The sequence below is a fragment of the Apus apus genome, chromosome 4 (genome assembly GCF_020740795.1).
Source record: "Apus apus isolate bApuApu2 chromosome 4, bApuApu2.pri.cur, whole genome shotgun sequence".
In the NCBI taxonomy this organism is placed as follows: Eukaryota; Metazoa; Chordata; class Aves; order Apodiformes; family Apodidae; genus Apus; species Apus apus.
Genome location: NC_067285.1, coordinates 78,006,517 through 78,078,605, shown reverse-complemented (window position 1 = coordinate 78,078,605; position 72,089 = coordinate 78,006,517). Strand labels below are relative to the sequence as shown.

Sequence of the window (72,089 nt, the reverse complement as noted above, 5' to 3'; positions counted from 1 at the left end):
GTCAGCCTATATCTATTTGTTCTTTTGCCAACATTGTTCTTTAACTTAAACAGATCTGTTCTCTCATGGTGTTTATCCTTGAAAACAGCAATCTCATCCCCTCTCATCCTTCCTTTTGCAAAGTGAAACCAGTCACACCCTTCCACCTCCTCTCATTAGTCAGGTTCTCCATTCCCCCTTTCACCCTAGTATCTTTCTCTGCAAATGAAAAAGTTTAAGTTCCTTTGTTTCACTTGACTGGAGTTTTGACTGCACACCAAGGCCTAGCAACATCAACTTGCTTCTTGGCTCTCCTCCTGTAATTGTCCTGGTGGGGAATTTTTCAGAGGTGCACTTGCCTTTTCACATGGTTCCAACCCATTAGCAATTTACAGCCATGCTGTGATCAGCAATAACACCTTGTTTCCCTTCTCCTTAACTATTTCCATTAAGGTGCAAATCTTTTGTTATCAACCCCCAAATCATATGCTTATTCATAACCCTTGATGAAATTCCATATAGATGACTTTCTGGATAATATTTCTTCTCGTCAGAACAAACAGTAGCAAGAAACATGCATGCATGGGTAAGAACAGTTAAAGATTAAAGTGTGGAATGAAATTGCTAAATCTTCTCATTTAACCACAATAGGATTAAGCCTAATGGTTGCTCAAAGAATAATAAGCGTTTAGAGAGAGAGAAAGAAAAAAAGACTTAGCAGCAGAGAAATATTAAGAAATATTGTAAATTAATCCACAGTGGCTAGATTTTTTTATTATTTTTTTTTCTAGTAAAGTATTTTAGCTTTGGTAAGCTTTTTGTGAAATATCAATATATTGAATACAGTGAACTTACTAAAAATTCTAGACTTTCATACCTTAGAAATAAGAAAAGTGTGAAAAGAATCTCAATTTCTACTTTCCAAAATCTGAACATATAAGTAGCAAGCACCAGCCTGTGTAGAGAAGGCAGTTTGAGATTAAAGTTTTGAAAAATTATTTCACAACTTGATGGCTATTTGTGTCTGCCACCTTGTAAGTGAACATCCTTAGCAGTGGAAGGTGTGTTCAACCTATCCTTGTAAACAATAGTAATTAAAACACTGCTGTGAAATGGGAATCAAGGTGCCTCATGTCCCAATGATTAAACAGAGTCACTCTACTCAGGGTTGTTTTGAGGTTTTTTATCTCACATTTTTCTTTCTACAGTTTCCATAAGATGGATTCTAAAAGCCGTTCAGCACCCAGGTAGTCAGGATGCATTTTCTGGAGGTGAAGCACATATTTTCAAAATCTTTCAGACAGAACAGAACACCAGACCCCTGATTCTATGTTTGAATACCCTAGCCAAATGGCAAAAGGAAACAAGTGCTTTCACAGGTTTTGAGAATACACGGCTTCCTTTCTTTTGCTTTTCTGACAAAACCTGGAAAGCCTTAGTAAGAATCAAACTCATTTCAGTACAGCAAACAGCAAAACATATTTTGATTCAATGGAAAACAATTTTGTCTTTGAATTTTATGGTTCAGCAGCCAAAACATAGAACTTATTTTTTGTTTCCTTTTCCATATATTAGTCACCACAACTTCTTGCAGCTGCATGTTTTGACACTTTGACAGAAACTTCAAGGTCTGCCCAATGGCCAAAGAATGACTCCCTCACTTGGAAGTACTCTCTGAAACATGGGGATTTCTTTTTAAAGGGGAAATCCAAGCTTGAGCCTTAGCTGAGTTTTCCCTTACTGTTTAGATCCTTATGTGTATAACAGGGAAAGAACCTGCAGTGCCTTGTTTCTTATAAAAATGTTCATTACTACCACTGAGGAATACTGGCCTTTTGATATGATTCTATATGTAATGTTGTTCTTATTCTATTACTTCTTACGGAGTTATGCCTCAGACACTGCCTGCAGCTCATTCAAGAACTGCAGCTGATCAGCTAGAACGTTCCCAAAAACAACTTAAAAACAAGACTACCTTTCCTCATGCATTCATGAAAATTTAAGAACAAAATTCTACCACATAAGGATTAATTATTTTGACAGTTTATATTAGATGAAGTTTACACCTTAGTTTCCCAGATCAAATTCTGAATATTTTCTTCACATTACTGAAGAAACATTCTGCGTTTACATCTCCCACACCTCCTGTGTTCCCCATGGCTTTTTGTTTAAAGCCTTTTTGTTCAGAACTATCGCATCAATATATCTGGCTTCTTCAATATGCAACACTTCATTCTCTTCGGTTGTGGCCTGGGAAACCTTCTATCCAAAACATATGTTCTGGCATCAGACATCCCCCAAAGAAACACACTCCTGACCTTCTCAGAGGGTCACTTCTTTCTTTTTTAAATGTTCATTATTATCATTTTCTTAAGCAGCAAGAACTGTGTTTCCAATATTAGACAGTTTAGTTCCTGTTATTTTCTGTGCAGCTCTGCAAGGTCTTGGAGGTTATCTGTCCTTTGTCCTAGCTCAGAGAATGTGCTTTTGTAAGTGAGTGGATTTGGCTAGAGATGTGAAACTGAGGTTAGTTCAACGTGGTTTTAGGAACATGGGGTACATATGATTTTTACATTCTTATTAATGAATTAATTGCATAGTAAATCTGAATTCTCAACAGTGTAATGCCAGCCTGTCAAAGTAGTGATTAAATTTGTGTTCACAGAAAAATTAAATTCCATAGACAGTATTTCACAAGATTAATTTTTTTCACACCAAATAATTCCTTTGATTTGTGTAAGAACAGTGTAAGTACGAAGAAGAGTTTTCAAATACACCATTCAGTAGTGATTTTGTGGATATTTTTAAAAATAATTTGGTTTATAAAGGATTTATATTTCCTGAAACAATTTTATAACTGTAGTTGTTATTTTCATTCTACAATCAGAGGGTGGTGCACAAATTTACTTTGACTTGACAGCATAAAATTATGTGATGCAGTGAATATGACTGGCAGCATCAAAACCAGAAAAAGAGCAGCTAGGATAAATGAGTGAGAGGAACCCGTCTTTTTAGGCCCTTTTTGGGGTTCTATCCACAGGATTAAAAAGCAGAAGCATATGTCACTCAAGCTGCAACTCAAAAAAAGTTCAGTATGGGTTTTGTAGCAAAATTTAAATACACTGTCTGATGTGGATACTGTCTTGAGCACATATAGATTTAATTGATATCTGTCAGGTTTATTTGGACTTTGCTTTCCCCTTGCTTTGCTGCTACCTGATGAAGAAAAAAAAAAAAAAAAAAAGGAAGTAGCAACTGGTACATTGGTGTTTTGGCTCTTGAATTCTCAGAAATACCAGTTTGCTAGAGGACTATATAATAAGAGTCACTTTGGGTTTTGAAGCAACATCATCAACCTGGAAAACAGGTCTAAGTACATTTTAGGACACTTTTCATTTTTCATGCTAAAAGTTATAATTTTGCACAACCTGTGAAGTTTTACTGTCACTTTCCAAAACCTCAGCAGAAGCTTCTCAGACCCACTCATATATGACATTCTCCTTTTCCATAGACACTATAGGGAGCTTGTTCTTCATGTGTTACAATCATCCCACTCAGTAAACTGTTCTTTTAGGACCTGTTCTCCTTACCATATGTTTTTATTTATTTTATCTGAGAGGCAGTACCATCCTACATACAGTTGTTGGCGTGGTAAGTGATCAGCCGTGCTCTGCCAACATCATCTCTGTACATTAGCTCTCTGCTCCAGGGACTACAGAGCCTGAAGTCTGCCCTTTTTAACAAGAGACTACAGGGAACCTGTTACTGGAGGCAGTAGCAGCAACAAAGCATCTATTATCTCTGCTATTCGTAAGAAGAAAGCATAATTGTGGCCAGCATCCACAGACATTATATGGCCAAATTCATGGCTCCAGGGTGTTTTCAATGATATTTTTGCTGCCTCTGAAAAGACTTGCTAAAGTCTGTTGAGCCATGCTGCTGGAATGAGCTGATGAAACCATAAGAAGCAACAGTAAATGTTACATTCAGGTTGCTAGCAGACACAGTGCTTGCTCCTTTCCTCCTTCTGAGAGAAACCCTCTAGGGTGTATTTATTCTGTGATTGTTTTTAATTTGTTTTATTATGCATACGTGATTTTCCCACCCTTTTTGGATCACAGTCAAAACATCTGCGCAGCCAGCAAATGGCCATTGTGCCATTCACTTGTGTTGGGTTCAAAAGCTGACAGAATTTAACTATTACAAGTGGAGATGGTCTCTGCCAAGTAATATGTCACTTGATCTCCTAGAAGGGAATTCTTCTGGCTAGGTGCTGTGGAATTTTTTTAATTATTATTTAAATAATAATAAAAAAATTCTTGCCAAAATTGAAAGTTGACCACTGTTACAGAATGACTTGGTAATCTCTGGGAAAGGGCTGACAATTGTTGGAACTCTGGAGAAGTTACCTTAGGTGATCCTAGACTCATTATAGCTGCTCTTCTTCCACATTTTTAACATTCTCAAACTGACTGGCTGTGCCTCAAGGTCAGAGTTTGGCTTAGGCTAATTCATATTCACTGATTCTTGGGATTCATGTTGCAAAACTTCCAAATTAGCTGTTCCACTTAGCAAGCTTCCAAAAGTAGAAGATTCTCTGTTTCTCCTGATTCTTCTGTTTCTGAAGTACTGCTCAGAGGAATGCTGCCTGTGAACAGCTTGTACTTCTGTTCCTAGAACCGTAAACACAGCTTGTGGCTTTGGGAACTGTGAGGCTGGCAGATCAAGCAGCAATATTGCATTATTAGAGATAGTTCTCTCTCTTCTTTGAGCTTAGGAAAATTAATAACTCCCAATTCTCCTTTTCATCATTCAGAAAGTATACTTATGTATACAATCAGCCTTATCAGACTGCTGTTTTTTCAGTGGCTGCTCCTTCTACTTCTGTTCTGGACAGTCCCTTCCCTGCATGACTGTAAACAGGCACAGTTTCAAAAAAAACAACTTACAATTTCAGTAAGGGGAGACTTAAAGTGTTATCTCAATTAGCTACAGAGAACTATATGTATCATCAGTGTGAACTCAAAAAGTCAACAGACACATGCAATAACATGTAACACAAGTAGAACTTCCTGAATTCAAACCAAAATTAAATAGTAAAGCTACAGTGGTACCAAAGAAGCAATACATTTTTCAATTAGCTCAAGCATGCTCCTGGAAATCTTTCTGAAGCCAATACAAATTTTGTGGCTTCAGTTTACCAGTATTCTCTTTGGAAAAATGCCATTCACGAAAAATTTGGACCAACTTTAGTGAAAACTTTTTGCAAAGTGCAGAATAGATTCATAAAAACTCAGATACCTGCTCTTCCGAGTATTCTCTGACTGCCTTAAAAATCTATCCTCTATTCAGGGGTGATACAATGGTGTTAGCATTTAGAAGCAAACTGAGGATCTAAAATCCTGCTAAAGACACATGAGTACATAGTCACTTGATTGTACTTGTGCAGTAGCAAATCTCTATAACACCCACTGGCATATAGTCACCACAGCTAAACTAAATGCTAGTAATGAACCCATTAAGTAAAATGAAATGAACAACAGATTCTCATGTACCAGAGGCAACATCTTTAAAAAAACCTTCCGTCTTCCAAGTACAAATACAATATCTTCTTGGAGGTAATAATTCATTTCATATTCTGTAGCTGTAAACATCCTGCCATGACAGACAAAATATTTAAATAATTTTTGATTTATCACCTTATATAATTCCACAGTTAGGATGCCTTTTGCATTAGTTGCTCTGAGGTGAGAGAGCACTAGGGATAATCTAAAATTGCTTCACAATGGACCGAGAATTAATCATTTTTGTGATCTCAAATGTTTTGCACTACCATGAACTCGTTAACTCCTTGTCTCCACCTATGCATCTGTATGACACATATAGACTTGCACATATATGCTCTGTCACCTCAGCATAATTCTTGGACCTCAGGACTGTTAAATCACCAGGATACGATGATCTTTATGCCACAGAGAAACTAATCTACTTACAGAAAATCTCCATTTGTTGCATTAGGGCAGGCTTGTGTCTCAGGGTTACATTCTTGGTCACATTTTCACTGCTGCTCCAGAAAATCTGGATTTCTTGAATGCCTTATATTATATTATATCTGTCATTGAGTATCTAGGATTCTTTAAAGTATCTAAAATTATGTGGATGCCTATGTTTAAGCAGCAGAATCCTTCCCATTATTGTCTCTAAATTGAAATAAAGGATTGTGTTGGGTTTGTGTGGCAAAGTTTTGGTAGAAGGGGGGCTACAGGAGTGGCCTTTGTGAGAAGATGCTAAAAGCTTTCCCCATGTCCAACACAGCTGATGCCAGACAGCTCCAAGATGGACTCACTGCTGGCCAAGGCTGAGCCCATCAGCAATGCTGGTAGAGAGGCTTTATGGGACACCTGGCATCCAGCCAAGATCAACCCACCTCAAGAGCATATTACAAAGTAGAATGCAGGTCAAAGATTTTGTTAAGTACTTAATGTTTGAGCTCTAACTATTTTGATGTTTTCTGTCAAGAATTCTTAGGGAACAGAAGATCATATCAGATCAAAAGTCAGGATATTTGCGTTCTTTATTAGTACATGTAGAAAAAACCCGTTACATACTTTCAGTTGCCTCTGAATTTAAGGAAAAAACAGTAGTTTCTGACATGTAAGGAAATTCTAGTTTCTTAAACATCTGCGCATGTGACATCAGTTCATTTTTCTTCAGAAATTTGGAAGAAACAGGTTTACTTTCAACTTCCCTATCACAGGATACTCTATTTCACCTTTATGATTTACTAAACTGTGGTTACCACATACTATGTGTTTATTTCCTTTCCTCATTTTCTCTCTAGTTCTGTTTTTCTTACTCTACATTAATTCTGACTCCATATGCCTTTCACAATTACAGCGTTGAAAATTCAGCTGGATTCTGTGACCAAAAAATGCTATCTGATTCCAGAAAAACAAACAGAGAGAACAGTTGTCTCAAAGCAGGCTGATACTCAACTGTATTTATTTAACTCATTTTTCCCAAAGAAAACCCTTTTAAAACATTAGTCACAACTAGTTAATGTCATGATAACTGACAACTCCTGCTGATACAGCTTGCAGTTTAATTTAACAAACTCAAATAAGAGTTCAAGAGACTCACAGGTCTTTCTACTTTATTTCTGTATCTACTCATCTATTTCATTCTGTGCTCTTTCTGAAGACTATTTTAGCTATACCTAGGTGCAATAATTGATCACCAGTTGCAACAAGATGGACGTTCTAATGGGGGTTGATAATTTCAGGATTTGTTTTATTCCCCACAGAGTGAGAAAGCAGCCTTGGCAGAGAACTGTGTAGTTTAGAGTTTAAATTAATCATGTTGGTATATATTTTAACTTAAAAGCTCAACAACAAATAAACAAGAAAAGTATCTCACATAAGCCTGGCCATTCTTGCAGTTACAAGAAATGATAATTCAGTTTAAAATAAACATGCATACTTCAGGAAGTACTACTTAAAATGCCCTAGTTTCAAAAGAGGGGCAGTCCTCCAAACTAATACAGTATCACCATGCAGCCTCACAGCCTTGTGGTTAGGACGCTTTCCAGGGAGATGTGGATTTAATTTTGTGGAAAGTCTTGAACCCCTTGGCCCCATAATGTATGGCAATGCTCTAATCATTCAGGCTTAGAGGACAAACCAGAAGAGAGCTCACGTCTCCTATCTACCCTGTGAATTTAAAGAAAGTGGCCAAAACCAACCATCTTTTGTCTGAAGTTAATATGAAGCAGGACTTGTTCAGATAAATGCTAGCAATTAGATGTACATTTCAAATTATTACCAGTCTTAATCCTAATAAGATGGCAGTCACTGAAAGGAAGAGTGGAATCTTCTGTATTAGAGGAGTTTTACTGCCAAAAATATAGTCCCTAACACTGTTCAGAGGGGCTTCTGAGAATCAGTATTGGATTTAGATGCTTAAACCATCTACAGATCCACTTTCGGTGTTTTAACATTTCTGTGGTTCTCAGCCTGAAACTCCCTGAACCTTCATTTAAACTAGAGTAATTCTAGGACTACAGGAAACTGTAGAGGTCTACTATGGGAGAGTTACTGCTGATTATGACTTCCACGCTATCTGCAGTCAGGCATGACAAGAGTTACTGGTGTTATTAATATTGTATCAGCTACCATGACGACTGCTTCCTAGTTAATAATAACGGTTGAAAGATGAAGGGCAAAAGGCTAGTATAGACACATATGTGACTGCTTAGGCTGATTATCTCTTCTCAGAGCAATAGAAGGAAGCTATGCAATGAATTTGTGCAATAAATTAAATAGTGTTAAACAAAAGTGTTTTCCCAATTACAGATATTTTCTCCAATATAGCTGATTTTTCCATCTCTCTCTCTTTTGAGTTTGCTACTGTGTTAGCTCTTCCTGATTAGTCATAAACCTAAGTGAATCAGCATGAAATAATTAATGTGTTTCTTAGGTTCATTGGATTACATTTAGACATGCAATATTTTCTTTGTCTTGATTCCTAGATTCTTAGTGCATGATTTTGAATTTGCACATAGTTACTCTCTAAATTTTTGGACATCTGGCTATTGAGACATCCTGCCTTGAACTTTCTCTGCTCCAGATGCCAGATGTGGTTAGTAACTTTGAGCAAGAGCCCAGAAACTAAAAAAAGGCCAAAACAGATATGGAAAAAGAACCTACAGTGGTGCCGAGATCCACCCTCACTTTTCATGCGTATGAGGTACACTGAAATCTTAGAGCAAATAAACACTCCATCCACAGGCCCAAAGCTGCAAAAACCTGACCTCAGAAAAACTGCCAGAAAGGAACCTGGAGGCTCCAGCCTAGCAGTATTATTTGCACTTACTAGCCATCTCTGATTCAACACATACAGATACAATGTTTGGGCCTTATACCTGGGAAGTCCCTACATAACTAATTCCAAGAGAATGTATTTCTACCCTACAGAAGACAGACATGAATTAAGTAAAAAGGAGTAATGAGGTTTACTTGCTAAAGCAAAAAAAAGCCAAAGATAAAATAAATGCATATATTCAGGAACAGACCATCCAAAGATAATAAGAGACACTGTACTGTTCTCTTTTGTGAAGAATACTCATAAATATTTATGTTAAAAGCATATCATAAACTCTGTGATTATACTTTTAGTGTATGGAGTCATCGTCATATGAGCATCTCAGTCCTTGGAAGCATAAGAGCCACTAAATACCTACAGCTTGCCTAAAATTAATTTAGAATCACACAGAAAGTGGGTTTATAAGCTTGACCTTAATCTCACAAAATCCTGGAGGATTTTTTCACTTGTGCCCTGTGACAAGATGAGGGGCAATGGATTCAAATTCGGGCACAGGAAGTTCCACCTCAACATGAGGAAGAACTACTTTACTGCGAGGGTGATGGAGCACTGGAACAAGCTGCCCAGAGAGGCTGTGGAGTCTCCTTCTTGGAGACTTTCAAGACTTGTCTGGATGCCTTCCTGAGTGATCACCCCTAGTTTTGGGGGTTTTTCTGTTGTTGTGGGTTTTTTTCGGCCCTGTTCTGGCAGGGGGATTGGACTCAATGATCTTTGGAGGTCCCTTCCAACCCCTAACATTCTGTGATTCTGTGAAAGAACAAAAACTCCTACTGTAAAAGTGTTAAAAATATCACATATCAACATTTCTTTCTTCTCATTTAAACAAGAAATTTTTTTTGAGGTATTAGATCAGATAAATTCATTAAAAGGCACTTTAAGATACATATATATGCTTTTCTTGGCAATGAAGCTCAATCAGCCCCACCTAATGTCACCTAAGCCAGGAAGGTAAACATAAACTCATTCTGTAAATATTATTGCCCTTTTGCCAGGTTGTACCAGTTTGGGGAGTTCGTAATGGGATAATTTATCTTCCAAACAGATATTAGTGACATGGAGAACTGGACTGTTTCCTAGGTATAGAAAGGTATGCAGGCTATGTATGTATGTACACTCAAAAAAATCTATTTTGGTTATTAAATGCATATTAATATAGAGAGAAGACAGAATGGACTATATCTAAATCATTTTTTAAACTTGATTTAGATTTGAAAAAATTCAAACATGCTTAAAAAATCTTTTTTTTTTAATTGAAAATTATTCTGAAAAATGAGTGGAATAGATTTAGTTAACTTAGGAGACGTTATAGTACTGTCATAATACTGGTAACATGACTGTACTTGTTCTGAACAAAGATCCACATATTGTAAAATCCTGTCTTTGACAGTAACCAGAACAGAACATATATAAATTGTAATTCTTCCATATTCTGCTATTTCACCTTCAGTGACAGCAATTTGGTGTTAATTAACCTAAATTTGGTTGATCATGAACCCACATAATGTTATCATGACATCCTATGGGAATGAGTTCCACTGTATAACCACATTGTATATGTTGTAATGATTCCACCCCCATTAACATCTGTCTTTTAAACAGCTAATATTCCTGCCTAATTAGACACTGATATTAAGAAGGGGAGCCAAATGAACAGACACCCAAAGCACAGGGCTCAGACCTATGCAATGCTTAGCATTCTTTCGTGTAAATTCTAAGCAGCTCAGCAGAAAAGCTTTCCCCTTAGATCACTTACCCATTCTCTCCATGAACTGTATAGAAAGGTTATGTACAGAATGCCTCCCTCCAGCAATCTGAATCCACCAGCTGGGACTCGGTGCCTCATATCTTGGCATTGCATCACTTATTGGAGGTGGCTGAATAACCATTCTGCATTTTGGTCATTAACGGTAGATTTATAAGTGTGATATATATTTATGCATAACACTGCCAACTGGCATCACGAGCCTGAGAAAGAGTTCTGTTGATGTGGACTTCTTTAATTTCAGTGCTGGATTACGAATATCTTCAGATCACCAGAACACTTTTAATTAAACTCTGTTGAAGACCTGCTGCAATACTGTGAATTGTCTTATCGATTTCACTGTCTCAGCTGCTTAGAAATGGATTACGTAGTCCTTTACACCTCGGCTGTGATTCACAAGCCAACACAAAATTGCCCTTCAAAACTGGGAGAATGATGTTTTTTGCCATATCCTCATATATCTGAAAAAAGTTTATACAACACACGCTTCGGTATCTTGTGGGAGCTTTGTGATTTAAAGCAAAAGAAAAGGCAATACTTGGAAGACATTAAAAATTATGGGAGGTTTCACTTACGGGAATGCAGTCTAGTAATATGATATTTATTTGTTTATTTGCAGACAATCCATCTGAATGCATTTATGTAATAATGCTTAAAAAACCCTAACTAGAATGGCTTAGAATTTGAAGTTTTATTTTATAGGAAAATCTCACATTTCAGAACTACTTTTGTCACTATAAAGGAATTCATAATCAGGAAATTCCACAAATACTCATAGAATAGGAAGCTGGAAATTCTGGGGGAAAAAGCTGTTAGGAAATTGAAACATATAAAGAAATATTATATGTAACAGAAACTACTATGCCATCACACAAGTAATAGACCATAAAGCCTGAAAAACAAATATTAAAACAAGTTCAGAATAAAAAATATTCACTTTACTAAATGAAATCTTAGCATTACTGATAAAATAACCGTCTTGTTCTAATGATTTTTTTCTTTGAAACTTTTCAAAATAAATGTGGGCTTTCCTGATACTGAAACACTGAACATCCCTACTCAAAGAGAAGAGTTACTTGAAACATGATGCAGTACAGGGAGCTAGAAAGATGGAATGATCCAGTCTGATCACATCACATTTACAAAAATACTCAGGTCCTCACCAGGATTCACTTTGGTCTTACATGCTTCACAGATTTCCCCTGTATTCATTCTCATGTTCTTATTTTGGATTTTTACCTTCTCAGTTTTCAGAATTTTTTTTTACTTTTTTTTTGAAAAGACTAAGAATTAGACTGTCACATCCCAAACATTATGCTGGTATTCAGTAATGTTACAGAGCATGACATAATTAAAATAGAAGCAATATTTTTAGAAAATTTTATTTAGTACTATAATGCTAAGGTATTGACAACCACCATTCCAAGAAATGAAATTCAGTCTCATAAGGATGGAGGTCTAGATCCTCAAAAAGATGTCTGTGTATCAGTAGTTACATATCATTTTCATTTACATAGGCCTGTTAACTCCATCAACAGTGGTGCATGATAAAATATGGGAGGGGATTGAGATATGTCAGTGAACAGTCTGCCTACCTTGATACAAGATTGTTCAGCTCATTTACTGTACGCATTTATAACTATGTTCAAAGGCAGTAGGTAGGAAAAAAATAAGAGGAAGGTATTTGCTGTGTCCCTGACTTTATGTTTCCCTTTGTGACTGGCTTAATGAAATTCGGTTGTTGCCCTGGATCACAAGAATGCTAGAAGCACTTAAGCCCTAAATCAGCTTAAATTGAGGTGGGTAATTGACACCTCTCAAAAGACAGGGAATAGGATTTGAACCTTCCCCTCTCCCTGATAGGAAAAAGAAAAAAGTCACAGGCTACGCAAATATTTTGCCATGGAATTATTTTGAAAAGTAGAAGTTGCACAACAACATAATCTAACAAGGGAGATGTTGCCATGTACAAAGCCAAAAGCACTGTCTGTGCCCACTGCTCACATCACAGCATATAGGACCTGTCAGGAGACTGGAAGATTTTACGGAAACGGGCTTATGCATGTACTAGTCAAAGATTAACATACAGTTTACACTTTACACGTTAACACTGTCAATGAGAGAGTTTTCCTGGTAAAAACAAAAGCATTCAAAGGGTGCAGCAGCTGAGTACGTTTGAAAATTACTGAAGCCCTTTTGCAGATGTAGCTCCATGTGACATGGCCAAAGTACACAAGCAGCATGCAGCTGAGGGAGAAATACAGTATGTAACTGTGTTTAAATCTATGAAAGGTCACAGGAATTAGGCATTCTTTTTTATCATCTGTCCTATGCTGCACTAACAGTTTGACTATCATAGAATTATAGAATCATAGAATCCTAGGGGTTGGAATGGACCAAATGACTAGATGATCAAAAGATCATCTAGTCCAACCCCCCTGCCAGAGCAGGGTCATCTAGAGCACATCACACAGGAACGCATCCAGGTGGGTTTTGAATGTCTCCAGAGAAGGAGACTCCACAGCCTCTCTGGGCAGCCTGTTCCAATGGCTATACCAGATAACATATTTATCTATACCAGATAACATATTTAATTCATACAAACATGACTAGCAATACCCTTACCTGTTATGTGTGTTTACCTTCTCCAAGACAACAGCTGCTCCATAATCTCAGGACTATTATATTCCTTACTTAATCCCAGCATCAAAACAATGGTTTGATTTAAATGGAATATCCCTGTGTTAAACTAATTTCCATTCAAATGCCTTTATGTACATTAGTTCCATGTTCACCTTATCTATGTTTTTTTTTTTTAAATTTTAATTCTTAGCCTTCTAACACAATCCTATATATGCAGTTTTAGCATTAAACATCATTTTCAAAATGCTAAATTAAAGGAAAGGTTTAGGAAATGGAATACTATTACATCATGCATTTTATCCTCAAAAGAAAGTTTCCTGATTGATTTGTTCAGACTCATCCAGATTTCTCAATGCTGCAGTGAAATAATAACCAAAACAAAGCAGAACTGGAAACTAAAAGATAACTATCAGAGCTGCATTAGAAAATTAAACATTTTTATCAGATTTAAGAAATATGAAAAAATTTTGAGTTAGCTGTCATAAAATACACATTGCTATCACAAATAAAATATTATTTGTAAGATGTTCTTTATAGTCACTGTAGAGCCTTCTCACATCGCTGCTTCAGCGCAGCAGGACAAAGGGGCTCAGAGGGAGGAATGAGCAGGCAAGTTGAACTTCTACTTTGCAGAAAAAGGTGATGATGCATTAATTATTCATAAATGATGGAACAATGTGGACAACCAAACTGCCAAGGCATCTCTTCCTGTGGGAACTCCGTGGCAGACCAGAAGCAACCCAGGTTCCTGACTACTATTCAATGGACTTCACCAAACAAATCTTACTAGTCTCAGTTTTTACTTGTCTTTACCTGCAGTTTTCCAATCTGAAGAACACATCTGATACGAATAAATCTTACTTTTGACTTGGTAGAATTATGAAGACTTTTCAGTGAACTAACCTTATGAGAAATGTGAGACAGTTTCTGAGATTTTGCTACAAACTCTGTTTCTACTTAACTACGGAATGATTTGTAAGCAAATGGTTTATGTTCTTTTTCATGAAGATTTACAACGTAAAAGTTAAAAATCAATCTATTGGTGATAATCTGCCTAATGTAGCCCAGGAAGCTGTTTGCTTCCTTTGCTGTGCTGAAATATATTCAGCTTTTTGTTCACCATTATTAAAATTGAGAAAAACCCTTTACAGTCAACTGCAAAGGTACTTTATGTTAGTTTGAATCTGTTCTTAGATCTTAAAAAAACTGTTTGATTTACTTCAGACTACAGTCTTAATGGTGTGTTATGCATCTCCCTTTCCATATGACATTCTGAAATTCCAGGTCCTCATTTGTTTTGCAATAATTATTCATTAGGTTTTCTGTGTTGTCATTTAAAATATCGTACTGATGACCTTATTGAATATCTAGGTATATTGCCATACTTGATGTGGCTATGGATTCTGGTTTTCTGTGATTTCTGAAGAGTCTTGGAAGACTTATTTATATGGTTTCACATAAAAATTTTTGTAATTCATTATAGGTTTACCATCCCAGGAAAACTATGTCAGGAGGTTTCGAGTTTCATAACCTACTCAAAAATACAACTTTTCCCATAGCAAGAAAGGCTTTCAGATGTCTTTTATTCCAGAAATGAATGCTTATTTCTGCATGTTTGAATAGCAGAAATGTAAAATGGAAGGGGGTATCAAGTTATTTATATTGTCTTAGACTAATGTAATTATTAGTAAGATTTCCAGATATCCAAGAATATAATGGTCAATTTGAACTTAATTCAATAGTTACATTGAGGATTCCAATTTCTTCCTGTTGGACATAAGAAGCAAAGACTGTTTCACAAACAGGAATTAATTTCTAGGTCTCAGCAAATGAATTCAGCATGTGCACGCAGTGCCTGATGTCCACATAGATTTGTACTGAATATTTCAGTTACAGTTTTTAATTTGGACAGAGGGATGTAGGGCAGCATTCATTAAAAAATAAATGTGTTATATACCAGCATATATGAACTCCTTGAAAACCTGTATGTTCCTTTGTAAATCAAGCTTTGTCTGAGCATCTCAGCTAGAAAGGCTGAAATACATTATTCTCAGTTGACTAGCATCTGCAGCTTATTTTATGGTTGTAAACATTTTAAATCATCAGAAATAATATCCAGCAATAGATATCCAGTAATTCTTATAGTTATTTTACTTCACAGACAAGCTCCTGTCTTAAATTTTAGGTAGTAACTATGGTCTTCCCTTGAATATAGATCTACTTTATTACAAATTTATATAGATTTTTAAATATATATACTGGTATTTTTAATATCTACAATTAAGGTTATCTCAGCCATGCCTGATATAAAGACTTATTGGCTGTTTTTGTATTTTCACCAATGAATATCAGAAATTAAGAACTCGATTCTGGTAGTTTTATACAATATTTTTTGTTGTTGTTGTTACTTTCTGTTTCAATATCATGTATTTCATAAACACTTTAATTCACTTCTGAATGTCACTGCATCATTATTCTGACCAGATGATAACCTATACTACATTACAAGGATTCTGTAGCACTTGCAGGTTTTTGCACACAAGACAGTTGTGGAAGTCCCCTGACTTCCCTAAAACATACATACAACAAACACTCTGCAGCACAAAATATTTTGACCCACCTCAAAAAAGCTCTGTTGTTTTGGTTTTTTTTCCTAAAACTCTACACATGGAAACTGTTGTAGCTAGAGAGTGATTATGTGTAGAGAGAAAAAAAGGAGCAAGCCAAGACATTAGCTTGAAAGACAAATATCACCATCAGACTCTACAGAAATCTGGAGAGGAGGAATCACTGGATTCATGGCTTCCTGCTAATTAATTATTTTTCAAAGTTGGAATGGGGGTTTTGTGGGATTTTTCAGGTTCTTACTTTTTAAAAGAAGAAATATAGTAAGAAATATAATCAAAAGTTCATTCCTTATCTCTACAACTGGATATTAGTCAAGGAAAGCAAAGAAAGGAAAGAAAGTAAAGGAAGTAGTAATATCAGAGATAATTCATAAGACTCTAGTATTTTAACAAATATCAAAAAGCATGAGTTTTATCTAAGTGGTTATAATCCTTTAAGGAAGTAAAAAACAATTCAGTTGCACAGAATTATGCAATACTAAGAAACACGTGTTACTTTGCTGGGCCAGATTTTAATTGATCACACTGGCTCTTTAAGAAACTTTTTATAGTTTGAGTGTAAGCCTACAACAATTTCTCTACCAATGTATAGATATTTGCATTGCTTGATGAGTTGATAATTAAACGAATAGGGTAGACAGTCCTTCATATAGCTTGTTGCCAAAGTTGCAAGAGGCATGGGAGGGGTTCACATATTTTTGTTTTGTTTTTACTGCCAGCTGCCATATTGCTGCGGTGTTTAAAGACAGTGCCAAATATGGGGTTTTAAAGGTTCTCCTATAATTATATCAGATAGAGAAAGGGCAAGGCATACTTTCACACTGAATCCTTCCTTATTCATTTAGAGCCTTGCTCAAACCTTGAGAAGTTTAACACCTTGCAGGACTGCCTGTCTAGCAAGGCCTGCACTGCTGTGGCCATACACACTTGTGCTCATGTTATCATTCTTCCAGTAGACTCTATTTAGGAAAAAAAAAAAAAAAAAAAAAAAAAAGAAGTCATTTTTTTCTCAGGCATGGCATTAACCCCATGATTCCTAGGTTATCTAGTGACTTAAAAAAAGTTATTTAAATAATAATACTCATATCCTCACTGAGCACTGAGTTACCTTAATTGTTTTGACTTGTTCACTACATTTGTCTTGTTTCCTTAAAAATATTAAGTATCCTAGCTGAAATACTAGAAGCTTATTGTTCCCCATTTATTTGACATATATGCAAGACAACAGATTAAAAAAATTACCACTGTGATGCCTAAGATACAGGCTGTGGTAATCTTGAGCATGACAGTAGGATTTTAACCAAGGAATTGCATGCTGGAGAGAAAGAAAGCCTCTCTGAATAGGTATACGAGACTGGATTCCTAAATCTTTTTTTTGTCCTTAGCTTCATAGGCAGCTATTTGCTACCCCCTCTCTGGTAGATACTTTCCACTAAAAATTCTCTACTCCAAAACCTTCCTTTCAGTCATAGTGGGTGTTTCCACCAACTTCACATCACTTCAGCAAAGTGACAGGAATCTCTGAGTCTAGGCGTTCATTTTTCTTTAATGTCAATTAAAGGCAATTCAAAAACCAGTCATCACCTCTCTTACGTCTCAGTTACTGTAACATACTCACATGTGCTCTGACAAATCTTTTCACAAAAACTTCACACTTTCTAGGCATTCTTACAAATCAGAAAATTGCACTTTACAAGTGTCTCATTATCTTTTTGAATGTCTTCAGTGACTTCCCTTTTCCCCTTTATAAAGCAAAGTCTTCTAGTCTTCACTTTATGATTCTCCATACACTACTAAACCAAGCCTTCTTATTCTTATAAACTGTATTAAGTTCCATTTCTTTTCTGTCAATATTACTTAATTTAATTGCTACTTCTTATATTTACAAAAAAACACCACACTGTACTTTTACCTCTCCTGCTTGCTGCTTTTCAATAGGCAGACAGCAACAGGATTCTTTGCTTTAGCATCATCCTCCAAGTTTCACCATGGATGTTTTGACATCTTGAACAACTCCTATAGTATAAGCTCTAATGATATATTTGACATTATTATCTTTTTATACTTTGTTCTGATGTATCCTGTGTTCTCTGATTTTCCCCAAATACACGACATTTTTGTGCATGTACTGCTGTTATCCTGGATGAGCAAGGTAATCTAGCAACTGACCTAGCATGGGCTGATATGATGTTGTGCTGTAAAAATGCATTTTGGCAAATCTCTGAGCCTGCTGTTCATTCAGTTTTTTGCCCTCTAAATTAGTTTGACATTTCTGGCAGCCAGTCTATCTGTCTGGAACTATTTTGTATACACAGCAAGGTATAATATCTGACATAAAGCATAGCTGTATAACCTCATCTTCTTAGGCAGTAATTGCTGCCTTTCTAATTTAGGGTATACAGAGAGATCACAGAGAAATCCCATTATGAAAAAAAAAAAAAAAAAAAAAAAAAAGTAAAGCCAAAAAATTATCTTGGACATGGAAAACTGTTTTATACTTAACACAGTTAAGTTTGTTGTTAAGGAAGGTTTGGTCACACCACAGTATGTGACCTGAAATCTGTCTTTTAGTTAACCCATGCAAAGGTAGGTATTTGGGGCATTTTTCTAGCTCAATGAGTTTTCTACTCATTGTTCTTAGTAGAAGCTGGGGAAATGCATTAAGCTACATATCAAAGTACGTGTGCTGCATAAATGTGTTTGAACCCTCCTAAATGCATTCCCTGATAACTCATTCACAGGTGTGAGATCATTTATCTAGTTTATGTAGCAATTTGAATAGCGCCTTGTAGAGAATTAAGAGATGGTAAGAAAACTGAGGCATTGGCTGCATTTTGAAAAAATATTTTTGAATCAACAGGGTGATGTATGTCTGAGACCAATCATATTCCTGCATCCTTTTAAAAAATTTATTAAAAGTACCTGGGAGTCAATTTTTGCTTTGATTCCGCTGTGCTCAGTGCAGAACAGCAGAACATAAACTGGGTTGTAGAAAAAAGAAATGTAAGTAAACAGAGGGAAATGGAAGAGGAAAGGCCACAGCAGTAAAAAGAAAGCAAAAAAAGACATTGAATTGCTAGCCAAAAGGTCTACTAGAAAATACTAAATGAAATCTCATTCTGCACACAAATAACATGCAAATGTTAATGTGCATTTGGCACTGCACTGCTAGCAGGGGGTCTGTGTGAAAGGCTTAATCTGAACAGCTTCAGCATCTGAGACATTATTTAGTATTATTGCTGTTTCTTAAATTTGAAGAGAAAGAGCAGATTACTTGTTCAGAATTACTTGTCTCTCAAAGCACCCAGATCAAACATTTATGGAGCCATTTTGTATGTTTCCTTGCCTGTGATTTCAGATAAAAGCTGTTTGCACAATTTTTGAGTCTAGCTAACATAATGGATAACAAATCACTAAGGCAAGCGTTAGCACACCTTTCAGTGAAAAAATCATAAATGAAACGTTTTAGTTTGACACTACCATTGAATAATGCAACATCTTTTGTAGCTATCTCACATTTTCTTAAATGAGAATATCAGCTTCTCTCACACACAGAAGAAGATACCCAAAGTATATATTCTATGTAAGCTGGCCACTTAGGGAGATGGAGCCCTTATAGTATGCTACTGCTGATTGTGCTAGATCTTCCAATTTTTAATGTGAAGTCAGGTACTGTTTTTTCTTAGATTATCTGCAAATGTGGAACACTAAAATGTTAAAAAGTTAAAGCCCTCATACTTCTATGAAAGCTTTCATGAAAATTGAAGGCAAGCCTCAAAAACAGTCAATTTATGAGAGAAAAAATGTTTTATAACTACCCCTCCCCCATGTCTCAAGTTTCAGCAAGAAGATCAAGATCTTAACTCTGGATTTCTAACAAGGTAAATGTCTACAAAGAGCTTTTTTCCTTTGGGCAACATTTTATTTTTTTATGCATTTGGTCATATTACAAACGTGGGGTGGTAAAGGAATATGTTGTAACAAAGTTCTTAAGAGCTATAGTGAGCTGGTAGCAAATCCAGTGCTGTTAGAAGGAGCAGAGCACACACATCCCTTACAGCCAGGCGATCCTTGCTGGCTCCAGGGCTAAATCACAGAGCCATCCTTCTATTACTTCCTCCTGGATTTGGAGGATTGGCACATCCTGTTCTAGCTAGGAACACTGTCTCTAATTTCACATATATTTTGCCAAGGTTATGGGTATCGATGTGGAACCTTTTTTGCCATCCTGCAAGATATGTAATCTAGATTCTTGAATGAAATAATGAAAAGAGTTTGTTTAGCTAACAAAAGCACAGTTCAAAACCTTGAGCTAGTTTATCACAGTACTTTTAAACAATTTCAACCTATGATACCCAGGATTATATTCAGCCAAGCTGATCTTTGGGACACAGACTCGTAAGATTTGTTTTATGGAAACAGTCTTTGCACTTAAATCTTAAAGCATTCCAGTGTCTCTGAAGAGTCCAGATTGTTCTTAACATTCATGCCAAGTTATCAACAATTTAGAAAACAGTTGCCAAGGTCATTCCAACTACAGCTGTTTGAAAACATAGAGGGGTTTATTGATCTTTTCCTTTGCATAGCACTTTAAAAAAATATTAACATGTCATGGAAGTAAAGACCATGACAGATGTTGATCATCACTTGTCCAAAGGTTATGGGGTGGGTTGGAGGGAAGTGTTGGGGGAGATAGAAGGGGAGTTTATCAGAATTGGGTTGAGGGTGAAAGACTCCACTGTAATGCAATCGTTAGGTCCCTATGTGGTAATACTGTTCTCATTGTGTGCCTTTGACCTGACACTGTACTTGTCTCTCAACAAATTAGGGAAGCAGCCTCACCTGGTTGGGAAAGAGCTCATTAGGCATGGCAGTTTAGGTGGCACAAATTTCACAGCTCCAAAGCAATCGGGAGTTCTCCCAGAAATACAGGTATCATATTCAAACAAATCGCTAATCCCAGAGGCCAGCTTTGACTGCTTTTATGAAGTACTATGAATCATGATCTTTAGGAAAACTAGATGGCTGCTATCCAATTTAGCAGCTGGATTATATTAGTTCACATTTTTGAGGACAAAGGTTACAATAACAAGATCTTGCCTTACTCAACTTATTCAATTAGGTAACATAGTTACCTTAATGGTTCTGTAACAGATTGCTGGTATTAGGAATGATATAATTTGTTTCTTCTAGGTAACACTGAAGAAAAAGAGTATTCCATACATGAGGGTAGCCTAGCAGAGAGCAGGCGGCTGGGATAAGAGACCTGGCAAGGAAAAATGACAACAGACATTAAAGATAGAGATGGGAGTCTGAGTCAAAGTACTTCAGAGCCTTGAAAGCACAAGCAAAAAACTTAAACCTGATATACCAGGGGAAAGAAAACAGAGAACCCAAAAAATGAGTGTGTGTCTTAATACACGTGAACACGTACATGATGTATATATGTTTATAGAGCTTAGGACTGGAACAATGGATTTTTCCCATCTATCCAACACTCCACAACATTGTCTTTTTCATGGGATAACGCTTGTGAATCTCCTAAAAGGTTAACGATTGTTCTTATTTCTATTGTACAGTGATACACAAAATCACAGAATACCTTGGGTTTGAAAGGACCTCTAAAGTTCACCTAGTTCAACCCTCCTAATATATCTAATATCTTAGTACTGATAATTTTTGGTTACATATAATTCACACCATGTAGCAGAATTTGGTTTATAAGCTGTGAAACCTGTCAAACGTTTTTTTTTTTAAGGTACAAGCTATCTTATCTACAGACCTGAATATTTCTAGAAAGCAGTTATCTTGACATGTCTAATATCTATAATGTTCAACAGCTGCTCTTTCTTGCAAAGAGATTCTACTTACTGGCAGAACGGGAGGGAGAAGGCTGGTGGGGCGTTTTGAAGTGTGAAAAAAGGCTGCATGTTTGTTTGTTTTTGAGACTGAACTTTTTCAGTTCCTCACCCTGCTGCTCATACAACTTGGGCCAACCAAAACGCACACAACCTGAGGACCTGCCAAGAGCCCTTATCAAAGCTCGTAGACCTTTCTCACGCGATTTATGGAGGCGCTAAGGCTCCTCCCCTCTCTCCTGAGGGGAGCGGCAGCTGCCCCGGGACCCCTTCCCCAGGGAACGCCGGAAGGGAGCTCATCCTCGCCGGAAAGCTCAGGGGCTGAAGCGGGGATGAAGTTGGTCTGCTCTTTGGCCCGTGATCTGTGGGGTTCATCCAGGCACTGCGGAGAGTGATTCAATGACCTACTCCACCCCCCGCCCCCCCGCCCCGGCAGCTCCGGGCGGCTCTCGGTCACACGAGAGGGGAGAGAGGGGGAACGAGCCGCGGCGGCGGCAGGGGGGGGAGGAGGAGGAGGGAAGGAGGGAGGGCAGGAGGGAGGGAGCGAAGGAGGGAGGAAACCGGGCAGGTGACACCGCGCTAGGTTGCTCGGGCTCGGCGGGCGCGGGGCCGGCGGCTACAGCGCGGCGACCATGCACGTCAATGGCAAAGTGGCCCTGGTCACTGGCGGGGCGCAGGGCATCGGCAGGGCTTTCGTCCAGGCGCTGCTGGGCAAGGGCGCCAAGGTGAGCCCGATAAGCCCCCCTGCCCCTCAGCCTCTGCCGATCCCCTCCTTCCGGTACCTGCGGGCGAGGGGCGGTGGAAGCCCCCGGGTTTGGCTCGGCTCGGGAGCCGTCCGTCTGTCCGTCCCTCCGCCGCTCAGCCTTTCCCTCCCTTCCCGGCCAGGTAGCCCTGCTGGACCGCAACTCCGAGGCCGGGCAGGAGAGCAAGGCAGCCCTGGACGAGCAGTTCGAAGCGCAGAGAACGGTGTTCATCCAGTGCGACGTTACAGATCAGGAGCAGCTGAAAGGTAAGGAGGAAACTGTCAGTGCTGCTGCTGCTCTTCGGCGGCTTTAACGTGCAGCAACCTGAGCGAGCCTGGGCTGCTGCAGCAAGAAGTGGGCGATTCAGGTTTCTGGAGGACAGCCTGCACCCAATCGCTTCTGACAGGGACTCAGAAAGGATTTGTTTCTGAACCTGCAGATGGGAAATATCACCACCACCACGAATGTATTTCACCGTGTTACTTGGCACGTCATAAAGAAAATCCAAAGAAATAATTTCCATTGAGTGCTGTGTGTGATATTCTTGTATGAAAGCCTCTGCAGAAGACACTTGTTATTTCATGAGTAATATATATAAACTTTAAATCACGGACTTGCTTTTTACGAGTACAGACTCCACGCTGCATTCTCTCGTCACAGGAGTAATAAATTCTGGTCTGGGTTGCAGTGCTCTTTCCATACAGCACACTCACTTTCAACGTGTGCTGCTGTAGCTGAAGGCAGAAGTGGCAAGAGCTGAAGCACTTCTTCATTGCAGGGTTAAACACGGATTGATAACATTTCACATACATTTTGCAGATGCAGGGAATGGCAAGGAGCTTCCCTCATGCATGATTCTATTACTTACTGAGATCTTAAGAGTGTCATCTAACGTTGATGTACCCTTCACAATATTTCATAACAAGAACATCACTTCATCAAAGTTTCATTATTAAAGGGATACATTTCTAAGGTAGTGACTCAGATTTTGACATCTGTTTTGTCAGTGCCCTCTCCCTAAGTTCATTTATGTCAGGCTAGATGTGAACGTTTTTAGTTCTGCTTTTATTCACTACACTTCACTGGCTGCTTTCTCAACAGTGGTGATTAAGCATATCCATTCCTCTTTCACAAAACATTGCAGCTAGACCAGAATTCAGCAATATTGTTCACTGCTCCAAGCTAGAGTGATTATGCCTAATTCAAAAATTTTATCTTGGCTGTCTGCTAGAGAGCTGCTGAACTTTAAATCCAAGGTCTGGTCTAATCAGCAAACAAAGTTTTTATCACCTAGATTGAGTATTGACTTTTTCTTCAAGTGGGAGGGTTACCTAGGAGCAAGAACAAGCATCCTAGGGGTAGGAATAGTATGTGCTGCAGTGTAGGCTACTCCAGTGTGTTTTCTCTCCCAACATTCCTCCTCCCTTTAGTGCCAGGCTAGTGCGGGACCAACAGGGTGTGCGCTGGGAGTGGGAGTGAGTAGGATGGGCCAGAGAGGGAGGTTCTGGAATTAAGTTTGTAGGAAAAGAGCAAACAGAGTAGGATTGGCATGGACTCTTGCAAGGACTGAGAGCAAGAATGGGCGGCTGCTGCTTCTCTGACAGAACACTCTTCCTTCTGCAGGTTTCTCAGCATAAATTTGCAATCATATCTTACACTCTTTTGGGGCTTCTGTGCTATATTTTAGTGGTTTTGTTTGTTAGGGTCTTTTTTACTGCTTCCTTTTCCTTTTCCTTTCCTTACTCTTGTAAACCACCACTTAATAAACTTAGATTAATTTCACTCCTAGTGTTTAAAGTTCTTACGGGATGCATCAAGTCCTGTACTTGTTTTTTTATGTTAAAGGTCGTGTGAGTGAATGAAGTTCCTCTTATTTTAAGTTTAGCCCTTTCAGTATGAAACCAGTCACAGTACTAGAACTAGTATCTGTAGGTACATAAGTCTTATGGGTAGGAAATCAGCTGCTCCATCTACTTTCAAGTCTTGCCTGTGCTTTTTTTTTTTTTTTCCAATGGCTCTTTCACATAATACCCCACAAAAATCTTCTATCTTGTTCCACTTTTGTCCCACCATACAATTACTTTTGCTTTCCAGGAATATTTAGGCAGTTCACATAAAACTGGTGTTTGTACTTTTCACTGTTTTTATTAGCTCTCCTTGAAAATGGATCCTCCCTTTCATTTTTCTTCATTCAGTATTTATGCTAGTTATTAAAACTAATTTAAATGATCAGTTCTCCTAATGAAGCCAAAGCTTTTAATTTGCTCATGCTGATGCAGGACTGGAAAGATGAGAAATGACTGAAGTGTTGAAAAAACAGAGAATTGATTTCTAACAAACATAACGAACGCCAGAAAGGCAGACAGCCAAAAATAGAGGCTTTAGTAATACTAAAATATTTTTGTAAAGAACAGGAAAATAAAAAAAAATCTGTACAATAAAGGCAGTTGAACAAATAAAACCTTTTCCATGAGCTGCCCAGCTCTTGTTCTGATGGCAGGATGATGACTGTGATGGACTTGCAGCATTCAGGCAAAGAAAAGGCTGTAAAAGCACAGACCATCTCATGCAAGAAAAAAACAACTTTGTAAGTCCCTGCAACAGCTGCAAAAAAAGGTAGATGTCTCAAAGCTGCTGCTATGCTCCTAACTGACCCTAACACCAAAGATTAAAGATCAGAGAATTAAGATGGTCCTGTGATTGCCTTTTAATAGGTGGTTTTATTAAGGCCTGTCAAGCATAATTTCAGTATACATGAAATACTCTAGATTTTTCGTCTGTCACCAAACAATGTTTTCTAAAGCAATATTGGAGAGGTATTGTTCTGTTTTATATAATAATGAGTGATAAGGAACAGTATATGGAGGGAAAAACAAACAAGCTATATATACATGTCAGATAATGTCTGTAGTCATGGAAAATCAGTCTGGAATTAATATCTGGAATTCACCTCATCCAACTATACTGTCAAAGCAGAGCCAGTCTAGATGAGTTTGCTGATCACTATGACATCATCATCTTTCTCTATACATGTATTTTATCCTAGTTCAAACACTGTCACCTGGAAGAATACAGTGTCAGTGTGGAAGTTTCTTGGTTCTTTATTTTGAGATTCTTTGGAAGACAGGTCACTGTTTTCATCTACAGAAGGAAGAAGAATTGAATTTGATAAACACATTATGAAAGTTACCTGACAAGTAGCATATATAACAATTTATTAATAGATGGGTAAATTTAAACAAAAAATATTATTAACTATTTGTAGTTGAAAGCTTTATATTAGTTATATCACTGAGTAAGAATTGTGTTCTTAGGTTAAATTCAGGCCAACCAAGAAAATTGCTCTGAAAATACAAAGTTTTTTCATTTATTTAAAAGAGATGGTGCCAAATCTTGAATTCACTATGTCAAACAAATAAAGCTATAAATGTTTAATTTATATAATTAGGGTACCAAACTTGGTGTCTAATACAAAATGTGTGGTTGCTAAGAACTTTCATTAGCATCTGTTATTAAGCATTATAAAACTGAATGAAAAGGTGACTATGGTATCTTAATCCTTCAGTTTTCCTGAATATGTTTAATATTGGTGAATGGTTATAAAAAAATCTTTAATTGCCTGTTGCTCATTAGTGCTTAATAAAACATTGACATTTTTGTAGACTCATAAAACATTAATTTGTATGCATGCATTGCATTTTTATATCTTACTTTCCATAAGCTAAAAAAATTCACCCTTGGATCTTACTGTAGGGGCTTTCAAAAAAGTAATTGAACATTTTGGAAGGCTGGATATCGTGGTTAATAATGCTGGAGTGAACAATGAGAAGGACTGGGAAAGCACTATACAAATTAACTTGGTAAGCATTATCTCCTTTCACATATTCATACTTTATTTACTGCTAGAATACATTTAAGAGCCCTTGGCTTGTACAGATTGTGCCATATGACTGACTATGAATTATAGGATTAGTAACCAGAGCTATTGAAACAATAACTATGTAATTGATATGCACTAACCAATAAATATGTGGGTGGTGGGTCCTTTAAGTTTTCTATCCAAGACACAGAGCACTATGTAGAAGCACTCGGGCTAACATCAGACAAAATTCTCTTTCTGTAAAACCCAATGAAATCCCAGGTAGATATAACAATTTGGCGCACAAAGCAGAAGAGCTGCATCTACAGGAGGGCTTCTGTTTAAGTGTATGTTTTAGAACATTTTAATTACTTGTGAGGCTCAGCTGGCCTGCACAGGAGAGTAAGTTGCCATTTATTGATATTATAAGGAATAACCAAGATCTCCGTGTTTTCTTCACCAACAAAGCAAGTAAACAGTCTGAGCTTTTCATATTGGCCATTTCACCATCATGGAGAGAATCACACCACTAGAGCACTAAGAATCATAGAATGTCTAGGGTTGGAAGATACCTCTAAGATCATCTAGTTCCAACTGACCTGCATGGGCAGGGACACCTCCCACTAGACCAGGTTGCTCAAAGCCCCATCCAACCTGCCCTTGAACACTTCCAAGGAGGGGGCATCCACAACCTCCCTAGGCAGTCTGTGTCAGTATCTCACCACTCTTACAGTAAAGAATTTCTTCCTAATGTCTAACATAAATCTCCTTCCTTCCACTACACACCCTGGTAAAAAGTCCCTCCCCATCTTTCCTGTAGGCTCCTTCAAGTCCTGGAAGGCCATGATAAGATCTCCTCAGAGCCTTCTCTTCTCCAGGCTGAACAATCCCAACTCTCTCAGCCTGTGTTCACAGGAGAGGTTCTCCAGCCCTCTGATCATCTTCATGGCCCTCCTCTGGACACAGTCTGAAAGCTCTGTGTCCTTCCTGTTTTGAGGGCTCCAGAATGGACACAGTACTCCAGGTGGGGTCTCACAAGTGTGGAGTAGAGAGGAAGAACTACCTCCCTTGACCTGCTGGCCATGCTTCTTTTGATACAGCCAAGGACACAGTTGGCCTTCTGGGCTGCCAGAGTACATTGCCAGCTCATGTTGAGCTTTTCATTGACCAACACCCTCGGGTCCTTCTCCTCAAGGCTGTTCTCAATCCATTCTCTGCTCAGCCTGTATTTGTGCTTGGGGTTGCCCAACAAAATTTGCCCGCTTTCAGCAAGCCTGTAAAATTTACTTTCTACCAGTTACTGTCAGTTCTTTGATACTATCTAGTATCTCATCAGGTGAGACCACAATAGCTGTTCCTCAGTTAAAATTTTTTAATTTAGAATACATTGCTAGGAAATCTAAGCTCCAAAGGAAGGAACAACTTTCTAGGTTAATAACAATCTGACCAGCATGTATTCTGACCTATGATGTTTTAATTCAATGGTGATTCAGCAAGTCATATGACCTTATGACCACACTTATAAAGTATTGTAATCTGGATCTGCAAAGAAAGTAGCAAAAGGAAACTTGGAAGACTGCAATATGGAGTTTTTTCCAACCAGTCATTTGGAATTTGTCAACACGACAAGAAAGGTCACAATAAGAAAATTAAAAGTTTGGTTTTGGTCAAAGGTTTTAAGGACAAAGGTATCCAAGTTTTTGAATTCTAATACCTCCATGAAAACCAACTAACAAAAGGAACGAGAGGACAAGAAACATGAGCTGTAGTGGAGACAAGTTACGGTAAAATAAGGGGAAATTATGTATTTGAAAAAAAAAAGTTAGATGTAATAATACTTCTTATTGACCTTTCACATCTATCCAAGGTCAAATCTGCTTATTCTTGGAAGGGATTTAACTGAGGCCACAGTTTAAAATTTCCATAATAAGAGAAATATTTTTTTTTTCAATTTCCTTTAGCTTTTCTTTGCATTTTCTTAAAGATTTAAATACACATATTTCTTCATCCATCTTTCATTTCTAAAATACTCTGATACTAAACATTAGGAAACTTCATATTGTGAAGTTCCAGGAGTGCAACATCCTTGGTGCTATATAACTTCAATATCTATTAATACAGATCCCTTGAATTTAAAAGACTTTACCTGTGTTCTAGATGACTAACTTAACTTTATTTTCTGCCTGTCTTAAGGATACAAGTTACTATAGGCAGCCATACACCTGTCAAATTTGCAAGCACAGACAGTTAGTCATTATGTGAAAAACTGAACTCCATGTGAGAAACGTGTTTGTCTGGGATTCACCTTTGAATTTAGCTCAAAAATTACGGCATTTCTTATCAGCAAATCTTAAAGGTACTTAACGTCCAGGTAAATATCCTAACTTAGAGTGATATCCAAACAATTTTTCAATGCCAACAGCTTCAAACAGAAGACATCAAGAACCTCCTTCTACTGTTCTTTTTTTCATACCAGTGATTGGGCTGAAACAGACCCTAGATAGGCAGGTTTGAACCATCTCAAGTACTGGAAAAACTGGAATCAAGTCTTACAAATTTATATTGTTAACTATCAAGCTACTGCCTCTAAAAATTAAAATAAATGAATAAATAAACTTCATATGGTTTATACATTAGTGGATAGGTAAGTTCACCACAAATGTCTTAATGACATAATTCCTAGCTGAAAACTAACAAATTTCATCAATACTTGCAGATTACTGGAAAAAGAACATCTAGAGTGGTCACACAGAATAGAAGTACAGCCACTGGGTTGAATCAAGGACACTAACAACCAAATATCCTAATTTATATTTTAATTTTAATATACCTTCCATGTCTAACCCTGAGTCAACTAACTAGCTTATTTCCATAGGGCATTTCTATCTAGTTACTGTAATTCCCATAAAGCAAGATTTCTGTACTTTTTGCTTTTTAACTATAGCAATGGAAGAATAACAATTGCTGCATGTAATATATTATGCTGGTTGGTTTCATAAAATATTTTTTTGCTTCTTGTAGAGAAAGGAGTAAAATATGCATGAAACACATTATTTCAAAACGTCTCTATTTTGCCAACATCAGACATTTTAAGTATCCTTTGTATTATCCCTAAGAACAACTTCTATGGCCACACATTTTGATACACATTATGTGCATATTTACCTCTTAAACAAAGGGAAAAAACCCTCTACATGTCAGTTTTTCTCGTAGCAATATAATTTATATATTGATACAACAAATATTCCCTGCCCCAATTTAAAGAACAAAGTACAAAAGTAGAGCAATTCACAGCAAGATAAATCAGAACAAATACATATGGGGTGTGTTCTTTATGGCTAAAAGAGTTCACAGAACTGGTTGTTCTTCAGGAAGGTTTTAATAGGGGCATAAGCAAGTTCCCTGACACTATTGCTTGAGAAAGCATGAAGAACAGAAATGAAGAAGCAGGTTCGAAAAGGCTCTTGATTTAGAAGGAAAAAAAAGGAGTGGAACACAATTCTTACTTTTATCCTTACAGTTTCCTGAGAGTGAGAAAAGGCAGCTTGATAAAGATGTGGAGAAAAAGAGTATCAGCTTCTAAAAACATATTTCTGTTGCAGTGCTTTCCACCATTTGGCTGTATTTTGTGATAACAAACATCCACCTTTTCTCTACTTTATTAATATTCCTATAACTTTTTCAGCAAAGTATTCCAGAAATGCTATTCATTTCTCACCTCAAAACTCCAAAGCTTGTCATATTGACTTGATTGGCATCAACTGACCAATGGCAGCTCCAACTGCTCGTATCCATACAAATATAGACTCTTGTTATTATGGCATATAAAAATATCTTGGCAACCACACAGAGATTCCACTCTAAAGGGATATTACCAGTGCAGTTTCAACAGTTCATCATACACAATATCCACATACAGAATACACACACACACCAAGTATCTTTTGTCTTTACAAATGCACTTAGCATGTTGCACACTAAGACAATCCCAACATTTATTTGAACTAAGAACTACTTAAGCGCAGTTGCGTAAAATGCAAATACTATTCCTATGTCCTTGTCATGGTTTAACCCTAGTAGGCAGCAAAGCCCCACTCAGCCACTTGCTCACTCCCCTCCCATTGGGATGGGGGAAGAGAATCAAGAGGATAAAAGCGGGAAAACTCGGGTTGAGACAAAGACAGTTTAACAGGTAAAGCAAAAGCCACATACACAAGCAAAGCGAAACAAGGAATTCCTTCACCACTTCCCATTGGCAGGCAGGCGTTCAGCCTTCTCCAGGAAAGCTGGGCCACATCACACGTAATGGTTACTAGGGAAGACAAAAGCCATAATTCCGAACATCCTCCCCTTCCTTCTTCTTCCTCCAGTTTTATACACTGAGCCTAAAATTTTATGGTATGGAATATCCCTTTGGTCATTTGGGGTCAGCTGTCCCAGCTGTGTCCTGTCCCAGTTTATTGTGCACCCCCAGCCTACTCACAGGTAGGGTGGTGGTATGAGAAGCAGAAAAGGCCTTGACTCTGGGTAAGCACTGCTAAGCAAGAAGGGAAACATCTCTGTATAATCTACATTGCTTCCAGTACAAATTCAAAACACAGCCACCTACGGGCTACTAGGTAGAAAACTAACTCTGTCTCAGCCAAAACCAGCATAGTCCTTCAGGAATGGGGGTAGGGGGGGAGTGGTGTATGTGTGTGAGAAGAAAACCACAGTGAAAAACTAAAACACAGTATTTCACTCCCATGTTATGCGAAAGCTACAGATTTCCAGCAGATTATCCAATCCTACTGCACATTCCTTTCACCTTTCTACCTCTCCCTCCTTAAGCTTCTCGTTTTCCACACTTTGAGCTGGAAATTCAAACTCGAGCACCTGCAACTTAATTTCATATAGCAAGTAAACTAGGAATGCCAGGAAATTTGCATGCTTGCTACAACTGGTCTGCTTCCTAGGAAATCTACATTAAAGATGAAATCAGTCCTATCTCCCTGTCTAACAGAAAAATGCTAAAATTTTCCATGGATATCACTAGCAGCACTTAGTTTCCCACTTGAAGTTTGTCTTACGCAGTTCATGAGGTACTTTGAAATGTTTCCTCATAGATAGCCATCAATTTACAACATCACAGTATGAGAGTCAAATGATCTTGGGTCAAATTCCAGCTCTGTGCTAACCTGCTTTATGAAACCACAAGTCAATGGCTCTTCCATTTGTTTTTTTTTGTTCAGTATCCCTAGCACTGAACTAATTAGCTCAGAAACCTACATTTAATGTCAGGACTGATTACTAGTTACCATTTTGTTCTCTCAAAGAGATTCATATTACCTTATCATCTTGATAACAAGAGTACTTGTCTTCAGCACTGAAGGAATGCAGATATAGTTTCTCAGCATAAAATATTAGCATGTATAAGGAGACAGCAGAAGTAACAGACAAGAGGTGGCAAGGGAAATCGTACAGTTGGAACACCTGCTTTGAAACAAGAAAAAAAGCAGTGCCCTAAATTATTTGCAAAGTAGTTGTCACCTACAAATGATGACAATTAACTATGTTCTGGGCACCACCACAATAGGACACTTAAGAAAAATTATTTATTTTTTAAAATCACACTAAAATGAAACACAGAGTATGAAAATTGACTCACAGGTGTAATGTTGGAATACAATAACCTTGTTCAACACTGGCTAACACTGGTTCCTAATGCCAGAAAAAAATGAGTCTTGGAGTCTTATTAGAGTCACAGTTTCAATATATAATTTCTTTTAGCATAGTAAAATTAAAACTATACAGCCATAGCATGTGTAGAAATTTCAAGAATCTCAGCTTTTGTAAGTTTTCTTTCTGCTTTTGATGCTGATACCTAAATTGCCATTTAACAATTTGTTACATAAGTTACTAATTACTGATACTGCCAAAAGCAACTGCAAATGTTTTGAGTATTTGCACAATTATTTTGCAGAGTTAACCATGATGTCAAATACTAGGTTCTGGGTTTATTGTATGGTGCTTCAGAATGGCTGACTTCCTCTAATTTATATCTGTTATTTACAGAAGCTAATACTTTGAGATATTCCCCCACTCACCACTATAACTTCATTGGAAAGAATCCTAAATTTTCTACTGGCAATTGAAGAGTAAAATTGCCTCCCTTGGAAACACACTCAGACCTTCAGCGCACCATGATGGTCCATCTTTATTATGTGTTATAGTAAAACACTGTATTATATATTAAGAAGGGTGTTGATGTGCTGGAGCAGATCCAGAGGAGAGCAATGAGGATGGTGAAGAGACTAGAGGGAAAGTCTTACAGGGATAGGCTGAGGGAGCTGGGGTTGTTTAGCCTGGACACTCGGGGACTCGGGGGGACCTCATCACTCTCTTCAGCTACCTGAAGGGAAGTTGTAGCCAGGTGGGGGCTGGGCTCTTTTTCCAGGCAGCCAGCAACAAGACAAGAGGGCATGGCCTCAAGCTGCTCCAGGAGAGGTTTAGGTTGGATATTAGGAAGTACTTCCTCATGGGGAGGGTGACTAGACATTGGAATGGACTTCCCAGGGAAGTGGTGGAGTCACTGTCCCTGGATGTGTTCCAGGAAAGGCTGGATGTGGCACTTAGTGCCATGGTATAGCCGATGTGGTGGTGTTAGGTCATAGGCTGGACTTGCTGATCTTAAGAGTCTTTTCTAGCCTTGGTGATTTTGTGATTCTGATTCTGTGATTTTGATAAGAAAACAAACAGTAGCATCACTAAGATAAGCTTAGTTTTCAACAGCTAGGAGAACAATTATTTAGATTATTTTGTGATTTTAATGACACTAGTTTTCGGTAGCCAGGAGCAAAAAAACTAGGTGAGAGTCAGCTGTCCCAGCTTTTGCTTACCTGCATCTAACTGCAAATCTGAAAACATTCCTGCTCTTTATGGGCAATATCCATGTTGCTAAATGCAGTTGTAAACAAAGGAATCGTAAGAAGTTCAACTCTAAAATTCAACACACTTTGTTGTACAAAATCTTGCAACATATTCTTGTCTTGAAACAAGTCAGACAATTTAAGTTTCAATTAGGTAATTTTAAATGTTAACTTTCCCAGAATTTCTATTTGCAATAGACAAACTATGAATTATTGTTGACTAAGAGCATGAGATTAAATATTATTCTTAAAATTATGCATGGAGAACTGCACAATCTGAAGACACTTTTAGTTTTTTCAGTTTATTGAAAGGCAAATTGCAGACAGTTTTCATCATATCTCAAAACCAGGAAACAGGGCTGCACAAAATGCATCATTTTTTGCCAATTTTACTTTCTATTGTGTATTTCATGACATGGTGAAATAACAGCTGATAAGCTTTCTTCTAGAATTCAGATGAAGTATTCTGCTGTCAACAAATAGGAACTGAAAGCTGCATTTCATATGAGAAGAGCCCTGAGGCTGCAATTTGTGCACTTGCAAAGATGGATTTCACAACAACCAAAAAACAATGCTTTTGTTCTTTGGAAAACCTCTTTCCCATTTGAGTGTTTGGCACGCAGATATGAGAGCCAGCTTCACTTCACCAACTCAGCTGGATCGACAGGCTAGACTGGAAAGTGGCACTAAGACTTCTAGGCACACATTGTATGACTTTCCTAACTACAGTAAGTTCTTCCATAGAGAACCATGGAGAGGACTTTCTCTCCTAGAGAGAGGGGGATTCTGGCAAGGGTTGGAGATCTATCACACAATGTCTTTAATCTGAAGTGCCATCTGCTGGGTGTGCAGGCAGCTAGGTTCTTCTCATCCCATACCTTTGGTTCAGAGTTTATCTCCAGAATAATTCCTCATGTTCCCAGCCCAAACATCAGAAACAACCATGTGACTCAAGATCAGCCATGCCCAATGAGAAGTATTTTGCAAGAATAACAGCAGGTGTAAGGGCAGTATCCGAATGACAGGATGTGTTAATTTTGAAGACAATCTCTCACAGTACCTGCATAAAAGAGAAGGCTTGTCCATCCATTTGAAGAAATGCTGCTATGCTAGTGGAGTCTAAAGAGAAAAGAAGAGCAGTACAGTGGTTTTGATAGGAGAATCAAACTACCCACTTTTTCATTGTCTTATAATTGTGGTTTGGCCAAAGACTCATGTAGGTCTATTATCTCTTTGAATGAGAAGGCTGGAGGGATAGAAAAATCCTCAAGGGGCCCCCAGCTACTTCCATCTCCAACTGATTTATTGCCTCTAGTCATCCTAGAGTGGAGTTCTCTTTTTCAGTTCAGCAGACACTGCTCCAGGGCATGATATGACCTACACCTGCTCTCCAAAGACACCGTTAACCCCTTCCTTTCCAAAATGTTTCTGTACAGCCTATCATACATATATGTTTAAAAAAAAACAACAAACACACACTCTTAAGTCCATTTTAATTTCAGTTGAGCTGCCAATGAGTTTATGTTCTGAACATATATACCTTACAGCAACAGTAATGGGCATTAACAATCTCTTTCAATAATATTTCGAAATTTACAAGCAACAAAAAAGATTAAACAGCACTTGACTACATTTATAATGGCTCTGAAATCTTCCAGGACATGCAAGAGAAATCAGATTTACCTTGCTATTTTACAGGCCACTGTAGACAGTTCTGTGAAAAGTTTCTGCTAAAACATTTAATCATTAACATTATTTTTATATTAATCAGAGCTCTTTTAAAAGTATGTTACTTAACACAAACTTTCCAGGAGAAAATGTAAAAGTACCTTTTTATGGCCATTTTTTGTTTAAGAAAAGTTTAAATTGTTATTTTGAATTCTGAACTATTCCTATTTTGTGATTTTTTTTAATATTTTTTTTTTCCATTATTCCAGGTAAGTTGTGTACTGAAAATATATTTATGTTGAAAATACTACATAAAATGCTGCAGTTTTAGAAAATAAAAAAGCTGATTCTTTACCAAAAGTCTGAAGTGAAGTTGGTAATGAGGTCTCAAGTTATTTTTTCTCTGTCAATGGGCAGTTTAAGTTCATGTTGCTTAAGCAATGAATAAGCAATATTAATAAAGCAGGACATGCAGTCTTCCAAATCTGATTCCTGTTAGAAACAGTAAGCATGAAGGGCAACTGAACTTAAATCAGGACTTTTACTTCATGTGTGTTATAACACATATGTGTAAAATTATTGGCTGACAAAACTGAAATGTAATACGTCTCTAAATTCTGGTTTTGCTTGGGGAATTTAGGTAATAGAGAAAAATACTTAATGTTCTGATTCTCAAAGCTTTTCTTTCCAGTACATCTAGCCTCTATCCATTAGGTTTTAGTCATATACAGCTTATTTTTAATGTGGGTTTTGTTTTTTGTTTTTTAATTTGGGACATTTTCTTCTCCATGATTCACTGTTCTGCAGACCTTCCCTGGGCAAAACTCTCAGTGAAATAATTGTGCACAGATGTGAACATACTTGTAGGGCCACTTCATCTTTCGAACATCTTAATTTATTTGTGTCAAATAAATAGCACTAAGCAGTAATGAAATATAAATTGAGATCTCTTTTAAAAACGGAAATAATATTTCCATAAAAATACTAGTAGCTCAATACCTTTGTTCATCATAAGTAGAAATCGTAAACTAAATGTGAACTGATTATGGTGGGAGCTAACAAAATCAGTAAATAATTACAAAACTTATCAGTAATGCAGTAAGATTGCAACATTTCACTAAAGTTACTCTCTGGGAAAAACTCGACCAGTTAATTCATTCAGGAGGCAGATAACGCTTATTAAACCCAGCAGACATTCTGACTGCAGTAGGGTTCAAAAGCAGATCTTAAGGAATCAAGATTATACAGGTCTCAGTAATATTTTCTTCCTCAACAATCTTTCTTAAGAAAAAAAAAAATCACATGCTGCAGCTAATATGGTAACACCATGCTCCACACCTCTTCAAATTCTTTTTTACCTTATCTGTTCTTGTTTGTTTGGGTTAAACTTCTTTTGAGAGGAATGGTAAAATACTAGTAACTTCAGTCAGAAAAGACTACAGATGTTTAACATCCTGGGACCAGAAATATAACATACAACTTAACCCTAAAAAGGGATCTCATGCCTTGAGCTAAATGGAGTTATAAGTGTCAGTGTTACCCTCTGATTCAGTCATACTTTTTTTTTTTTTAGAGCTGTTAGGCTCAATAAAAAAGCCGGGAATTCATCCACCACTTATATCCTCAGATAAAGTGTGTTTTTAATCTGTAAATTATTTACTTATTTTGTACTTCATTTCCTTCACAGCATTTATTTCACATTGTAACCTTTTACTTTGATTATCGATATCTTAATGAGAAAAATAATTAATCTTTTATTGTGTCTATGCACTGCAATTGTGCCTCTGAAGTTACTGACTTGCATTGCTGTCAAATGTCAACTGTGTTTAGAATCTTTCAAGTATACATAAGATCACTGGTAAAGCAATACAGGTTCAAGGCACCATGATTAAAGCAATATTCAGTTTTTAGAAGCACAAAATAAACAGATTTTCAACATAATCATCCCTTCTCCCTCCCCATATCAGACATCTGTAATTAGAGGAACATACCTCGGCCTAGAATACATGAGAAAAGGAAATGGAGGTGACGGAGGAGTAATCATTAATATCTCATCTTTGGCAGGTAAGAATATTTTCTCTATAAACACCTTCTACTCATTGGTTTGTTCCTAAAATAAATGAATCGTACTGATCAGTAACATTTTTTCTTCTTTCTTATGGTTCTTCCCTGCTTATTCCAATTTTTACCTCATTTTCATCATAACAAACCAAGTAATATCAAGTGACCACAACCTTCTTTTGCTGTTCAATGAAAAATTCAGTTATTTTTCCTAACCTACCAGCCTCATATTTATAATCTTGAGTGTGATGTTAATAATTTTTTTCAGGTATTACTACTGTCATACATTGAGCAAAGCCTAACTAGCCTCAATTCATTATGCTTATTCAAGACTATTCAATAACACTGCTGAATTGAAACATGTACAGCATGCTGTGTGTAAGAAACAATATATATATATAGACCTAATTTTAATTCAGAGTTACTGATTATTATTTATATTTATCAGTCATCCAATATGGAAAATCAGATAATCTTTTTTTCACAGAAAGTGAGCAAGCAGTAGCAGGTCTTCCATTCAAAACCACAGGAGCACAGCTACAGGAATGTTTAAGATTAGACTGTATCTACTTTATTCGAGACTGTCACACACCAGTTCTGTCCATGCTCCAACTCCTCTCAGATGTGATCTACCTCTGCTTGAGAAAACATACAATTAATACTCACATTTCATTGAGCTTAAGATAGTGCATTCTTTGCTCACTACTTGCCTATGCTATAACTGTATTTCCATGTATTGGCTTAAGGATATAATTATATGGCTTCTAAGCCAGTCAGGGCTATTACTGCTCAATTGTGAGGCAGAATCCTTCCCCCTTTCTTGTAGATGCACATGTTGCAGTGGCTGGGGTCATAGCAAAAAAGCACAGCTGAGGGGAAATGGTAAATAGCAAATACCAGCTGGCTCTCTCCCTTCAAAAATTTGTGGGGAAATACTTGCATTCTCTCTTGTCTGTTTGAAGAGTTCGCAAGATCTTGCTACTGTCATGCTGTCAGGAAAAAACAATATACACCCTGGCTTACACTTGGATTGCATCCTTTGGCATCTGTGCAGAATAACAAATGGTAGTAACTTTATTCTGTGGCATTCCTATATGTTTTAACAATGAAAAGGCAGTATGACAGCTGCAGCCATAGCTCCTGCGTGTGAAAGGGGATTAGTGCCCGATAGGTGTGAGTGTTCTGAGTACTATTAAACTCTCTTGTAAATCTTGGCTTTTGTGATGAGAAGTTCAGTTCTCTCTATTGATATAATACAAGTGGATCTTGAAAATCTGAATTAATATATTCACATGACTCATATCAATGAGAGGTCCTTTATTGAAAGTCTCCATGTACTTTAAGTCAGCACTTGTGTAACATGTTACCTACTCACGCCAGAAAGTTCAACTGCGTTGGCTCAAAGGGACATTTTATAAAGACCAAATTAACCTGAAGGAAACTGCTATTGCAGTACAAGAGTTCATCAACACAAGTAAAAGATTAAACTTTATCACAGAAGCGCTGATGCCCATGCAGTGCTTAAGAAAGGCCAGAGGCAGCAAGTAGTTTGATTCAGTTTCTAACTAATCTCAAACGAACACAAATAACAGTTTGGCTTTTCTAGGTTTGGTAAGAGCTTATAAGAGCCATTTTGATTATTTGATTAAAATGTTCATTTATTTACTTACTTTTTTAACATTAATATTATCCCATAATGATCCTGGGAACCTGTCAAAACCAAAATGTTCTTTATTTTGCTTGCTTTTACATAGCTTGTATCTAGCAATTGTGTCCAAGGTCTCAAGAAAAACACATTAGAAAAGCTGCCTAACACTGTTTTTTTTTTTATTTCTTTACTATTATTTGTGCTTTATGACTTTCCTTTCCAGCCTGTACATCTAAGTCTTGCAGTTCATTCCATATATAAAAAGCAAACTGCCATTAGCTTGTTTAACATTCTCTTTTAGTGTTTTCTTTTCTCTGAGCTACCTTCTCTTGATCATTAAACTTTTGAGTGGTTTTGATCCCCCCGTCCAAGTTTTAAGATTTTATCAGAGATGCTCTGGAGACAGCAAATGTTCTTGTGTCTTGCTGAGTAGCAAGAAGAGCTATATTTAGTGCTTATGTAACATTGAATACTTGCTTTATGCACTAATGAGTTTCCAGTTCTTCACCACGGGAATTTTGCCAATGATTTGAACTAGGGACAGAATCAAGTCTTTCAGTTTTATATTTCCAAACGCCCACAGAACTACTTCAATGCTTCCTATGAAGTGGATGCTTGAAGTGTTTTCATTCAGCTGGATGAAAAGCCAGAGCGTCCCTCCCTCTTTCCAGCATTGAATCTTCTTTTCTTCAGTGTCTCCACAAGACAGGACTAAATACAAAAGGGAGAGAAATACATAAGGACATACAGCAAACGCCCAACTCCTAAGCCAGTGCATCTCAAAGCTATGAAACTTTCTTAATTGTATGGGATTTTTGCATTTATATCAAGAGGAAGTAATACCACTAAACAACTGAGAAATGGGAAATGTTGTACTGCCAACTTGCCCCCATAAAAGATAAAGCCAATGGCTGCAAGATTTTGCATTGTAATAAACTTCATTTCAAATTTAAAGAGTAAAATGCTGTAAAATGTCTTCTCTAGGAAGCCACTTACATTAATTTTATTTTTGTTATGTGCAACAGAAAAAGCATACAAAACTCAATTTAACTCCTGAAATTGAGCATTGCCTCTTAACTTTTGGTAGCTGGTACCTATTAAGTAAAGAGGAAAAGGAATTCATTTATGTGCATGCACTTCTGTATTTATAGCCTTCATTAGCCTTCACTTTGAAGAAGGTATTCTGTAAAACTGAATTTGTATCAGTCTGGATTCTAGCAGATTAAATAATTTTTAAAAATTTAGTATTCACAGGGGACTTAAAATTGTAAAATATGTAGCATTAGACTGTGCTATTTTTTTATTAGTGGTTGTTCTATATGCAATGTATCTGGATGCATATTTGTTGTACAGCCATATCAGTGCTTTAATTAAACTCAACTTCAAGCACTCAGGCTCCACAAGGAGCCAGCTTGTCCTCCTCCTGTAGAAAGTTTCAACGAAAAGAAAAATTTAAAGTACCCCTCACAGCAAACAGGCTTCTTTAGGACTTGTTCCCATAGATATTACAAGAACAAAGCTAAGCATATGGTTAACATCTCTGAGTGAAGGCAAGACTTTAACAGTGTTGGAGTGGAGCAAAGGTGTAAAGGGCTGTACAACTGGGACCTTCTGTTCAGCATCATGAAAGAGCTTCTATTGCCTCCCCTTTGTAAAAAGGAAGATGCTAAGCAGGATCCACAGGAATGAAGTTAGAAAATTTAGAAACTATTCACTAAAGACTCCACTGTTAAAAAAAAAAAAAAATCCTAAAAATGAAACCGCTTAGAATTTCTCCTAGGATTTCTGCCTCCTTTATTTTGACACAGACCACAGCAGTATGACTGACATAATGAATGTGATCTTGGACCCCCTCCATATTCTTAAGAATGAGAGAATCAACTCTCTCAACACTCTGTAGGACCACCATGCCCCTAGCTCATTTCTCTAGTCACATGTCCACTTCTTCAAAAGAGGCTTTGGCATTCAAATAACAATGTAAGCATATTCCATAGTGTTTATCCAGACTTTTGCCTAAGGGTGACAAAGGAGATTTCTGTAATGTGGTTTGGAAAGACATTTAATTTAAATAAATATGGCTAAATCTTGTGATGTTATTTATTTGCAAGTATCCTGTCTGTTGCAAGAGGCTTTGACAAGTACATCTTATAAAACAAACCTAATATAGAAAGGAAAACAAATTCCTTTGCTAATATTTCCCAAGATATAGAGAAGCACTTTTGTTTTGCTTTTAAAGTTTCCATTGGTTTGCCAAAACTTAGGCTCCAGCCTTTTCACGTATCTTTTTCATAAACAATGAAAATTTAGAGTATTAGGATACCACATTAGTGACATGTGATAGGATTATCAAATTAGTGAGAAAGAATGTAAATATTTAATGGCATACTTACATCTTTTAATAGTGACTATATTTCACTAAAGTATAACTGAGAATACAGCTTAATCATTTATATCACACGTAACCGTAGTGTAGAAGCCGTCCTTTCTGATCAGCCCAAGGCTTCTGTGAGATCAACAGCCAAGTTAGAAAACAGACTTTGGTTCTTGCATTCTCTGTGCCACACTTAACCAAACATGAAGTACACTATGCCAACAATTAATGAAATTTAAATATAGTATCAAACAGAAATTACATTTGTCTCAAGCTGCCTAACAGTGCACCAGTGGAGCAAATAGGGGGCAGAAATGTCATCTAAAAGCTAATAAATCTTACTCAATAGCGAGTAAAATCTCCAAGGGCAAGACGTGTTCAGTGGGAAGGCACACCTGGGGAAAAAATGCTTAATTCTGAATTTATCAAAGCTCTTCACTGGACTGAAAGGAAATACTGGTTTCAACAAAGCTTACTGATACAATTCAATCTTATTGATATAGTCCTCCACCTCTGATATTAATTTCTCAAGATGCAGATATTAAGACTATTGACCATGACAAATAAGCAGTTGCAGAGAGAGGCCTGACACCACGTCTCAATTGGTAATGAGTGGTCTTGACACTGTTACAACACACGGACTAGAGTACAACAAAGGGCAAGAGCTGTCTCTGTCAGCCCATCAAGAACTGAGAAAAATAAAAACACAGTTAATATTGGTGCACAAGATTACTGATGGTCTGCTTGAATCGGTGTTGGTAAACAAGAGTACTTTCAGTCACCATGAAATTATATGCAATTCAACACATAGTTCATGATGAAGAACATTTTAGAGGAGAAGAAAGCTCCTTGTTCTTTTTCATGTAGCAGTTCAGTGATGCAGCAACATTCAGAGAATGGAAAAATCTGTGCACAGTTGCCTCCCCTTGCTGAGAGAGACTAAAAACCACATACATCACCTTCCAGTAGTACACTGCACCATCATCACCCATTTGAATACCCTCCCCCCCCCTCCCTTATTTTGTGCATAATATTCTGCAGTCTGTTTCACTGCTGTTTGACTTTGCATAAGATAATTAAATATGATAGGAGCAGCAAATAGAATCCAGATTTTCTAAAAAATTACTTCCTTAGCTGATCTGCTATTAACTCATCTTTGCTCTCTGGTTGAATAAATACTCAGGAAGAGCAGGATCAATGTCACACAATGTTTCATCCCAAAATACTTGCTAGCAGAGTCCCTAGGACACACTGCTAGGTAGAGGCTCAGCACTCCCCGGGGCAGGGGAGTGGCTCAGAACTGCAAATCCCACACTGTGGTTCTGGGTACCAGACTTGGGAACAAAAGTGAGACAGGATTTTCATAGTTTTTCATGAGGGATGCTAGGACTAGTCTTCATTATCACTGCTTTGGCTGAAAGTGAATCAATTTATTTCTTCTTAGTTCTCCACGATACCAAAAAAACCTAATTTCGATTAGAAAAATAATTTGGTTTAATATTTTGATTCAATAAAAGAGAATCATAGGATGCCAGGTTGGAAGGGACCTCAAGGATCATCTGGTCCAACCTTTCTAGATACTACTATAGTTTGTTTGAGATGGCTCAGCACCCTGTCAAGCTGAGACTTAAAACTGTCCAATGTGGGGGAATTTACCACTTCCCTTGGGAGACTATTCCAATGTTTGACTGTCCTCATGGTGAAAAGAGAGTTATTTGTTCTTCCCTTCCTGACCAGTTATTTCTGGTGTTTTTACATTCAAGTAAGTCTTTGAACCTTATTCCACTTCATTATTGTGAGCTGTGCCCTTCCTTTGTTTATGTCTTGATTTTGTTTCTTTTCTCTGTCAAGAAACTAGTAATTTGTCTTACTATGTTTAAAAAATAAAATTGAATTCCTCCTCTGTGTCTCCCAGTAGATTTTATCTTTTGTATGTCTGTTAGCTGCAGCCTCACTTGAATTGTTGGGGTTTTTTTGTTTAAAATATGTAAAACTACTCAGGAGTCAAAAAAAAAAAAAAGTATCATAATATTTCTAACATGCTAATATTACAATGTTTCCAATTATTTGAAGAGTGGTGATGATCATCAAAAATCACCACATAGAGGTGTGGTGTAAGCCTGTGTTGAGATCACAGCCCAGAGGAAACAACACAAAAACCAGTTTTCATAAACCAAGTTTTCAATCAGAAGTTATAACACATTAACCCAAGCTAAGCAGATAATACAAGTTTAAGAGAACAACCGGCTACTAGGTTAAGTTCTTCACTTCCCACCACCAAACAGTATGAATAACAGTGTTGCTTTTACTGGATCACCAAGGTAGCATTTAAAACAAGACAAAACCTTGAAGCTGATAGGGTTGTAATTAGAGCTTTGTGCCATCTTGGAAAGTTTTTCCTTCAGACAAAATGGATTCCAGAGCAAAAAGCACATGCAAGCCTCTGGCATGCATAATTTGCGTAGTGTATTCTTCACCTCCACTGAGATAAGTCACACTCTTTCTTGATTATATCACTTAAAGAGATGAAATAAAAGAATGAAAAAAATTATCTGAGATATTAATTTAAATGTTTCCATTAGAATCAAATATTAATGTGTCACAATCAGCATCCAGTTTTACAATAGCACATCCAGGAACACAGACAAATTTTACCCTTTAACTCTAGGACAGGCTGTAGTTTGCTACTTACATGATGACCCTAGCTTGCAGGTGGAACTACAACATCCATGTGGACCAGTTCAGCTGTCATGTATGGTGGAAATTGCTGGCTAAAAGGCAGAAAGGTTTATGCATTCATAGTCTCTCATTTCTTCTTGACCAGCTTTTTGCCACCAAACTCAGCCAATTAAGTTTTTTATTTTCCTCCAAAACCTCTGTTCTCTCTTCTTTCTCTACTATAATGATTTTATGCTCTACCACTCCCACTATAAAGGTTCACAATGTTAGCAAATTTTTTTCATTTTGCTTCTCCTTTTCCTTACGGAAGATAACAATTTTACCCAGGATTGTTACGTCTCTTTTCTGTTTCCTTTTAAAACTCTTCATCTTGGTTTTCCATTCCAGAACAGGGCCCACTGTAGGAGGTAACATACCATTAAATCCTTTCCAACCAATCTAATTCAATATAGAAAATGCTTCTAAAATCTTTCCTACCCACATCTCTGCTTTGACTTCTTTCTGCTTTCTGAAGTCTTCATCTTATCATGCCATTCACAGTATTTACTCACGTATGTCTCTACTCTCTCTGCACTGAGGTTCTGCATTCACTTAGTGCTTTTTTCCTTTTGTTTATTGCAAAATGGCTTCCCCATTTCATTTGAATCTCTTAAAAAAAACCCAACTATCACCTATGAAATCTTACCAAAGTATTGTAAGTAAAATAAACTTTACAGTGCTTCAGATGGTGTTATCAGGTCTAAATTACTTTATTTATAATGGCTCCTTTGAGCAAAAACCACTATACAAAAGAGTATGTATTTGTTCTGGTACTAACCACGTTGTCAAATAAATACGTGGTAATAATATTGTCCAGGCAGATGTATTGGCTGACTGTGCTTCGGGCAGCTGTGCAGCACATTCAGTCTTATCTCTTGTGTTAGGACTAAGGGAAAGGTTTTATCTCAGGTTGAGTTTTGTTAATATTCCACAGAAGCAACATAAGCAAAGGATTAAAGTCAGATATCATGTTTCGATACATTGCAAAGATCATATTGAATCAGTTACAACAGTGAAAATGGATTTTGCCCTACCTTTTCCCACACCTCCTCCCTGAAATCTCTGTAAGTGATAGCACGTGTCCAGTGTACATCTCAGCAGCTAGGGTGTCTGCAATCAAAGTTCATCTAAAATACTTTACATACTTTATATACTTCAACTACTTTACAAATTCACAGATGGCAGCTCAAAAATCTCATCCTTGAGTGTTTTCTTCCAGATCCTGTCCTCCATTTAAAGTCATACTTCATAGATACAACTTTTCCTCTTAGAAGTTATCCTTTTTCCTTACTCTTCTTTTGCCTCCTTGCGATTTTATCCATCTCATTTTTTTTCCAGCCTATAAAATATAATTTGCAAATTTTTACTAATCTATTTTGTTGCATCTCTATAAACCCGTAATTTATTTTTTACATTATAGACATACATGTGTGTTTAAGGTAATCTTACATAGGAGTACCCAACATCCTTATTCAGCTACCTTTTTATTTTAAAGGACTCATGCCTGCTGCATTCCAACCTGTGTACTGTGCTACAAAGCATGGTGTGATTGGATTCACACGGTCAATAGCAGTAAGTATGTTTTTGAAAACAGTATCAGCAGCTCCTTGGGAACATGCTAAGTTTCTCATGTTCCCTCTCTATTGTCACACAACTGGAAATCATTTACTTAAAGAAAACAGAGTATTTGAAGCAGTGGAGGTTTCCTCCTTACACAAAGGGAATCCAAAGATGGAATAAGTAAGATATGTGTGTGTTTATGATTGATTTGAGGTTTGGAGAACATGGAAGAAAAATGTTGCAAAGTAGTTTAAGGGCAGTGGATGGAGCCCAAAAGACAAATTCTTATCCAAGCTTTAAAAATATTTTTCAGAACTCCATCCCAGTTATTTAACATTTTGGTTTCCTTATTTGTAAGACAGGTTAATGACCCTTTTTTTGTGATAAATAGGCACTAAAGTGTGCAGAAAGTGTCTTGAACACAAAAATGTTTACCATTATTTATTCTTACCAGACCTTAATACTCTGAAAATGCAAAATGACACATTCAGGATGTTAGATGCTATATGACCATATAGTAAGTCTTAACCTCTGACTCCAAAATTTCCTCGTTAAACTGAACAAGCAGTAAGATAAAATAACTTGGAGGGAGAAAATATGATTACGCTTTCATAGGCTAAGCTTAAAGTCTACTCATATAGAGTTCAAATCAAATTTGCAGAATAAAGTATCTGAAATAATAATTTGAATACTTTACCTGTGTTTTATGCCACCCCCCCAAATAACTTCTTTTTAGATTAACCTAAACAGTTTTGTTTGGATAAGTGTTGCATACAACATATCAGCCACAGCATGAACCTGACACCTAGTTTTCCATTTCTGTGTTTTCATGATAATACAATCATCACCACTTAAGTTAAAAAAAAAAAGGATCTGTCAGAAAATCAGAGGAAATGCTGTCTCTACGGAATACGAAAATGCCAAAGAGAAAAAAAAATAACAAGCACAGCAAATCACTCTTTAACTTTAGAAAAGGCAGTACCTTTGGCCTAATATTGGGCAGATATGATACAAAACATGTAGGACTTCAGTTTCTTTTATCATAGAATCAAAGAATGGTTTGGGTTGGAAGGAACCTCAAAGATCATCTAGTTCCAACCCCCCTGCAAGGGCAGGGACACCTCCCACTAGACCAGGTTGCTCAAAGCCCCATCCAACCTGCCCTTGAACACTTACACTAAAGAATTTCTTCCTAATGTGCAACATAAATCTCCCCTCTTCCAGTTTCAAGCCATCACCCCAGGTCCTCTCGCTACACGCCCTTGTAAAAAGTCCCTCCTCAGCCTTTCTATAGGCCCCTTCAGTTACTGGAAGGCCACTATGAGGTCTCCGCAGAGCCTTCTCCTGTTCAGGCAGAACAACCCCAGCTCTCTCAGCCTGTCTTCATAGGAGAGGTCCTCCAGCCCTCTAATTGTCTTTGTGGCCCTCCTGTGGACTCTGAGAGCTCCACATTATGGTAGGGGCTCTAGAACTGGACACAGTACCCCAGGCAGGGTCTCACAAGAGCAGACAAGACCAAAAGGGGCAGACTACCGTATCATGAAAAGGAAATTTGATTTACATAATCCAAACAGATTCCTGTTAAATGTTAAAAGAAATATAACTCCGTGTTGAACAATCATGATTATTCTTGGCTGTATCATGTATCATTCATTAAGTACAGTGCCATCACTAAGAAAGTCTATCCAGCATTCAACATACACTTGGATACTGATCAGACTTTTTTGCTACACACACGCATTGGTAGCAGCAGAAATGAAGAGTCCTACCACTTCCAGAACAATTTGTGCTGCTTGCTTTCATCATGTTCTTGAACTGCTTCCTGAAAAAAATCCTGCTTCTTTCCAGAAGTTCACAGGGACTTTCTCAACAGAGCAGGTGGAAAAGTTTAGCATTACAGTTCTGGGGGTAGAGACCAAATCCTATTTCTGTTCATGTGAGCGAGTTAAATACAATCTTAGAGTTAAAACTTTATTTGATTTGAGACAGTTTCCTTTAAATAACAAAGTTCTGTAAGATGGAAAGCATACATTTGAGAGATGTTTTTTACTTGGTTTTGCTTATGAGAGCTCTATCATCACCCTAAAATACTGTCAATGACATGCCAAGAACACTACTAACAAAAATATCAGAAAAAAAAAACAAACAGCTGCATGGAAAGAAGACTGTTGATTTCTTGTAGAACTGTTCTCCTAGCAAAACATGTTTTTTGCTAGCAATCTAGTATGAATACTAACAAAAATGTGCTTCAAACTCAGATGTTGAAACAACAATCAGTAGTAATAAAATTTGCTTACTAGGCAAGGCTGAGAAGTACTTAGTGGTAAATCTCATTCTTTGAATAATTACTTACACAATACTGTTTTAAAATGTTGATGACAGATGCCTAACTTGTTCTCTTTTCTAGTTAGCTGCTAATATGGAAAACTACGGTGTGAGACTCAACACAATTTGTCCAGGATTTGTCAACACACCGATTCTTCAATCAATAGATAAAGAAGAGAATATGGGACAATATTATTCATATAAGGATGAAATAAAAAATATGATGCAGTTCTATGGCGTGATGGAGTAAGTCAAGTCAGATACAATGGGTTTCTACCCTTTTTTGATGAAGAACAAGCACACACAGTAGCACTTTCAGCAAAAACATATTAAAAGGGAAATGCTGCCTCAGATAAAAGTCTATCAAATGTGTTATCCTATACACAAGGAACAAATGGCAGATCTGAGGTTATTTTAATTATCACCTACATAGTAGTATTTCCCTTTATGCATTCCCCCTTCCCCACAAAGTGCAAATCAAATTCCAAAGATGGTGTATTAGTTTTTAATAGTCCTTGGTGTTCTTCCATAAATCTGTTTAATCAAACTTGTTGTGAGATACATCATATATAATTTGTATTGAATTTCCAAAAAATTGGGAAGTGAACCAAGATAAAAATCAGACCAAGAACTGACAAAACCAGAGTACGTTCATAAGAGCCCAGAAGCAATGATGGTGGACCAGATCAAAGAGCTTCCTAGCCCATTACAGAATTGCCAACACAGGCCAAAAGCAGCTGGGAAAGAGTATGAGAACAAGACAAGCATAAAGTGACATTTTTTTAACACTTTCTCAGTCTCTATCAATTAGCTGCTCAGATACTTCTGAGAAAAGGAAATTGTAAGTCTGTGTTGTTTCTCCCACCCTTTTTCATATGTAAAATATACTGCACCTATAAAATATATTTTCACCTGTAAAATATACTGAACACAGCAAATGGCACATGACAAAATTCTCCTTATGCTAATTTGTGTGTCAGTCCTGCTACAGGATAAATCAACAGCAAAGAGCTGGAAAGGGTTGTGTAAGGATTAGTTCTGTCCATTGCTCTAACAAAGAAAACTTTGATAGGAAGCTCAGTAGCAGCAGGATGTTCACAGGGATTTCGCAGTAGTTAGAGTGAGCAAATTATGATTTTTAAAGTTGCCCCTTTGGGTTGTATGTCCTGATGGAGGAGACTGATTTTCTCTTCTGAAAAACTCATGCTGCCTCTGCTTTTATTGAAAATAAATTCGTTCAAATACCAGACTGTTTCATTTTCAGGGTATATAGATTTACACTAAGTTTCTTCACTTGTCCTTTTCATGTGTTCTATTACATCATTATTCTAAAATAACTTTTTTTTTTTCAGCCCATCAATAATTGCTGAGGGACTGATAACAATTATTGAAGATGATACCCTAAATGGAGAAGTTATGAAGATTACAGCATCCCAAGGGATTCATTTTCAACAATACAGCCAAACACCTTTTACATCATTGAAGAGATAAATAATGGTTTAATGCTAATTATTTTGGCTTTATTTAAATATAAAATATTTTTAAAGAGTAATTTTTGGAAAAAAACAAAGGTTAGTGTTGTATCTAGACCAGTAACAGTGTTTAAACACTCCCATCAAATAACAAAGAGATGGACAAGAAAATCTGGTGTGGGAAGATGTTACTATCCTATTTTGATTATATTAGCACCAACAATAATATTTCTTCAGTAGAATAAACACACTGCTTTGAAGATTTTTGATTATGTAGTAATAGAAGCCAGTTTTTTCCTCCTTCTGGTAGTTCTCATATACATACTTCACTGTATTTTGGAGGACACTGACTTACTTAATATAATTATTTTCATTGTCATATGTGTCTACTTATTCACATATCAAATTCTTGAGACCAGGAATTCAGTTCAGAAATCTAGAACACAAAGGTGCCTATAAGGAGTTAAGAATTTACTTTTTTTTTTAGGAAATAGCAAACAGGACAAGAGGCAAAATATCCTTTCCTCATTTATATATTCAACTGAATATGTTGCATATCACAAAAGAAAACACACGTTTTTATCTTCTTGGATTTTAGCTATTTATAAAATAGTTCAGAAATATTTTTGTTTTCTTTCATGAAGATATATATATATGAATTTTCTCTCTCTGTATATAGAAGGATGAATACTTTAGCATTGATTGAAATATCTGCTTACTCAGTAAATCTCATTTTCTAAACCTTTAAATCTAATTTCTTGCCTTGATTGATTAAAACCTCAATTAAATCCTGAACAATCTGGATTTTTTGTGTTTTATACATGTCCATTTGATATTACCATACATTTTCTTACCTGTCACATAGTGGAAATGAAAATATAAAATTAGCTTCCTTCCCTCCTGGGCACCATTGGACCTCCTGAATTCAGATCAATCCCCAGCTACATTTATGAAGTAAACCTCAGTACTCCATGGGTTATGTGCCTGACAAAAATAAATTTGTACAAGGTAATTTGTTTAGGTTCATAGCATAGCAAGATTTAATAACTCCTGGGAAAACTGGGAAAAGTTAATATTTATCCTGCTTGGGAGCATTGTCTTCAGCATTGTAACTAAAAGAGCAGAAACACTAATATTTACCTTCTGTGGAGCTCAGGGAGTAATAAGAATGTGAGAAAAAGAAAAGCAGCAGACACACACACCACCTTCAATTACTCATCATTCTCCTCCCACCTCATTTTTGGGTATATTAGCACTATTTTTGCAGCCTATTTTGAATACAATGATGTTAGCCACAACAACAGCATCCCTGAAAGCATCTGCATATCCCTCTGGACTAACAGCTACACTCTGATTTGATCAAAGGATTTCCTAATACATGAGAGAGTACTGCAAAATATGTGGTGTAAACTTAAAGTCAGTATGCGTCTTTATCTAGGTCCTAATGCTGATAACCACCTACCTCTGCTGCTCTCTTTGTTAAGCAGTATTTCAATGCAGTTTCTAAACAAGGGAAGCTTTAATGATAATAATAGTATATGCACGCTGTGTAACTAGCAATCACCACACTAAGACAGTAACTCAACATCTTCTCTTAATAACATACTTCAAATAAGGATGGGAATACCACAAATGTCAGTATGTATATTGATGATATTGTTGCCTTGACTGCTCTTGTTAATCTCTACTCCTTGCAGCCCACCAAACATACCTGTTAAGCAGGGAGAGTTGAGTTTTCCAAGAAAAATGAAATTAAATAATACGTAATTTAATAATGTTAGTGATGAAAGGCCAGAATTCCAATGTCTGGCCCCTGAAGAAAGAAAAATAGAAAGAAATTTAAAGGCAATTGGACCTAATCACTTTAGACATTGCACAATTAACTTGTGGTATTGCACTGGTACAAAAGGCTAATTCTGGGAATTGGCAGTATTCTAAGAATGAATTAATAGAATGATAGACCAGCTTGGATTGGAGCGACCTTCAAGATCACCTGGTTCCAACCTCCCTGCCATGGGCAGGGACACCTCCTTCTAGACCAGATTGCTCAAAGCCCCATCCAAACGGGCATTGAACACTTCCAGGGAGGGGAATTCCATTTTTGTGGTATATCAATAGTCACAGAAGCCAAAATCAGATTAAAATATACAATTAGACTCCAGGACACCAGGAAAATCTGAGCCCGTAACTGGAAAAGAATTAAAGCCGTAACTTTTTTCTATGTATAGGTCTTTTTGCTGGATTATTTTTGTAACTCAAAGATATTTTCAAATCAAAACCACAAAGAAAACTTCTTGAAAGGCAGAGACTGCATTCACTTCCACCTCATAATCTAATGAGCAAGTCTCTGAATGCAATACATGCTAATTTGATCAAATAAACATTTGTACTAAGATAAATCTCAAATTATTAGGACATCTGGAACCCCCTTGAAAGAAACAAGGAAGTAACAATGAAGTAAAACTCTTGATGCAAATAATTCTAATAGGAAAAATAGCCATCAAATTTCTACTTTTTAATTAAAAAAGAAGTGCCCCAAACCAAATACTAGTTTTCCAGTTTCAGTTAGTCTGTATTAAAGCACATCTGAGAGTTTTATCTGCACAGGAAGAACAAGTCCTAAATATGTTTTGGAAAGGTTTCCTGTAAGACTTCCCCCCAACCTTTGGAAGTTTTCCAGAAAGCAAGAAAAAGAGCATATGTTTGATTTACAGACAAATAACCAGAGAAAGAGTGGGTAGAAAGATGAGTTAAAGGGAGAAAGTGAGCTTCATTTCTGCACAAAGACTGTTTTGAAACTTCATCTTAATTTTAAAGTCTTGACATAATTCCAAGACTTAATTTATTTTGCCTGGGAGATCATAGTTTTTAAGATGAGTGTTCTAGTTTTCTAGGGAAACTCAGCCAAAAGGAAAAATAAATATTTTAAATGAGTGATAGTAATTGCATAGAACATAAAACGACAAGTAATAATCTAGACTCATATAATAATGATTATTTGTAATGAGCAATCAATTCCATGTGACGTGTTTACTTTTCAGTGGGTCTTTACAGTTTCAAATAGGAATCTTTTAAGGGTAAAGCATAAGTATTACTAGTGAACTCCCATTTTTTCAGTGTTTATGGTCCTATATGAAAGGCCAAATTGTAAGGCATTTCAACCGCAATGTGACATGACAATGTTGATTTATTTGTATTATTTAATGCTTTGATTCAAGCAAATATTTTTTAAAAAGTTTGGAACCACAGTCATCAACATGATTATGTGAATAACACATTATATTCTATACAGTTCAGAAGGACCTGGAATTGACTTGTACTATGTGCATTATAAACTCATATGCGTATCAGTTTTACTATTGAGGGGTGATCCATGCCATAGTAACTCCTCTTTATAGATTCCTTAAATTAAGGAAGTCCTGATACGAGAGACTAGACCTCTTCCTCTTGTTTGGAACATAAGTTTTGCAAACAACAAACCCAAAATAAACTTCAGTAAAACCAAAATCTGATTTCCACTGAAATCTTGAATACGGGCCTAATCTAAAGGAACTGTACTAGGTATCTAACGCTATGGCTTTGGGCAGGATGGGGCTCTTCTGACAGATAATTATTTCCTTCCTCCAGTGTTGAACTGCTCTAAACTTTCTACAGGATGATTCTCCAGCTTGAACTTCCCTTTTAGCTAAGTCTATTTGCTTTGCATCAAGGGATGTTGACAGTTTTCTGCTCTGGCTCCAGGAGCCCAGATGGTTCAATGAAAGTGAAGGATAATATCATATGACTTAGATTTTCATTTTTTTTTTCCTCCAGTACAAGAAAGAAGAGTTTAATGTCAGGTCAAATTTGTAATTCATACTGAGAGGGACAGTAAACAAGAAGAGTTATGCTCTTCTTCTGGAGGACAGTAAACAGGAAGACAATAGGTCAGGTAAAAAATTTATAAGATGCAAAAAGGTGAAACCTAAAACATCTTTGAAATAAGTAGCCCCATCCTATTGTTTATGTGGAAGACCATTTTTATAAACTGTGAATCAAATCTAAACCTGAATGCTTTCTGACTTGTATAACGCACTATTCCCAGGGATTCAGAGAATAAAACAAGAACCTTCACAGTAACAAATAACCCCAGTGAAAAAAAAAAAAAATAGAAAAAAAAAAATTCAACCAATTATGCTTAAGCAGTGAAGCATTTGCAACAGTAACATATCCAGCTGCTTTTATTTTTCCAAAAGCTCTTTGCTAATTCACTGCTGGCATCTGCTGGGCAAATCTTACAGAGATTATTACCACTGCAGGGCAGAATTAATGTCTTGCTGCAGAATTGCACTTTTTAGCTTTTACTTTCATCAGGGACTTCCTAGCCCTCCTGCCCTCATGCAGAAGGGAAGCCACATAGGACAGGATAAAAACCTGGTGACAGGTCTGACATCTGGTCTAGGATTTCTGGGTGGTGTAAGGCTCTAGATTTAGCCTCATGAAGCAGAAATTCATTGCAATGACATCCAAGAATGCAAAAAATCTATCTAATCCCTTATCTGTCAGGACCTTGCCACCTCCTTCTCTGCATCTTCCCATTAGACTGCCTTAAACACAAACATTTCAGCAGTGAACTACACTCCAGCTACACCAAAACACAACAGCTCCTGTTCAGCAGTCACCAAGAAGCTATTCACCTAGGATATCACACCTTTCACTGATTTTGAGACAAACTGTTAAGGGCAGTTTATTAGCTCACATGATGGTCTCCCCCACTGAAATGGCCCAAGGTAACTCAGCAGTATTTTTCTCTGCAATGCATGCTTCCCTCAGCAGCCACAATTTCGAGAAACTAAAGAATAGAAATAAAGGCTCTCAGTTACACAGCTTTGAACTCTTATGACATGAGAACAAGCACACTTCTGCCTCTTTTCAGAAAAAAAATGACACAGACGACTTCGAGTGCACTTTCCCACAGCTGCAAACAAGGCCCACAGAAGAAAAAGAGGAAATAAAGATATTTTTGGAACATAGGAATGTAAAAGTCTTCAGAAAAATAGTTGTATTTTAGTTCATCTAGCCATTCCTATTTACATAAATGACTGACACTTCAGAATCTTGTACAGCATTTGACTTTGAAGATGTATTGCTGCAATGAACACTACAAGCAGTTAACTTCACGACATATGAATGCTGCAGTTCTCAAGAAAGACCCACAGATGGGCAGAGAATACTGAAATCTCTGCCACTTATTCTGGAACAGCTGTTGCAAAAGTGAATCATCTTGCTTGTACAAAATCCTTCTGGCAATTTCATTTCAAACAGAAATAGCATTCCTTTTTGAAGCCTTTTTCTCCTCTGCATTTGCAAGGCTGTTTAAATACACTGCCCGCAGCAATGCTTACAAATTAGCTGATGCTTATCAAAACTGCTGCTGTTTTTTTGATTCAAGATTTACTTTTCTTGGTCTGTATTCATTTTCCTAGAGGAAGAACAGTACATATTGACTTTATAAAGGGACTACTACACTTTCATTTTTACACCCTCTCTCTCTCTCTATGTATATACATCTGCACAGATGTGTATCTCCACATACATATCTATACATCTACACACAGAATACACATACAATAGAAATTATCTTTTTTCTAGAGCAACATACACTATTTATGCATGTACCTGAAGCTAGTAAACTTTCTAAACGTTGCAAAGTATTATTTTTCAGTGATGCTCATCTCTCAAACCTGTTCCGTGAAGTTCACAAAATATGCTTAAACCTATATAAACTACATTTCATTGGGCAGGTTTTACCTAGCCTAAGTCCAATTTGTAATTTCATGCTTATTCTCAGTTCCTGAGTTACATCAAAATTAGATTTAGTCTTTAATTTTAACACTTACATATTAACTGATGTATACTTTTTGACATACTTTATATCTCTAAAATTCCACATGCTGAGGCAAAGCTATTGCCTTATCTGCTAAAATATCTTAGACATTATTTTACACATTATGCTAGATGGACCAATTACACATTTACTGAAATACTTGTGATTTTTTGCAGTGAACATTTCCCAAATGTTTCATGACAGTGTCATTATGGCAGGAGGACTATTTTTTTTTTTTTTTCGTATGGGATTTTCTCCTCCTGGTGTCTGAGCTGCTAGCATTTTTTTTTTACTTGTAGAAATGGAAGACAAAACAAAACCCAACACTTCCAAAAAAACAACTTCCCCTTGAAAGTTACCCATCCGAAGTGCAATGGCAAGTAAAAATGCAGGAGAGCAGAAAAGAACTGTCCACTGAGTTCAACAGTGAGTTCTGCCTAAAGAAAGGAAGTAATTATGTTACAGTGTGGCCAAAACCAAAACTGTATTCAGAAGGCCCTTCTTTGGAACAGGGTTCCTTAAAAAACCATCAAATATATGAGCTGAGTAGTCTCTTTATTCCTTGTAATTTCTCATTATGTCTAATGTGTCAGTTATTTGAAAAAAAAAAAAACACAGAACAAAACTTTTCCATAAATTATGAAGTTTGTACTCTTAAGCTGAACTGAAGATAAGTAACTATTTCTTCCAGTATAGAAATATACACATGTGATGCAAACTCTGTGGCCAAAAGAATAAGATTAATTTGTATGAGCAACAAAGAGTCTGTATACATATTGGTATGAACAGTAAGGTTGCTTTTCGGCCACTAATCTTCTCTCAAGTTATCAACATACCATAAACTGTTGGAAAAAAATATTTATATAGCTAAGGAAGAAAAATGGTTCAGTAATCACTCTACACGCTGGAATTAAATCCAAACTTCATTTCAAAGGAGAGTTTCTTGCAGCAATTGACCATGTAATTATGTTGGTAGCATAAATTAAAATATTACAGAGTGCCAGCAAAGATCTGTGGTGTCTGTTTCACAGAGTGGAGACTGAGAATATATTAGACTTTGTTAACGGCATTTTCAATTAGTGATAGCTTGAAAAGCAAGCATAGTTATTTAAGTAAACTGAAGGTGTTTAATTTCTGTAAATTTCAAGCCTTGCTGCTGCATTTACAACAAAGTATTTCTGTTCTCAAATTAAATGGAATTTCAGCATTGAAACATTTGTAATTTTGCAGAAACATCTGTATGTAAAGTAATACTTGAAAATGCATGTTCAGCTTCAGGAAAGTGCTTAGATTCCATGCACTTCAGGAAGACTGAAACCAGCGTACTAGTCAATTGGATGAGAGTCTAGCTCTGTGCTATAGCCAAAAAGTAAAGAGATAGCATACAGCACTGAGTCCTTAACTGCATGCAAGTTCTATGAGCATGGAGCTTTCCCACTTTGCCAAATGTGAAGACAAAGCATTTTGGACAGCACTTGTAGCCAGTGGAGGCAAGAACTATGCAAGAATCCCCCAAAGAAACAAACTGGAATTTTCTGCCTCACTCCAATGCCTCCTGCATGACATCACTCTCTGCCTTCTGGAGAAAAGTGGCCTTTGTTAGCTGTCTTAGTCTCAGTTAGCTCTTTGCATCCAGCTTGCCTTTATTTCTGGATATTTAGAGAAACATTCTGTTACAACAATGTTTGTCCTACCCCAGAAAACTAAAGTTCATCTCCAAATGTAAAGGATTACATCTTCTGAGCTGCACAATTCTGGACAAAATGCAGAACAAAGTGTTAATTTACATGCACTTGGGTACTAACTAATTGTAAATGCTGCCCCAGAGCATTTGACAAACTGTCTAGATTTGCTGACGAAAATATGCATAAACTGAGACCTCAAATTCAGTTTCTAAATGAAATGCCAACGACAAACCAAATTGACCACAAATACTCTTTCCTCCCTCTTCCGGGAGAGGTGATGGAGTCCCCTGTTCTTGAAGTCAACAAACAACATTCTGGAAGAAATGAAAATAGAAAGAACGAGCTGTCATGAGACTTCACTGTCTTGTGTGCAGATTAGCACAAATCTATCTATAAAGACTGCGGCATTACAGTATGGTAATAATTCTAAATCCTCAATATTTATAGAGATTTTCTTAAGGGTCTTGCCATCAATTAAGCAGGCAACTTTGTGCTAGCAAAGGTATTCTCAACAAATATTAATACTTAACACTCATCACTATTGAACTCAAGTATAAAGTGGCAAGTATAAACTTTTATAAACTGGCAAATTAAAGTTAATAAGCAGCATACCTACACTCTCTTGGAAATTGGCTATCTTTATAATATTATAAATCTGAGGAAAGATCTGACCCATGGAATGAGTTAACAGTTTCTCATTATTTACTTCACTTTTTTTCCTTGCGTACTGTTATTTTTTGTATATTTAAGACACTCAGAATGTATGAACAGTCCCCTAATCATCCGCAAAGCAATCTATGCTACTGATCCTCAGTTTTTGTCCGATATTCAAAATCAGGTTTTGTAGGTGATCAGCAGTTCTGACAATGGTGTTTGGCACAGAAGAGGGAGTCTGACTCCCAAAGTAGAAACGCAGATTACACTAATAAAGAAAGGGAACGCATTTTGATTTGCAAACCTTTGCTTTAGATCTAGCATGTATTCATGTCTGATTAAAACTCAGACTGTGTACAACTAACATAATTGGACTTCTAAAGCCTACTCTAACTTTTCAACTCATTAGTAATGTATGCATTTTGATCAAATTTTCACTCTCTAGTAATTCTTTAAATAATATCTTTGAAAGTGAGCTGCATAAGAAGTTCTGTGATTAGACAGATTCAAACCAATTCAGTAGCTTTGTTTACAGGGCAGCTGCCAAGACTTGAGTCACTAAGTCAGCCCGTGACATGCCCACTTGTATAACTTGTATTCTTTGGCAGCATTTGAGGGTTTTGCGTATCTGTTGTTGGATACATTACTCCACTCACATATAAAAAAAATGAAATGGAGTGATAAATTTGTATGAAATTAGTTTTAAAACTGTACTCATTAAATCCAGTGGAGATTAGTGTATTTTTTTACATCCTGCACCACCCTTTTACCTGGTGGCCAAAGAAAGGAGAAAAACTTCAAGGTGGTAAAAAGCAAATTGCTTGCCATATAATCACACTTGATTAGAAGAAAAGCTTGAAAATCCACCACGATACTGTATCTTCTCTGACAGCAGACCTTGGTAGATATACCAAAAGACCAAGCTCAATCAATCCTGTCAAATTCAGCCTGCTGCATACCGACAGACACCTTTACATCTGTCTTACTCTTTCTCTCCATCTACTTGATAAAATTTGGGAAAGAACATGAGAAATGGTAGCAAACTTGAAGCACATTTGTTTGCTTTTTAAGCTAAAGTTGAATGTAATACTTAAAGAAATTGGTCTCCACCATTCCTGTTCCACTATTTTCCTGCAGTTTTCACACCTCTGGGAGTTGTTTCCTAACAAAGTGGCTTGAAAACAACAAAAAACAACGAATGTTTTGAGTGATTATTTGCTTTACTTAATCTAATGTCAAGCAAATGGTTAGGCTTTTAAATCAACAGTTTTTAGTCCCATAGACAACATTTCCGTTCTGGATTAAAAGAATTTCTAGTCACTAACTGTTTTTTTCCTCCTAAAACGGAAGTTCATTTAGTCTAACAACCAACGCTTATCAATTTGATGACTCCAGCATCCTCTTTAGGTGGTATAATACAATTCAATTTCATATCAGAATTTAAAGCCTGTCAGAGCTTGCTTAGCTGTTCCTATTTGTCTTTCTCTGGAAAAGAAAGGAAATGTTCTGTTTGCTTTCTTGTCTCACTTGCCTTTGAGGATTCCAGGGGGCCAGGTTGAAATTCAGAATATTAATTACCTTGTATACCATTACGTCAGTATGATCTGGAGGAAACAGATTTTTCTGGGTTTCCTGTTCTAAATTACGTCGGTTAGAGTCAGATAGAACATTTGATAGTTGAGGGCTGGGGCCTCTCTACATGCAATCAGTTCTTCCTTATCTAGTAAAGCATTGTTTTTAATTTCATGTTCTGTTAGTGCCAAGCTGAAATGAAATTTCATTATTATTTCTCATATTTGACCTTTCCATACCTACAACTTCATGTTTTTACTCTTTGAGGTGGGGTGTCTAATAGTTAAGGTTGAGAAGGTGAAGTAAAGACAGGTGAATCTGTAGAGCTTGAAGCCACCTTAGTGGCTATGTTTAGAATCAGATTAGTATTGAATTAGTTTCACTTGAATTCTGGTGAAAAACATTCACCAGATGACTAACTAGAGAAGAACTTGAAGAGGAATTTGTCACCACTGGCTGGAGATCAATCCAGAGTTTGAAAGATGAAGTGTCAAAATTCCTAGGCAGTGATACACAGCTACAGTAACTCCAGACTTGACAGACTGGAATGGAGTCAAATAATATTAATGCCTGTATATTGTTCCAACATCATCTCTACCCAGGAGGAGATCTGGGACACTACTGGGCTTATCTTCCTCTCCCTCCTTGACCCAAGCATCAGCAGGAATTGATCAGCTGATCAGGAGCACATCCTTGTCTGGTCCTAATTCTAAAGCTTGCAAATCATGGCAAAAACATGGCTGCAAACTTAGAAAGCAAGGACTGAAAGGCCAAGGAGGGAATTTGCACTCAAAGGTCCCATCTGCAGCATTTAGTATATTTGAGATACAGTATTTTGGGACTTTGCAAAAGCAAAGAATTTTCGAGATGGAAGGCAAATTAATTTGGATTACTTTAAGACAGGTTTCCTCACATAAGAAGACCGATTCTTAACTAGTAAAATATTTTCATACCTCTAATTTCCTTTTAACCTTTTATTTCTCAGAGGACACTGCTGGCTGTACTAGTATCATGTTCAAAAGGCTTTTAATATTTTCTAGCACTAAGGGCAAAAGTAAAAGTTTCATTTTATTCAAAAGATCAAAAATGTTTAATATAAAAATTGTATCATCAGTGATAAACATAATCCTGAATTTGTTCAGTCTATTTGAGACTAGAAGTATTAGATGCACTTACATTACTTTCCAGGTCAGAAGCTTAGGGCAAAACACTTCTATTTCAAAGATAATATATGTTGTTATGCCATAGGAAGTATTTCCAGCATTACTGGCCAGAGCTCACATCATTTATTCTCCGTTTGGAACCGAAACTTGCTTTGACCCTGCAGAAAAAAGTGCTGTGCCTACCCTACTCCAAAGGGGTAGCAATTTCATTTTTTTAACTAGCAACTGATAGCCAAATATTATGTCTATTTTCTCATGAATAGCAGTTGTCATAACTTCATCATACTACATTGCAAACAGATTAGGTTTCCATGTACAACATATTTTAAAATGCAAGGAAATGATTGGGGAAAGAGTTGAAAGATCATTTATTTCTATTAATATTTAAAAACACCAACATAACAGAGTACATCAGATCTCTCCTACCCTCTTGTAAACACTTAAAGTAGCCAGGCAGGTTTTTGAAGGTCACATTGCACAATTAGGGGTGAAGCTCCAGAAAAAGGCTGAATTCCAATATTTCTACTATCATATGTAGTAACAAGCCTGTGCCCTCTACCACAGACACCGCAATTTAAAAACAAAACAAAACATATATTAGATAGCTTCATGTTTGTGATTGTTGGTTTGTTTTGTTTTTTAACTTGCATATAATCACTTTTACTACACAGGCTCCATGAGAAAAGTTGGAACAAATGTGTGCAGCCTTCTGTTTCCTGTGTGAAACAAGGGTAATAGAAGTAAGCTTAATGAAAAGCTACAGCTTTGGAGGTCATGGTTAAATACACACATAGGGCTGGAATTTAGGATGACAGGTTAAAAGGGAAAAGAAAGTGGAATCAAGAACCTGCCTATTCCCACCCTGCCCCTGTTCCTTCACTGGCAGACATTCATCCCATTTGGTCGTTACAGCCTTTCTCAATTAATTGTTCCTGTAAACAAGCCAGCTGCTGATAAAGTGGCACAAGCAATCCAAGAGCTTCTCCACAGTCTTTTTTACCTCACAATACATTAGTGACTCAACTTTCAGAAAGCTGAGCTAGTTCATACCATTAGGGAGCACTGGCATCAGCACTGGTATGGGATTACAGAGGCACAAGGGTGATGAGCAAGCCCACATCCTGACCACGCAGGAAAATGTTTATGCATACATGACCAGGCTCGCATGTTCTTCTTTTCTTTCTTATACTTGGCCTGAGGAGGAAAGTCTACTGCATTAACTTTTAATACTATTCAATTTCCAAACCACAGAGGGCACTTGATAATGTAGAGCTGGTTAAATTAATCGTACATTTATAATCTTGTTTTTACTTCAGGTTTTTTCTCTGCCTTTCAGCTCTCTGCTCTAGTTCATTATAAAAAACTCTTCAATTTCTCTGCACGTGTGTGATTTGAATCATAGGATTCCATGTATCCTTGGTTTCCAAACAATTTGTGATTTCTGGAATGCTATGGAACCATTTTCAAATAAATGTGAATGCCCTCTCTCTCACTAGAAATCTAGCACCAGCCAATAAAACAGGATATGAAAGGCCTGTGAACCAAATATCAAGAGAAGAGTGAGAAAAACATTGCAATTAAAATGCCCTGTGAAATTCCTACTTTCTGGGACATTTCCATGTGAAATTTATTCTCAGTCGAAATAGTACAGTGTAAAATCAGTAGCCATAATTTAAGTAAAAAAGTTTGCTGCAAAAAAATTATCAGTAAAACCTGATTTCTTGCTACAAGAAGGTTTGCAGACATGGCTGCCTTAGAGTGTGTTGGGGAAAAACAGAGAAAACAGATGTACTAAGTGGTTGATAGGCAGACTTTTGTCTTCTCCCAGCAAGCCCTTCTCAGCAAAAGGCAGAACAAGAACATGAAAAACAGTTTGCTTACAGCAGCAGGTAATTCTGAACCTCATTCCTGCTCCTAATGATCTTTGCTAGACCGTGTTCAAGTGCCTACCACGACCCTACCAAATCACTGACCTTGATCCTAAACCTCTTTCTCAAACTGTTCATACTGAAGAAGAACTTCAAAACATTAACCATACCAGCAGTTTCTGAAATGATTGGCAAAGGGATATAAAAATCAAACTGGAAATTAAGGTCATAACAAATAAAACCAAGTAACACAAAGTTACAGCAGACACATTACACAATGTTTGTTTTGACAAAACCCCTTAACATTTGCATGACTAATACCACAGCAAAACCAAAAATCTTTCTCAAAACACCAAGAATCTCTCTCAGAAATTACTTTGCTGCATATAGGTTATGTAGATGATCTTCTAGGAAAAGCAGCCTAGAAGAAAAAAAAACCAAGCCTTTTCATGAGAATCATCATGAAACTTGCAGTGATTATTTTACAGTCCTGTGGCAAGTTTCCCAATAAGGTAGCATTTCGGACAAGTTTTTAAAAGCCTCCCCACCACTTCCACATGACCTTGAATATGGTGACTTTAAGTAGTGAATCTTGATTTAAGGTTGTGTTGTAAGCTACATTATCTCCTTTTTACATTGAGACCTAAATTTAATTTTCCCCATAGAAGTTTTTTGTATGACAAAATTCATATGGGTGTTTGATGGCTCAAGGGCATTGAAACAAACTTCTGGGTAACTCTTTAACAACTTGACCTGTCATTTTTATATAAATCAACATTGGCTTTTGCATCTACCAAGTATTTAATTAGTGGAGGAAAGCAAAACAACACTTTCTCTGGGGAATGCTAAAGAAACAATCTGCAAAATTACTATCCAACCCTATTTCCAGCTACCCCACAGAAGACTATTTCACCCCAAGTGTTGTAATTTCATATTCCAAGAACTTCAATGTGCAGATTGAATTTTAAAGGAGGAGTTCCTGTAATATGCAAACTGTGTATCTCACCAAAACTTCATCCCTGTTTGTTCTAGAAACTGCTTGTCTGAATCTAAAACAAAAGCAATTTTTTTGCCCTCAGGGTTTAGTACAAAGATCTGGGAAAGAATCCATTTAAATACAAAATAAGTAATAAAGGAGGAGTGTTTACAGATAAAGTTTCACTTTTCAAACATCCAGAAAAAATCAGTGAACTGCAGAAAATATGCAACTGGAAAATGAGATGTCCAGATAAGCAATAAACTATTATTTTTTTTCCTGAATATTATGCCAATTTGAATTTGCAAGTATTAACTGTGAAATACACCATGTAAAAACATCTGGTTGAGACAAAAACCCAATAGCAAGATACTGAGCTAAACTTTAGCACCAAAAAAAAGTCCTTATAAAGAATATATTTACAGTGGGATTAAAGAGCATGTGTAAAATATATAAATACAAATGCTAATAAGGTCTCCTGAGAAAGCTGTGAAAGTACTGTTGGTTGAACTGTACAGAAAAGCTGAAATTTACCTATTAATCATAGAAAATAACATACACAAACATACTCTGCACATGTAGAGATAAACATTTAGACTATTTGATCTGTGCTAAAGAAGAAGGTGGTAATGTTCTGAAGATAAAATTGTTTTGATTTATTATCTCAGCAGAGTTAGTTTGTTTCATATAAAGGGTGTTAGTTTGGGTTTTTTTAATCAATCTAGACAGATCTCCACATAATTATTAAAATTCCTGAAGCATCTACATGTACTTGCTGTAGTTGACATAATGGAAACAGATGTGAAAAGTTTTTCTAAGCAATTCTTTGAACATCCTGTTCAGGACATAAGAACAGGGACACCCTACCACATTATTTGACCATTCCTATGAAAGGAAGTGTTGTTAAGAAGTTATGTAATTCCATCTCAGATATTGGTGTATTATTGGTAATGTCCTAAAAAAAAAAAAAAAAAAAAAAAGTAATAGTTAGGAGTTATGAATTCATATATATGCAAACAAAAAAATATTCATCCTTTCAAAAGCTCCTGTTGTGTCTAAACATTGGGACACCTCCATCCTACTGTCCAGACATTTAGAAAGCCTTTCGTTATCTCCCACACACCATACCTAGAATTGCCAGACTTTTATTTTGCTCCTATATTTAAAAAGAATCCAGGAGGAAAACTACTTACTGTTTTTATAGCCACAAGTCACAATAGCCCTGAGCTACGTTCATAATGACATTCCTTATCTGTCGCAATCTTGGCTTTCTTTTGTTTGCTGAGATTTTTGGGAACACCTGGTATAGTAATTACCCTACTCTTGATCTTTTTCCTAAAACACTTCCATATAAATAAATGGATTACAATGCAGGAGAATTAATTGACATTGTTAGAAACAAATCCAATAAACTAGGAAAATCTTTTTCAGTTGCTGTTAACTGGGCAGACCCTAAACCCCAGAACTGACTATATCACTTCTTATAACTGACTATAGTCAGGCAGATAACATAAGTGAGAACATTCAGTAGCTGGCTTATGGTGTTTGGTTTTTTAAAACAGAAAAACAGGGATCAAAATTATTATGAAAGTCCCAAAAGTGGGACAACATTGTCTTTTCTGTTCCTTCTGCCTACAGGGCAAGGAAAAAAAAATTAATAAGAGTAACATGTCTGAAATGTATGCAGCTTCTTCTGCATGTTTTAAGGAGTGCTTCTCCGGTACACAGACTTTTCAGTTAGTCTTCGGATCTCTTTTCTCCATTAAAACTAAAAGCAGTGCAGAATGAAAATATTTTCCTTTGCTTTACATAAACAGGGAATGTATTAGAGAGTACACAGGAATTGTCAAATTTCCATATGCTGTCTTTGATAACAGTCACTATCAATGTCAGAAGAAAGCAGGGGCCAGTAACAAGATATCCCTATCAACATGGAAAGCTCTTCCCACCATTTGAAACTGATTCATGCCTAGAAGATATCTAGCCTCAAAATAACTGTAAAAAAACCCAAATTACCTTGCTACGTCTACACAGCAGCCGCCTGTTCTTTAGTCACTTGGCTTTAATGTTACTTTAAAATCTTTGACCTTCTGGAGTCTTTAAAAAAAATAACAATCTCATTTCTCCATCATAGCACAAGATGCCATCTCTTGCTCAATTCTATTGCCTAATGGTAGAAGACCATTCTTTTTCCCAGAAGAGACACATACACTCCTAGTGCTCAACTGCCAATGGCAGCAAACAGAAACAAATTGTACAAAGTTTCTACTCTACAATGACCTTTAGGATTAATCAATAAGGTTCAAAATATGCAGCGTGTTTGGTCATCATGAATTTTTTTTTTTTAATTATTACACAACTTTCTATGAAATTTACCCACAATATCAGAGTAGTTTCCCTTATATTCTCTATTTTACCACTGACCATCTACAGGCCTTTAGTGAAACTAATGCTGCTTCTCAGCAACATAATTTTGAAAAATCATTTTAACCTTCCTAAAATGCCTCTACTTCTTAAGGCATGCTGGGAAACCATTAAAAAGAATTATTATTTTTTTTCTGGTATTCTGTTTACCTGTAGGAAGCCATGTCTTCTTCAAAGTAATCTGAAACATGAATTGAAAAAGAAAATTGAAAAAGGAGCTTTTTCAGTGTGACTGTTGAACATTCCCACTGGGTAAACTGCAAAGAAAATTCAGCATAAAATAGATTTAATAAGCTTTATAATAATATTGTCCTTGGTAAAATCATTTAACTTAAGACATCAAAAGCTTCAAAAATTTTATTCTCTGATATCTGAGGTCATATAAATCCACAAAATTCTTGTGAAAAAGCCATTGTTTTCAAAGACAATATTGAAAAGTTACAATGAAAATGTGTTATTGTATTGAATGGGAAATAAATGACCAAGCAAAAGAATTTAGATGAAACCTTGGAGCAATTTTTCATTTTGCAGTTCACTTTAGTACCAGTTTATGTTCCTCTTGTTGCTGGATGTTGTTATATTAAATAATTAGAATTTAAGTATATTATTTCAAAGCTAACTTTTTATCCTTTTTATTTGGACCTTCTATGCCATTCAAAAAGCCCCGAGACAGACCTGCTGGATAATATCATCCAGCATAACTCAATACAGGCTGCTCTTTGCAGACAGGATTTGGTATAGTTTATTCTATTATTTCCAAAACTTTTATCAAATATGCTTTTCTTCATAGTTTTCACTCTTAAGAAGCTTTCACATGCTCAGTTCTTAATTTTATTTTACAGATTTCATCCTGTTGCATTGGCTTCTAGTTCAGTGGATTAAACTAAACAATTCCTCTTATTATTTGTATCTGTCATGCAAAAACCTAAGCAACTACAAGCTGATTTTTGCTTTTTTTTTTTTTTTTTTCCCCACCACTTTTCTGAATTAATAATTAATACAGTTCAGAGATGAAGGTCATGCCACAGCTGAGTGTGAAAGGAGGACAAAAAAAAGAGAGGCCACCAAGTGCTCTTAAAGTAAACAGAAACAGCTCACAGTTAGTTGAGATATACAGGGTGCCAGGACTGAGATGTGGACTTCCAAAATAATTTACACTGCTGACTATTCTGTTTAAAAAATAACTAGTAACTGACTTATCTACTTTGACTTTCCAAGCTAAAAACAATGTGAAGACTTATTACACATGTAAAGAGGGAAAGTATGTTTACATTCTTTTCACAGAGCAGTGTGCCTGCAGAATTAGACGAATAAAAACAGCAGATCATAGTAAATTGTATTGTAATTTTTTTATTATTTCTCTGCCTTATCAAGAACCTGAAATATCTTCAGCTTAAAGGCAACTAGATTCTTCAGTCTCTTCTCACTCCAAGTTCAACAATGTGAACTTTGCTGTACATGTAGATGTTGTTCAATATTTTCTAAAAAATATTTAGCCAAGAATCCTAAAATGGTTACAATTTTTCCCATGAAATTATTCAAGCAGCAAGGTTTTCAGAAAGGGTGGTTTCTACTACTACACACAAGTGTTGTGGTACATGACAAACCCCATTATTTTCAGAACATGAATGGGTTAAACTTTACTGTGTTATGATGGAAGTCAGTACTGCACAGCAACCTAGTCATCCCACAATGAAAAGGAACACTGCATTGCAACACAAAGGTCTCTGAACAGCCTGTACAATCTTCAGTAGATACCACGTCAATGCTAATTAAACAGAGTTGACAAATTTTGTAAGAAGGTATGGAGAAAGATGTCTCAACTTGGGAAAACTTGTATAGTTTTCTTGAGTAACATTCCATTTTGGGATGTATCTGGTTTAAATAATGTTTATCAGTTCTACCTGGGCACGAAACAAATACTACCTGTGTGTACTCCGATCTGAAAGGAATGAAAAGTTAATCTGCTTGAATGCCACCGAAGTAGCATGTAATAAATGGATAATGTAAGAAAGATAAACAAAATTTTGTACAAAGTTATTCAGCTTCCAAGGTAGAAAGACTCGTGGTGCCTCTGGTGAATAGAAATTCACTAAGATTGCACACATTATTGCAATAATACAACTCTTCTGAGAGAAGTTGCTAGTCAGGTGACAGTCAATTAGTCAGGTGCCTATTGATTTAACAAAATCTGACACAAAAAAGTTAGTAATCACTTCATTGATCCCAAAAGCAATGTTTTATGTGCATTTTAAACAATATTTATATGCTCTTAATTCCATCCCCCTTTTAGATAATTCAGTTTTGCTGTCTGATGTGATAGTGACCCATACAGTGTCATCTGTATTTATTCCCTGTGCGCAGATTATTCACTTGAAGCCAAGCATTATACACTTTGAATAGGTCAGAATAACAGATCACTAAACTCTTCACATGCAGCACCATACTCCGGAGTTCATTAGGAGAGAAAAGTTTGAAGTAAGAAAAGTTTGGAGCAAGACAACATATTGTGATGCTTTAAACCTTGGAGGCAGACAAGCCTCACCCAACCACTGGCTCACTCCCCACCTCAGTAGGTTGGGGAGAGAGTCAGAAGACTAAAAGTGTAAAAACTCCTGGGTTGAGATAAAGGCAGTTTAGTAAGCAAAGCACAAGCTGTACACACAAGCAAAGCAAAACAAGAAATTCCTTCACTACTTCCCACTGGCAGGCAGGTTTTCAGCCATCTCCAGGAAAGCCAGACTACATCATGCGTAACAGTTACTTGGGAAGACAAACACCATAATTGCAAATGTGCCCCCTTCCTCATTCTTTCCCCAACTTTTATTGCTGAGCACAGACATCATATGGTATGGGATATATGCCTTTGGTCTGCTTGGGTCAGTTGTTCCAGCTGTGTCCCCTCCCAGCTTCTTGCGCAACCCCAGCCTATTCGCTGGTGGGGTGGGGAGAGAAGCAAAAAAGGCCTTGACTCTGTGTAAGCACTGCTCAGCAAGAATGAAAACATCCCTGTGCTATCAACACTGTTTTTGTAACAAATATAAAATATAGCCCCATACAAGCTACTGTGAAGAAATTTAATTCTATCCCAGCCCAAGCACTCACACACAAGGAAAAGTAATCAGAATAAACAAAATACTTTTAAAAGATACAGGTCAAATATGACATCAAATTCAGCTCAATTCAATTTATAAACCAGGTTGTTACAAGTCACGAAAAGAGAAAACAGTCAAATCGGAAGGGTGGAGGCAGTCCCTCTGAAATCACTATCTATTCAGTATTTTCCACTTCAAGAAAGTAAAACATTATGAAGTACGAAGGGCAGATGCGTACTCTACAGTCTCTTTTTGAAATTATTTTTTTCTGTGAAAGTAGACATACACAAGCACAAACCAAACAGCTCTCTCAAGGTTTTAAGCCAATTGCTTTCTGGAGAGGAGGAATTCAGTGAACATTTAATAGTGCACATGTTGAACTTGAGATATCTGAGCACTGAAAGAGATGACAAATTGCAAAAGTAAAGTACTTCTGATTTCACAGATACAAAGGTGTTTTTCTCATGGTACAGTAGAATTCTGTTAAAATGACAACTAGAAAAGCTGAGAAAAAGACTGGGCAGTTGTTTGTGTGAATGGTGACCTCAAAGCAGGTACATGGTTAGTGAGAAATCAATAATACAAAAGATGAATTGCAATGACAGTTACAGCACTTTTTCTTCTTGATAAAAAGAACAAAAAACCCAGCTTAAAAGCATGTACTGAATACATTAATTGTACAGTGACACAGAAAAAAAAAAGCATCTAGCATTGCTTTTTTTCTGGAAATGTTTGTGAAGTAGGTCTTGGCCTACTTAAACACCTGACACTAGAAAAAAGGAATAAATCATTTTTTTAAAATCAAGAACATGAACAAACATGGACAGTACCCCTGGGGCTTTCTTTCCTGTCTCTGCTTCTAACAAAACTACCTTGGCTGAACAAAGGATGAACTGTGGCCACCAAGGTCTGAGGCACTTGAGACAACAAAAGTAGCAGTTGTATGTGCATTAAATGTACCAGGAAAAGATGTCAGTGTGTGACACACCAGGCTAACTTCCACTTTGACTAATGTGCAGGGAGGAACAAAATCCCTGAGGGCAGAAAGCCCTGTATCACACTGAATACCAATTGGAGTTTATCACAATACTCTCCGAGTCTGGCTCTGACTTCTCTTCTTCCTTTGACCAGATAAAAACAACCCAAACATCTGTGACTAGGAAGTATAAAAGCTCTCATACCAGTGGACAAACCAGCAAGAAAGTCCAAGACATTGTCTTATAGCTGAGCAAAATAAGTGCCACGCACTTGTTCATCTGAAGTAAGCAAGTACAGTAATTCAAGGAAATGCCCAGAAAATCTCAAGTGTAAAACTACAGCACCAAGGACTGGAAAATAAGTCAGCTGCCACAGTAGCAAAACCAATAAAGTTTGTTGCTGTATATTGGCACTACAGAGTGCCAATACCCACAGCAGCAATAAATCAATGTGCATCTACTAAGTCATTGCTTACAAAGCTCCTGTTGGTATAATGTTCCTCCTGTTGCTTCCCAAATATCTACAGCAAGTGCTGTTATGCTGAAAACAAAGCAGAAGATGTCTATTAATGTTTATTTGCAGCTTCTCTTTATTTCAAAGCATGAATCATCTCTTGGCTCCCCGAAACTCTGAGTTAATCTTAGCCACTCCTGCGCTGACTCACACTCACTATTATTATTATTATTATGGGGACTCCAGTGAGATACTCCAGCCCATACTACTAGTGCCATAACACATACCTGATTCATCCCAGCATATTGCCAGTGAGCACAGTATGATCCCAGCATGTATGGGACAATGGAAATAAAAAATCAGAAATCTAAAATATTTTTGTTAAAGGATTAGTAACTAGACTAGGCACTTGATAGCTCTCAACAATACAATTCTGCTTGAGTGATTTATATTGAATTAGAAGGTACAAGAGCCCTGTGAAGCCCTAAGGAAACAGAGAAGGAAATAACTCACTTGCAGGCAGGGCATGAGGGAATGAGAAGCTTCCTCGTGTGCTCTTGCCTCAAGACAAAAAGGAGAAAATGCACTCTGACACCTAGGGACCATTTTCATCATTCAGGTTTTTCCAGAATCTATTGAAACTGTGTGTAAGAATGTTGCTGTGAGCCTACCACTATCATATATGACTGGTATTCATAAGATTCAGAGCAAGTCAGGATTAGTAGGTCTCCACACCTAGTCCTTACAACTCCAGAACTACCTTATGAGAAACAAGTAAAATAAAAGGTGCTGTTTCTTAAACTGATTAATTAAATACACATTTGCAAAGGATTTCAGAGACAGTAGAAGTCACAATGCATTAGCATGATCCCTTAATGGACTATTTAGCTTCAGGTTACAAATATCCTGCTGTGACTCCCATCAGTTCAAAGTTGGTATCCAGGTCACAGGTTGTACAGCCACAACTTCTACCCAGCTCTGTAGCAAAACAATGATGCAGTCTACTGCCTCTGCTCTGAAGGAGCCTCCCACTCCTGTGGAGTTGTTTTTCTCCTTGTTCTTTTTTTTTTTTTCCCCTCCTTCAAGTGACATTTTCTTTTCCTATCCCTTCCACTAGCTTTTCCCATTAGAAAAGTCAATAGGTGAATAAACCACAGGTCCATCAATACACAAGCTGGGGAGGTAATCTGAATTAAATATACTTCTGAGCTTGCTTAAGCTGTAATGCACAGACCCTTTGGAAATGTTATTCTAATTGAAATTATCTGATTGTTAAAAATAACAAAATAAACCAAAATAATCTCATTCCATTTTTATTGGACATGGAGTTAGGAAGTATAAGACTGAAGGAAGAAACAGTTTCTAACTCTTAATTACAAAAAAATACTTTTCCCTACTTTTCATACCTCCCTTTAGTAAATAAAATGTCAACAATTTACTGGTGAATTTAACACAAAGTGATTACTAAACAAGATGGTTCATCTGCATTATTACACTCAATACTCACATAGTTAATATAGAGGATAAACTTGATTACTAGCAATCAGCCCCCTTCTGTCTCACAGTCAAACTCAGATTAAATTTGATTTTGTTCTAAAAAACAATCTTTATTGAGTCTAAAGTCCTGTTCTATGCAAGGACCAGAGGTGAACCCTCTCATGCTCTGGACCACTCAATAAACACTTAAATCCAATGTTTTTTACAGCCTGCCAAAGGGTAATCCAGACAAGAGAACTGTTTATGCAGACTTATTGCATAGAAAATTTCACCTTAGAAAGCATGTCAAAAAGAAACTACAATATAGGAAGATTTAAGTTATTTTGCAAGTTAGTAATCTACACAATAATTAACCACTGTAAAATCCTGTTCAAAGCAGAGAATACTTTCATACTCTAAAGAAGTGCTAGTCATGAAATTTCAGGATTTTTTTCATTATTATTTTTAAACACTTATTTCTTCCTGTAACTTATCCATAAATGCATCTGCCTTTCTGACAGTTCTAATGCGAGTCTTATCCTCAGCTTCCTTCTCACCATACATGGTAGATGCTTTTTCAGAAAATTATTTCTAAGCCTTCCTTCTCTTAATTTTGTTCCAGTGCCTACTTTACTTAACTATTCTGATGGCTCTTCCTTCTTTTTGCCAGGTTTTAAGTTCCTTCTTTTCACCCTTTTCAACTGACATTTTTGAATCTCCAAATAACACCATTCTTCTGAGTTTTTAACACAAAATTATTTTTACAAAGTCTTTGGACTGGAAAGAAGATTGCTTCT

The 72,089-nt window shown here is 36.8% G+C and overlaps 1 protein-coding gene across 2 annotated transcripts; it reads left to right on the top strand.

The window, feature by feature from the left end:
• The first annotated feature begins 22,265 nt into the window (after window positions 1-22,265).
• HPGD (15-hydroxyprostaglandin dehydrogenase) lies at window positions 22,266-49,886 on the top strand. 2 transcript variants are annotated; one of them, XM_051617069.1, is made up of 7 exons: window positions 22,266-22,474; window positions 22,635-22,758; window positions 26,246-26,352; window positions 36,895-36,991; window positions 45,221-45,297; window positions 47,693-47,856; window positions 48,963-49,886. In XM_051617069.1, exons 1-7 carry the CDS (start codon window positions 22,382-22,384, stop codon window positions 49,099-49,101), a joined length of 801 nt encoding a protein of 266 aa, XP_051473029.1. In that variant the 5' UTR covers window positions 22,266-22,381; the 3' UTR covers window positions 49,102-49,886. The 2 variants fall into 2 exon arrangements, with proteins under 2 accessions (XP_051473029.1, XP_051473030.1); XM_051617070.1 differs by lacking the exon at window positions 48,963-49,886 and having other exon boundaries at window positions 22,285-22,474; window positions 47,697-47,809.
• The last annotated feature ends 22,203 nt before the right edge of the window (window positions 49,887-72,089 follow it).

Coding starts and splice junctions, on each gene's coding strand:
- HPGD (XM_051617069.1), top strand. CDS start 22,382: ATGCACGTCAATGGCAAAGTGGCCCTGGTCACTGGCGGGGCGCAGGGC. Junction 22,475..22,634: donor TGCTGGGCAAGGGCGCCAAG/GTGAGCCCGATA, acceptor CTTCCCGGCCAG/GTAGCCCTGCTGGACCGCAA. Junction 36,992..45,220: donor TAATATCTCATCTTTGGCAG/GTAAGAATATTT, acceptor TTTATTTTAAAG/GACTCATGCCTGCTGCATTC.